The sequence below is a fragment of the Carassius gibelio genome, chromosome B13 (genome assembly GCF_023724105.1).
Source record: "Carassius gibelio isolate Cgi1373 ecotype wild population from Czech Republic chromosome B13, carGib1.2-hapl.c, whole genome shotgun sequence".
In the NCBI taxonomy this organism is placed as follows: Eukaryota; Metazoa; Chordata; class Actinopteri; order Cypriniformes; family Cyprinidae; genus Carassius; species Carassius gibelio.
The window spans coordinates 1178823-1250911 of record NC_068408.1 but is presented as its reverse complement, the minus strand read 5'-3'; the positions used below and the strand labels follow the sequence as shown (position 1 = coordinate 1250911).

Genomic DNA, 72089 nt, shown 5'->3' with positions numbered 1-72089 from the left:
AAATAACTCTATTTCTCTAATAACTCTACAACTCTATGAAAGACTCAGATCACGCATCTATAAATAAATCGCTATAGTAAAAGAGAAATAATAAGAGGAGTGAAGTTTCCTACCGTTCTGCTGTTTGGTCTTCACCCGTGTCTGACGCTTGTGGCGCTTCTCCGCCCCTCACACGCGCGTTGACAGCGCTAAATTAATCATCTTTGCTAATTATTATACATTTACTTCATTGTCAGCTTCCTTTATTATTGTTCAATGAACTGTTTGAAACAAAAAAAGGTTGTATTTCAGTAATAATTCAAAATTATCAAAATAAAATATATAAAATAATGGTTTATATTTTAATATCCTTTAAAATATAATTTATTTCTGTGATGTGCAGCTGTATTTTCAGCATCGTTCCTCCAGTCTTCAGTGTCACATGATCTTTAGAAATCATGAAAATATGATGATTTATTATTAGAACTATTAATAGTTGTGCTATCAATTATTATTTTGGAATCTGTGATACTTTAAGGATTCTTCGATGTATAATTTTTTTTAAAGAACAGCGTTTATTCAAAATATAAATCTCTTCTAACAATATTAATTTTTGATATCACTTCTTATCAATTTAACACATCCTGAATAAAAGATTCTAAAATCTAATAAAGAATACCATTTCTAATAAAAAAAAGAAAGGATAAAAATTTACTGACCCCAAACTATTGAACTGTAGTGAATATTGTTAGAAAAATCTTTAAATAAATGCTCTTCTTTTTAGCTTTTCATTCATCAAAGAATCCTGAAAGAAGTATCACGGTTTCAGCAGCACGTAATAAATCATCATATTATTCTGTGACACTGACGACTGGAGGAATGATGCTGAAAATCTCAGAAATAAAATAGATTTTAATGTATATTAAAATAAAAAATAATGTTGTTTTACTTCATAATAATATTTCACTTTTTTTCCTGTATTTTTGATCAAATAAATGCAGTTTTGATGAGTAAATCCGGTAAGAAAAAAAAAAAAACATAAAAAAATCATTCTGATCCCAAACTCTGACCGGTGTGTGTGTGTAGCACTTACACACTAATCCCCACAATAATAAAGATGTTAAATACTCATCTGAGGAGAAAACTATGTTGCATCATAATGAAAGGATGTGTGACGTACACTTTTCTGTAAACTGAGCCAAACATTTTTTCCCTGATTTAGGGTAGAGTAAGAATATTTACTGTATTGCGCAAGTTAGTTCATACTTAGATATAATTTTATATGCAATATTACCTTTTCTTTTCATCATCTTATTTAAGAGTAAATGATAATCAATGTTCAACTTTATTTCTCAGTTGATTAATCAATCCACAATTCATAAAACAAAAAAAAATGCAACTGAGGTACAAGAAGTATTGTCATCCAAAAGTCATTGAAATCATTTAAAAATCACATCGACAGGTTAAAAAAAAGCCTCAGGTCAAATATTCATTCATCACAAATTAACTGTTTAACAAACACTTCCTGCTCCAAAGTGTCGATCTGAATCAACCGAGTCGCTAACAGGCTCCGAAGTGCCGATCTGAATCAACCGAGTCGCGAACAGGCTCCGAAGTGCCGATCTGAATCAACCAAGTCGCGAACATGCTCCGAAGTGCCGATCTGAATCAACCTAGTCGCGAACATGCTCCGAAGTGCCGATCTAAATCAACCGAGTCGCGAACAGGCTCCGAAGTGCCGATCTAAATCAACCGAGTCGCGAAAAGGCTCCGAAGTGCCGATCTGAATCAACCGAGTCGCGAACAGGCTCCGAAGTGCCGATCTGAATCAACCAAGTCGCGAACATGCTCCGAAGTGCCGATCTGAATCAACCTAGTCGCGAACATGCTCCGAAGTGCCGATCTAAATCAACCGAGTCGAGAACAGGCTCCGAAGTGCCGATCTGAATCAACCTAGTCGCGAACATGCTCCGAAGTGCCGATCTAAATCAACCGAGTCGAGAACAGGCTCCGAAGTGCCGATCTAAATCAACCGAGTCGCGAAAAGGCTCCGAAGTGCTGATCTGAATCAACAGACTTCGACCAAAGAATGTAAAAAATAACTCTATTTCTCTAATAACTCTACAGCTCTATGAAAGACTCAGATCACGTATAAAAAAATAAATCGCTATAGTAAAAGAGAAATAATAAGAGGAGTGAAGTTTCTTACCGTTCTGCTGTGTTTGGTCCTCACGCGCGTCTGACGCTCCGCCCCTCACACAAGCGTTTACAGCGCTAAATTAATCATCTTTGCTAATTATTATACATTTATTTCATTTTCAGCTTCAGGTACTTCATTTATTATTGTTCAATCAACTGTTTGAAACAAAAAAAAAAGGTTGTATTTCAGTAATAATTCAAAATTGTCAAAATAAAATATAGCAAATAATGGTTTATATTTTAATATCCTTTAAAATATAATTTATTTCTGTGATGTGCAGCTGTATTTTCAGCATCGTTCCTCCAGTCTTCAGTGTCACATGATCTTTAGAAATCATGAAAAGGTGATGATTTATTATTAGAACCATTAATAGTTGTGCTACCAAATATTATTTTGGAATCTGCGATACTTTTTTTCAGGATTCTTCGATGTATAATTTTTTTTTTTAAAGAACAGGGTTTATTCAAAATATAAATCTCTTCTAACAATATTAATCTTTGATATCACTTCTTATCAATTTGACACATCCTGAATAAAAGATTCTAAAATCTAATAAAGAATACAATTTCTTATAAAAAAAGAAAGGATAAAAATGTACTGACCCCAAACTATTGAACTGTAGTGAATACTGTTAGAAAATATTTATATTTTAAATAAATGCTCTTCTTTTTAACTTTTTATTCATCAAAGAATCCTGAAAAAAAGTATCACAGACTCCCAAATAATATTTATCAGCAAAACTGTTGATAACTGTAATAATAAATCATCATATTATTCTGATTTCTGAAGATCACGTGACACTGAAGACTGGAGGAATGATGTTGAAAATACAGCTGCACATCACATGAATAAATTACACCATGTATATTAAAATAGAAAAATGTTAATAATATTTCACAATATTACATGTTTTCCAGTATTTTTGATCAAATAAATGCTGTCTTGATGAGTAAAATAAATTCCTGTAAAAAAAACATTAGAAATCATTCTGATCCCAAACTCTGACCGGTAGTGTGTGTATGTGTGTTTTATATATATATATATATATATATATATATATATATATATATATATATATATATATATATATATATATATATATATATATATATATATATAACACACACACATAAGCCCACTAACACACTAGGCAAGGCAAGTTTATTTATGTAGCACATTTCATACACAATGGTAATTCAAAGTGCTTTACATAAAAGAAAGTAAAATAATCATAAAGAAAAATTATAACAAATATAAAACAAGCAATTTTAAAACTTTTATAATGATTAAAAATTTTACTTAATTAAAATGAATTTAAAAACGGTTACAAAATTATTTTATATTAAAAAAAAAACAGTGAAAATATAGTGCAACCATTTCGGACATTGCACAGTGCTCATTCAATAAATGCACAGCTAAACAGATGAGTTTTAAGTCTAGATTTAAATGTGACTAGTGTTTTAGCACATCAGATCTCTTTTGGAAGCTGATTCCAACTGTGAGCGGAAGAGACACTAAAAGCAGATTCCCCTTGTTTTGTGTGAACCCTTGGTATTTCTAACTGCATTACTTGATGATGTGCTAATCGCCTTCCTGATATTGATGATCTTCTCAGAAAAGAAGGATGCAAACTCATTGCATTTGCTGTCTGAGAGCATTTCACTTGGAATCTGTCTTCAGTCTATGTCTCGTAACTTTGAACGCTCCTCTGGTTTCAGTTGTGTTTTTATTTATTTTGGTGATGTATAAATGAAGTCTTCCCATCTGCCTGCACTTGAGTCTTCGCCTCTAGCGATCTGTGACACTATGTCCTTAATAACAATGGATGAAAAGTTTAGAGCCCTACTGATGATTAAGTCTAGAGTGTGTCGACCTTTGTGTGTGGGTCCATGTACATACTGAATCGACAGGTTAAAAAAAAGCCTCAAGTCCAAATATTAATTTATCACCTGTTTGACATACACTTCCTGCTTCGATATCCAGATTTGAATTTAAAAAAATCTCAAACATGCTCTGAAGTGCCGATCTGAATCAACCGAGTCGCGAACATGCGCCGAAGTCCCGATCTGAAATCAACCGAGTCGCGAACATGCGCCGAAGTACCGATCTGAATTAACCGAGTCGCGAACAGGCCCCGAAGTCCCGATCTGAAATCAACCGAGTCGCGAACATGCGCCGAAGTACCGATCTGAATTAACCGAGTCGCGAACAGGCCCCGAAGTGCCGATCTGAATCAACCGAGTCACAAACATGCTCCAAAGTGCCGATCTGAATCAACCGAGTCGCGAACAGGCTCCGAAGTGCAGATCTGAATCAACCGAGTCGCGAACATGCTCCGAAGTGCCGATCTGAATCAACCGAGTCGCGAACAGGCCCCGAAGTGCCGATCTGAATCAACCGAGTCACAAACATGCTCCAAAGTGCCGATCTGAATCAACCGAGTCGCGAACAGGCTCCGAAGTGGCGATCTTAATCAACGGAGTCGCGAACATGCTCCGAAGTGCCGATCTGAATCAACCCAGTCGCGAACAGGCTCCGAAGTGCCGATCTGAACCAACCTAGTCGCGAAAAAGCTCCGAAGTGCTGATCTGAATCAACAGAGTTGCGAACAGGCTCCGGAGTCCCGATCTGAAAACTTCGACCAAAGAATGTAAAAAATAACTCTATTTCTCTAATAACTCTACAACTCTATGAAAGACTCAGATCACGCATCTATAAATAAATCGCTATAGTAAAAGAGAAATAATAAGAGGAGTGAAGTTTCCTACCGTTCTGCTGTTTGGTCTTCACCCGTGTCTGACGCTTGCGGCGCTTCTCCGCCCATCACACGCGCGTTGACAGCGCTAAATTAATCATCTTTGCTAATTATTATACATTTACTTCATTGTCAGCTTCCTTTATTATTGTTCAATGAACTGTTTGAAACAAAAAAAGGTTGTATTTCAGTAATAATTCAAAATTATCAAAATAAAATATATAAAATAATGGTTTATATTTTAATATCCTTTAAAATATAATTTATTTCTGTGATGTGCAGCTGTATTTTCAGCATCGTTCCTCCAGTCTTCAGTGTCACATGATCTTTAGAAATCATGAAAATATGATGATTTATTATTAGAACTATTAATAGTTGTGCTACCAATTATTATTTTGGAATCTGTGATACTTTAAGGATTCTTCGATGTATAATTTTTTTTAAAGAACAGCGTTTATTCAAAATATAAATCTCTTCTAACAATATTAATTTTTGATATCACTTCTTATCAATTTAACACATCCTGAATAAAAGATTCTAAAATCTAATAAAGAATACCATTTCTAATAAAAAAAAGAAAGGATAAAAATTTACTGACCCCAAACTATTGAACTGTAGTGAATATTGTTAGAAAAATCTTTAAATAAATGCTCTTCTTTTTAGCTTTTCATTCATCAAAGAATCCTGAAAGAAGTATCACGGTTTCAGCAGCACGTAATAAATCATCATATTATTCTGTGACACTGACGACTGGAGGAATGATGCTGAAAATCTCAGAAATAAAATAGATTTTAATGTATATTAAAATAAAAAATAATGTTGTTTTACTTCATAATAATATTTCACTTTTTTTCCTGTATTTTTGATCAAATAAATGCAGTTTTGATGAGTAAATCCGGTAAGAAAAAAAAAAACAAACATAAAAAAATCATTCTGATCCCAAACTCTGACCGGTGTGTGTGTGTAGCACTTACACACTAATCCCCACAATAATAAAGATGTTAAATACTCATCTGAGGAGAAAACTATGTTGCATCATAATGAAAGGATGTGTGACGTACACTTTTCTGTAAACTGAGCCAAACATTTTTTCCCTGATTTAGGGTAGAGTAAGAATATTTACTGTATTGCACAAGTTAGTTCATACTTAGATATAATTTTATATGCAATATTACCTTTTCTTTTCATCATCTTATTTAAGAGTAAATGATAATCAATGTTCAACTTTATTTCTCAGTTGATTAATCAATCCACAATTCATGAAACAAAAAAAATGCAACTGAGGTACAAGAAGTATTGACATCCAAAAGTCATTGAAATCATTTAAAAATCACATCGACAGGTTAAAAAAAAGCCTCAGGTCAAATATTCATTCATCACAAATTAACTGTTTAACAAACACTTCCTGCTCCGAAGTGTCGATCTGAATCAACCGAGTCGCGAACAGGCTCCGAAGTGCCGATCTGAATCAAGCAAGTCGCGAACATGCTCCGAAGTGCCGATCTGAATCAACCGAGTCGCGAACATGCTCCGAAGTGCCGATCTGAATCAACCGAGTCGCGAACATGCTCCGAAGTGCCGATCTGAATCAACCGAGTCGCGAACATGCTCCGAAGTGCCGATCTGAATCAACCTAGTCGCGAACATGCTCCGAAGTGCCGATCTAAATCAACCGAGTCGCGAACAGGCTCCGAAGTGCCGATCTAAATCAACCGAGTCGCGAACAGGCTCCGAAGTGCCGATCTAAATCAACCGAGTCGCGAAAAGGCTCCGAAGTGCTGATCTGAATCAACAGACTTCGACCAAAGAATGTAAAAAATAACTCTATTTCTCTAATAACTCTACAGCTCTATGAAAGACTCAGATCACGTATCAAAAAATAAATCGCTATAGTAAAAGAGAAATAATAAGAGGAGTGAAGTTTCTTACCGTTCTGCTGTGTTTGGTCCTCACGCGCGTCTGACGCTCCGCCCCTCACACAAGCGTTTACAGCGCTAAATTAATCATCTTTGCTAATTATTATACATTTACTTCATTGTCAGCTTCAGGTACTTCATTTATTATTGTTCAATCAACTGTTTGAAACAAAAAAAAGGTTGTATTTCAGTAATAATTCAAAATTATCAAAATAAAATATAGCAAATAATGGTTTATATTTTAATATCCTTTAAAATATAATTTATTTCTGTGATGTGCAGCTGTATTTTCAGCATCGTTCCTCCAGTCTTCAGTGTCACATGATCTTTAGAAATCATGAAAATGTGATGATTTATTATTAGAACTATTAATAGTTGTGCTACCAAATATTATTTTGGAATCTGCGATACTTTTTTTCAGGATTCTTCGATGCATAATTTTTTTTTTTAAAGAACAGGGTTTATTCAAAATATAAATCTCTTCTAACAATATTAATCTTTGATATCACTTCTTATCAATTTGACACATCCTGAATAAAAGATTCTAAAATCTAATAAAGAATACAATTTCTTATAAAAAAAGAAAGGATAAAAATGTACTGACCCCAAACTATTGAACTGTAGTGAATATTGTTAGAAAATATTTATATTTTAAATAAATGCTCTTCTTTTTAACTTTTTATTCATCAAAGAATCCTGAAAAAAAGTATCACAGACTCCCAAATAATATTTATCAGCAAAACTGTTGATAACTGTAATAATAAATCATCATATTATTCTGATTTCTGAAGATCACGTGACACTGAAGACTGGAGGAATGATGTTGAAAATACAGCTGCACATCACATGAATAAATTACACCATGCATATTAAAATAGAAAAATGTTAATAATATTTCACAATATTACATGTTTTCCAGTATTTTTGATCAAATAAATGCTGTCTTGATGAGTAAAATAAATTCCTGTAAAAAAAACATTAAAAATCATTCTGATCCCAAACTCTGACCGGTAGTGTGTGTATGTGTGTTATATATATATAATATATATATATATATATATATATATATATATATATATATATATATATATATATATATATATATAACACACACACATAAGCCCACTAACACACTAGGCAAGGCAAGTTTATTTATGTAGCACATTTCATACACAATGGTAATTCAAAGTGCTTTACATAAAAGAAAGTAAAATAATCATAAAGAAAAATTATAACAAATATAAAACAAGCAATTTTAAAACTTTTATAATGATTAAAAATGTTACTTAATTAAAATGAATTTAAAAACGGTTTCAAAATTATTTTATATTAAAAAAAAACAGTGAAAATATAGTGCAACCATTTCGGACATTGCACAGTGCTCATTCAATAAATGCACAGCTAAACAGATGAGTTTTAAGTCTAGATTTAAATGTGACTAGTGTTTTAGCACATCAGATCTCTTTTGGAAGCTGATTCCAACTGTGAGCGGAAGAGACACTAAAAGCAGATTCCCCTTGTTTTGTGTGAACCCTTGGTATTTCTAACTGCATTACTTGATGATGTGCTAATCGCCTTCCTGATATTGATGATCTTCTCAGAAAAGAAGGATGCAAACTCATTGCATTTGCTGTCTGAGAGCATTTCACTTGGAATCTGTCTTCAGTCTATGTCTCGTAACTTTGAACGCTCCTCTGGTTTCAGTTGTGTTTTTATTTATTTTGGTGATGTATAAATGAAGTCTTCCCATCTGCCTGCACTTGAGTCTTCGCCTCTTGCGATCTGTGACACTATGTCCTTAATAACAATGGATGAAAAGTTTAGAGCCCTACTGATGATTAAGTCTAGAGTGTGTCGACCTTTGTGTGTGGGTCCATGTACATACTGAATCGACAGGTTAAAAAAAAGCCTCAAGTCCAAATATTAATTTATCACCTGTTTGACATACACTTCCTGCTTCGATATCCAGATTTGAATTTAAAAAAATCTCAAACATGCTCTGAAGTGCCGATCTGAATCAACCGAGTCGCGAACATGCGCCGAAGTCCCGATCTGAAATCAACCGAGTCGCGAACATGCGCCGAAGTACCGATCTGAATTAACCGAGTCGCGAACAGGCCCCGAAGTCCCGATCTGAAATCAACCGAGTCGCGAACATGCGCCGAAGTACCGATCTGAATTAACCGAGTCGCGAACAGGCCCCGAAGTGCCGATCTGAATCAACCGAGTCACAAACATGCTCCAAAGTGCCGATCTGAATCAACCGAGTCGCGAACAGGCTCCGAAGTGCAGATCTGAATCAACCGAGTCGCGAACATGCTCCGAAGTGCCGATCTGAATCAACCGAGTCGCGAACAGGCCCCGAAGTGCCGATCTGAATCAACCGAGTCACAAACATGCTCCAAAGTGCCGATCTGAATCAACCGAGTCGCGAACAGGCTCCGAAGTGGCGATCTTAATCAACGGAGTCGCGAACATGCTCCGAAGTGCCGATCTGAATCAACCCAGTCGCGAACAGGCTCCGAAGTGCCGATCTGAACCAACCTAGTCGCGAAAAAGCTCCGAAGTGCTGATCTGAATCAACAGAGTTGCGAACAGGCTCCGGAGTCCCGATCTGAAAACTTCGACCAAAGAATGTAAAAAATAACTCTATTTCTCTAATAACTCTACAACTCTATGAAAGACTCAGATCACGCATCTATAAATAAATCGCTATAGTAAAAGAGAAATAATAAGAGGAGTGAAGTTTCCTACCGTTCTGCTGTTTGGTCTTCACCCGTGTCTGACGCTTGCGGCGCTTCTCCGCCCCTCACACGCGCGTTGACAGCGCTAAATTAATCATCTTTGCTAATTATTATACATTTACTTCATTGTCAGCTTCCTTTATTATTGTTCAATGAACTGTTTGAAACAAAAAAAGGTTGTATTTCAGTAATAATTCAAAATTATCAAAATAAAATATATAAAATAATGGTTTATATTTTAATATCCTTTAAAATATAATTTATTTCTGTGATGTGCAGCTGTATTTTCAGCATCGTTCCTCCAGTCTTCAGTGTCACATGATCTTTAGAAATCATGAAAATATGATGATTTATTATTAGAACTATTAATAGTTGTGCTACCAATTATTATTTTGGAATCTGTGATACTTTAAGGATTCTTCGATGTATAATTTTTTTTAAAGAACAGCGTTTATTCAAAATATAAATCTCTTCTAACAATATTAATTTTTGATATCACTTCTTATCAATTTAACACATCCTGAATAAAAGATTCTAAAATCTAATAAAGAATACCATTTCTAATAAAAAAAAGAAAGGATAAAAATTTACTGACCCCAAACTATTGAACTGTAGTGAATATTGTTATAAAAATCTTTAAATAAATGCTCTTCTTTTTAGCTTTTCATTCATCAAAGAATCCTGAAAGAAGTATCACGGTTTCAGCAGCACGTAATAAATCGTCATATTATTCTGTGACACTGACGACTGGAGGAATGATGCTGAAAATCTCAGAAATAAAATAGATTTTAATGTATATTAAAATAAAAAATAATGTTGTTTTACTTCATAATAATATTTCACTTTTTTTCCTGTATTTTTGATCAAATAAATGCAGTTTTGATGAGTAAATCCGGTAAGAAAAAAAAAAAAAACATAAAAAAATCATTCTGATCCCAAACTCTGACCGGTGTGTGTGTGTAGCACTTACACACTAATCCCCACAATAATAAAGATGTTAAATACTCATCTGAGGAGAAAACTATGTTGCATCATAATGAAAGGATGTGTGACGTACACTTTTCTGTAAACTGAGCCAAACATTTTTTCCCTGATTTAGGGTAGAGTAAGAATATTTACTGTATTGCACAAGTTAGTTCATACTTAGATATAATTTTATATGCAATATTACCTTTTCTTTTCATCATCTTATTTAAGAGTTAATGATAATCAATGTTCAACTTTATTTCTCAGTTGATTAATCAATCCACAATTCATGAAACAAAAAAAATGCAACTGAGGTACAAGAAGTATTGACATCCAAAAGTCATTGAAATCATTTAAAAATCACATCGACAGGTTAAAAAAAAGCCTCAGGTCAAATATTCATTCATCACAAATTAACTGTTTAACAAACACTTCCTGCTCCAAAGTGCCGATCTGAATCAACCGAGTCGCGAACAGGCTCCGAAGTGCCAATCTGAATACACCGAGACGCGAACATGTTCCGAAGTGGCGATCTTAATCAACGGAGTCGCGAACATGCTCCGAAGTGCCGATCTGAATCAACCCAGTCGCGAACAGGCTCCGAAGTGCCGATCTGAACCAACCTAGTCGCGAAAAAGCTCCGAAGTGCTGATCTGAATCAACAGAGTTGCGAACAGGCTCCGGAGTCCCGATCTGAAAACTTCGACCAAAGAATGTAAAAAATAACTCTATTTCTCTAATAACTCTACAACTCTATGAAAGACTCAGATCACGCATCTATAAATAAATCGCTATAGTAAAAGAGAAATAATAAGAGGAGTGAAGTTTCCTACCGTTCTGCTGTTTGGTCTTCACCCGTGTCTGACGCTTGCGGCGCTTCTCCGCCCCTCACACGCGCGTTGACAGCGCTAAATTAATCATCTTTGCTAATTATTATACATTTACTTCATTGTCAGCTTCCTTTATTATTGTTCAATGAACTGTTTGAAACAAAAAAAGGTTGTATTTCAGTAATAATTCAAAATTATCAAAATAAAATATATAAAATAATGGTTTATATTTTAATATCCTTTAAAATATAATTTATTTCTGTGATGTGCAGCTGTATTTTCAGCATCGTTCCTCCAGTCTTCAGTGTCACATGATCTTTAGAAATCATGAAAATATGATGATTTATTATTAGAACTATTAATAGTTGTGCTACCAATTATTATTTTGGAATCTGTGATACTTTAAGGATTCTTCGATGTATAATTTTTTTTAAAGAACAGCGTTTATTCAAAATATAAATCTCTTCTAACAATATTAATTTTTGATATCACTTCTTATCAATTTAACACATCCTGAATAAAAGATTCTAAAATCTAATAAAGAATACCATTTCTAATAAAAAAAAGAAAGGATAAAAATTTACTGACCCCAAACTATTGAACTGTAGTGAATATTGTTAGAAAAATCTTTAAATAAATGCTCTTCTTTTTAGCTTTTCATTCATCAAAGAATCCTGAAAGAAGTATCACGGTTTCAGCAGCACGTAATAAATCATCATATTATTCTGTGACACTGACGACTGGAGGAATGATGCTGAAAATCTCAGAAATAAAATAGATTTTAATGTATATTAAAATAAAAAATAATGTTGTTTTACTTCATAATAATATTTCACTTTTTTTCCTGTATTTTTGATCAAATAAATGCAGTTTTGATGAGTAAATCCGGTAAGAAAAAAAAAAAAAAACATAAAAAAATCATTCTGATCCCAAACTCTGACCGGTGTGTGTGTGTAGCACTTACACACTAATCCCCACAATAATAAAGATGTTAAATACTCATCTGAGGAGAAAACTATGTTGCATCATAATGAAAGGATGTGTGACGTACACTTTTCTGTAAACTGGGCCAAACATTTTTTCCCTGATTTAGGGTAGAGTAAGAATATTTACTGTATTGCGCAAGTTAGTTCATACTTAGATATAATTTTATATGCAATATTACCTTTTCTTTTCATCATCTTATTTAAGAGTAAATGATAATCAATGTTCAACTTTATTTCTCAGTTGATTAATCAATCCAATATTCATGAAACAAAAAAAATGCAACTGAGGTACAAGAAGTATTGACATCCAAAAGTCATTGAAATCATTTAAAAATCACATCGACAGGTTAAAAAAAAGCCTCAGGTCAAATATTCATTCATCACAAATTAACTGTTTGACAAACACTTCCTGCTCCGAAGTGCCGATCTGAATCAACCGAGTCGCGAACAGGCTCCGAAGTGCCGATCTGAATCAACCGAGTCGCGAACATGCTCCGAAGTGCCGATCTGAATCAACCGAGTCGCGAACATGCTCCGAAGTGCCGATCTGAATCAACCGAGTCGCGAACATGCTCCGAAGTGCCGATCTGAATCAACCGAGTCGCGAACATGCTCCGAAGTGCCGATCTGAATCAACCGAGTCGCGAACATGCTCCGAAGTGCCGATCTGAATCAACCTAGTCGCGAACATGCTCCGAAGTGCCGATCTAAATCAACCGAGTCGCGAACAGGCTCCGAAGTGCCGATCTAAATCAACCGAGTCGCGAACAGGCTCCGAAGTGCCGATCTAAATCAACCGAGTCGCGAAAAGGCTCCGAAGTGCTGATCTGAATCAACAGACTTCGACCAAAGAATGTAAAAAATAACTCTATTTCTCTAATAACTCTACAGCTCTATGAAAGACTCAGATCACGTATCAAAAAATAAATCGCTATAGTAAAAGAGAAATAATAAGAGGAGTGAAGTTTCTTACCGTTCTGCTGTGTTTGGTCCTCACGCGCGTCTGACGCTCCGCCCCTCACACAAGCGTTTACAGCGCTAAATTAATCATCTTTGCTAATTATTATACATTTACTTCATTGTCAGCTTCAGGTACTTCATTTATTATTGTTCAATCAACTGTTTGAAACAAAAAAAAGGTTGTATTTCAGTAATAATTCAAAATTATCAAAATAAAATATAGCAAATAATGGTTTATATTTTAATATCCTTTAAAATATAATTTATTTCTGTGATGTGCAGCTGTATTTTCAGCATCGTTCCTCCAGTCTTCAGTGTCACATGATCTTTAGAAATCATGAAAATGTGATGATTTATTATTAGAACTATAAATAGTTGTGCTACCAAATATTATTTTGGAATCTGCGATACTTTTTTTCAGGATTCTTCGATGCATAATTTTTTTTTTTAAAGAACAGGGTTTATTCAAAATATAAATCTCTTCTAACAATATTAATCTTTGATATCACTTCTTATCAATTTGACACATCCTGAATAAAAGATTCTAAAATCTAATAAAGAATACAATTTCTTATAAAAAAAGAAAGGATAAAAATGTACTGACCCCAAACTATTGAACTGTAGTGAATATTGTTAGAAAATATTTATATTTTAAATAAATGCTCTTCTTTTTAACTTTTTATTCATCAAAGAATCCTGAAAAAAAGTATCACAGACTCCCAAATAATATTTATCAGCAAAACTGTTGATAACTGTAATAATAAATCATCATATTATTCTGATTTCTGAAGATCACGTGACACTGAAGACTGGAGGAATGATGTTGAAAATACAGCTGCACATCACATGAATAAATTACACCATGCATATTAAAATAGAAAAATGTTAATAATATTTCACAATATTACATGTTTTCCAGTATTTTTGATCAAATAAATGCTGTCTTGATGAGTAAAATAAATTCCTGTAAAAAAAACATTAGAAATCATTCTGATCCCAAACTCTGACCGGTAGTGTGTGTATGTGTGTTATATATATATAATATATATATATATATATATATATATATATATATATATATATATATATATATATATATATATATATATATATATATATATATATATATATATATATATATATATATATATATATATAACACACACACATAAGCCCACTAACACACTAGGCAAGGCAAGTTTATTTATGTAGCACATTTCATACACAATGGTAATTCAAAGTGCTTTACATAAAAGAAAGTAAAATAATCATAAAGAAAAATTATAACAAATATAAAACAAGCAATTTTAAAACTTTTATAATGATTAAAAATTTTACTTAATTAAAATGAATTTAAAAACGGTTACAAAATTATTTTATATTTTAAAAAAAAACAGTGAAAATATAGTGCAACCATTTCGGACATTGCACAGTGCTCATTCAATAAATGCACAGCTAAACAGATGAGTTTTAAGTCTAGATTTAAATGTGACTAGTGTTTTAGCACATCAGATCTCTTTTGGAAGCTGATTCCAACTGTGAGCGGAAGAGACACTAAAAGCAGATTCCCCTTGTTTTGTGTGAACCCTTGGTATTTCTAACTGCATTACTTGATGATGTGCTAATCGCCTTCCTGATATTGATGATCTTCTCAGAAAAGAAGGATGCAAACTCATTGCATTTGCTGTCTGAGAGCATTTCACTTGGAATCTGTCTTCAGTCTATGTCTCGTAACTTTGAACGCTCCTCTGGTTTCAGTTGTGTTTTTATTTATTTTGGTGATGTATAAATGAAGTCTTCCCATCTGCCTGCACTTGAGTCTTCGCCTCTTGCGATCTGTGACACTATGTCCTTAATAACAATGGATGAAAAGTTTAGAGCCCTACTGATGATTAAGTCTAGAGTGTGTCGACCTTTGTGTGTGGGTCCATGTACATACTGAATCGACAGGTTAAAAAAAAGCCTCAAGTCCAAATATTAATTTATCACCTGTTTGACATAAACTTCCTGCTTCGATGTCCAGATTTGAATTTAAAAAAATCTCAAACATGCTCTGAAGTGCCGATCTGAATCAACCGAGTCGCGAACATGCGCCGAAGTCCCGATCTGAAATCAACCGAGTCGCGAACATGCGCCGAAGTACCGATCTGAATTAACCGAGTCGCGAACAGGCCCCGAAATGCCGATCTGAATCAACCGAGTCACAAACATGCTCCAAAGTGCCGATCTGAATCAACCGAGTCGCGAACAGGCTCCGAAGTGGCGATCTTAATCAACGGAGTCGCGAACATGCTCCAAAGTGCCGATCTGAATTAACCGAGTCGCGAACAGGCCCCGAAATGCCGATCTGAATCAACCGAGTCACAAACATGCTCCAAAGTGCCGATCTGAATCAACCGAGTCGCGAACAGGCTCCGAAGTGGCGATCTTAATCAACGGAGTCGCGAAAAAGCTCCGAAGTGCTGATCTGAATCAACAGAGTTGCGAACAGGCTCTGGAGTCCCGATCTGAAAACTTCGACCAAAGAATGTAAAAAATAACTCTATTTCTCTAATAACTCTACAACTCTATGAAAGACTCAGATCACGCATCTATAAATAAATCGCTATAGTAAAAGAGAAATAATAAGAGGAGTGAAGTTTCCTACCGTTCTGCTGTTTGGTCTTCACCCGTGTCTGACGCTTGCGGCGCGTCTCCGCCCCTCACACGTGCGTTTACAGCGCTAAATTAATAATCTTTGCTAATTATTATACATTTACTTCATTGTCAGCTTCCTTTATTATTGTTCAATGAACTGTTTGAAACAAAAAAAGGTTGTATTTCAGTAATAATTCAAAATTATCAAAATAAAATATATAAAATAATGGTTTATATTTTAATATCCTTTAAAATATAATTTATTTCTGTGATGTGCAGCTGTATTTTCAGCATCGTTCCTCCAGTCTTCAGTGTCACATGATCTTTAGAAATCATGAAAATATGATGATTTATTATTAGAACTATTAATAGTTGTGCTACCAATTATTATTTTGGAATCTGTGATACTTTAAGGATTCTTCGATGTATATTTTTTTTTAAAGAACAGCGTTTATTCAAAATATAAATCTCTTCTAACAATATTAATTTTTGATATCACTTCTTATCAATTTAACACATCCTGAATAAAAGATTCTAAAATCTAATAAAGAATACCATTTCTAATAAAAAAAAGAAAGGATAAAAATTTACTGACCCCAAACTATTGAACTGTAGTGAATATTGTTAGAAAAATCTTTAAATAAATGCTCTTCTTTTTAGCTTTTCATTCATCAAAGAATCCTGAAAGAAGTATCACGGTTTCAGCAGCACGTAATAAATCATCATATTATTCTGTGACACTGACGACTGGAGGAATGATGCTGAAAATCTCAGAAATAAAATAGATTTTAATGTATATTAAAATAAAAAATAATGTTGTTTTACTTCATAATAATATTTCACTTTTTTTCCTGTATTTTTGATCAAATAAATGCAGTTTTGATGAGTAAATCCGGTAAGGAAAAAAAAAAAAAACATAAAAAAATCATTCTGATCCCAAACTCTGACCGGTGTGTGTGTGTAGCACTTACACACTAATCCCCACAATAATAAAGATGTTAAATACTCATCTGAGGAGAAAACTATGTTGCATCATAATGAAAGGATGTGTGACGTACACTTTTCTGTAAACTGAGCCAAACATTTTTTCCCTGATTTAGGGTAGAGTAAGAATATTTACTGTATTGCACAAGTTAGTTCATACTTAGATATAATTTTATATGCAATATTACCTTTTCTTTTCATCATCTTATTTAAGAGTAAATGATAATCAATGTTCAACTTTATTTCTCAGTTGATTAATCAATCCACAATTCATGAAACAAAAAAAATGCAACTGAGGTACAAGAAATATTGACATCCAAAAGTCATTGAAATCATTTAAAAATCACATCGACAGGTTAAAAAAAAGCCTCAGGTCAAATATTCATTCATCACAAATTAACTGTTTAACAAACACTTCCTGCTCCAAAGTGCCGATCTGAATCAACCGAGTCGCGAACAGGCTCCGAAGTGCCGATCTGAATCAACCGAGTCGCGAACAGGCTCCGAAGTGCCGATCTAAATCAACCGAGTCGCGAACAGGCTCCGAAGTGCTGATCTGAATCAACAGACTTCGACCAAAGAATGTAAAAAATAACTCTATTTCTCTAATAACTCTACAGCTCTATGAAAGACTCAGATCACGTATCAAAAAATATATCGCTATAGTAAAAGAGAAATAATAAGAGGAGTGAAGTTTCTTACCGTTCTGCTGTGTTTGGTCCTCACGCGCGTCTGACGCTCCGCCCCTCACACAAGCGTTTACAGCGCTAAATTAATCATCTTTGCAAATTATTATACATTTACTTCATTGTCAGCTTCAGGTACTTCATTTATTATTGTTCAATCAACTGTTTGAAACAAAAAAAAGGTTGTATTTCAGTAATAATTCAAAATTATCAAAATAAAATATAGCAAATAATGGTTTATATTTTAATATCCTTTAAAATATAATTTATTTCTGTGATGTGCAGCTGTATTTTCAGCATCGTTCCTCCAGTCTTCAGTGTCACATGATCTTTAGAAATCATGAAAATGTGATGATTTATTATTAGAACTATTAATAGTTGTGCTACCAAATATTATTTTGGAATCTGCGATACTTTTTTTCAGGATTCTTCGATGCATAATTTTTTTTTTTAAAGAACAGGGTTTATTCAAAATATAAATCTCTTCTAACAATATTAATCTTTGATATCACTTCTTATCAATTTGACACATCCTGAATAAAAGATTCTAAAATCTAATAAAGAATACAATTTCTTATAAAAAAAGAAAGGATAAAAATGTACTGACCCCAAACTATTGAACTGTAGTGAATATTGTTAGAAAATATTTATATTTTAAATAAATGCTCTTCTTTTTAACTTTTTATTCATCAAAGAATCCTGAAAAAAAGTATCACAGACTCCAAAATAATATTTATCAGCAAAACTGTTGATAACTGTAATAATAAATCATCATATTATTCTGATTTCTGAAGATCACGTGACACTGAAGACTGGAGGAATGATGTTGAAAATACAGCTGCACATCACATGAATAAATTACACCATGCATATTAAAATAGAAAAATTTTAATAATATTTCACAATATTACATGTTTTCCAGTATTTTTGATCAAATAAATGCTGTCTTGATGAGTAAAATAAATTCCTGTAAAAAAAACATTAGAAATAATTCTGATCCCAAACTCTGACCGGTAGTGTGTGTATGTGTGTTATATATATATATATATATATATATATATATATATATATATATATATATATATATATATAACACACACACATAAGCCCACTAACACACTAGGCAAGGCAAGTTTATTTATGTAGCACATTTCATACACAATGGTAATTCAAAGTGCTTTACATAAAAGAAAGTAAAATAATCATAAAGAAAAATTATAACAAATATAAAACAAGCAATTTTAAAACTTTTATAATGATTAAAAATTTTACTTAATTATAATGAATTTAAAAACGGTTACAAAATTATTTTATATTAAAAAAAAAAAACAGTGAAAATATAGTGCAACCATTTCGGACATTGCACAGTGCTCATTCAATAAATGCACAGCTAAACAGATGAGTTTTAAGTCTAGATTTAAATGTGACTAGTGTTTTAGCACATCAGATCTCTTTTGGAAGCTGATTCCAACTGTGAGCGGAATAGACACTAAAAGCAGATTCCCCTTGTTTTGTGTGAACCCTTGGTATTTCTAACTGCATTACTTGATGATGTGCTAATCGCCTTCCTGATATTGATGATCTTCTCAGAAAAGAAGGATGCAAACTCATTGCATTTGCTGTCTGAGAGCATTTCACTTGGAATCTGTCTTCAGTCTATGTCTCGTAACTTTGAACGCTCCTCTGGTTTCAGTTGTGTTTTTATTTATTTTGGTGATGTATAAATGAAGTCTTCCCATCTGCCTGCACTTGAGTCTTCGCCTCTTGCGATCTGTGACACTATGTCCTTAATAACAATTGATGAAAAGTTTAGAGCCCTACTGATGATTAAGTCTAGAGTGTGTCGACCTTTGTGTGTGGGTCCATGTACATACTGAATCGACAGGTTAAAAAAAAGCCTCAAGTCCAAATATTAATTTATCACCTGTTTGACATACACTTCCTGCTTCGATATCCAGATTTGAATTTAAAAAAATCTCAAACATGCTCTGAAGTGCCGATCTGAATCAACCGAGTCGCGAATATGCGCCGAAGTCCCGATCTGAAATCAACCGAGTCGCGAACATGCGCCGAAGTACCGATCTGAATTAACCGAGTCGCGAACAGGCCCCGAAGTGCCGATCTGAATCAACCGAGTCACAAACATGCTCCAAAGTGCCGATCTGAATCAACCGAGTCGCGAACAGGCTCCGAAGTGGCGATCTTAACCAACGGAGTCGCGAACATGCTCCGAAGTGCCGATCTGAATCAACCCAGTCGCGAACAGGCTCCGAAGTGCCGATCTGAACCAACCTAGTCGCGAAAAAGCTCCGAAGTGCTGATCTGAATCAACAGAGTTGCGAACAGGCTCCGGAGTCCCGATCTGAAAACTTCGACCAAAGAATGTAAAAAATAACTCTATTTCTCTAATAACTCTACAACTCTATGAAAGACTCAGATCACGCATCTATAAATAAATCGCTATAGTAAAAGAGAAATAATAAGAGGAGTGAAGTTTCCTACCGTTCTGCTGTTTGGTCTTCACCCGTGTCTGACGCTTGCGGCGCTTCTCCGCCCATCACACGCGCGTTGACAGCGCTAAATTAATCATCTTTGCTAATTATTATACATTTACTTCATTGTCAGCTTCCTTTATTATTGTTCAATGAACTGTTTGAAACAAAAAAAGGTTGTATTTCAGTAATAATTCAAAATTATCAAAATAAAATATATAAAATAATGGTTTATATTTTAATATCCTTTAAAATATAATTTATTTCTGTGATGTGCAGCTGTATTTTCAGCATCGTTCCTCCAGTCTTCAGTGTCACATGATCTTTAGAAATCATGAAAATATGATGATTTATTATTAGAACTATTAATAGTTGTGCTACCAATTATTATTTTGGAATCTGTGATACTTTAAGGATTCTTCGATGTATAATTTTTTTTAAAGAACAGCGTTTATTCAAAATATAAATCTCTTCTAACAATATTAATTTTTGATATCACTTCTTATCAATTTAACACATCCTGAATAAAAGATTCTAAAATCTAATAAAGAATACCATTTCTAATAAAAAAAAGAAAGGATAAAAATTTACTGACCCCAAACTATTGAACTGTAGTGAATATTGTTAGAAAAATCTTTAAATAAATGCTCTTCTTTTTAGCTTTTCATTCATCAAAGAATCCTGAAAGAAGTATCACGGTTTCAGCAGCACGTAATAAATCATCATATTATTCTGTGACACTGACGACTGGAGGAATGATGCTGAAAATCTCAGAAATAAAATAGATTTTAATGTATATTAAAATAAAAAATAATGTTGTTTTACTTCATAATAATATTTCACTTTTTTTCCTGTATTTTTGATCAAATAAATGCAGTTTTGATGAGTAAATCCGGTAAGAAAAAAAAAAACAAACATAAAAAAATCATTCTGATCCCAAACTCTGACCGGTGTGTGTGTGTAGCACTTACACACTAATCCCCACAATAATAAAGATGTTAAATACTCATCTGAGGAGAAAACTATGTTGCATCATAATGAAAGGATGTGTGACGTACACTTTTCTGTAAACTGAGCCAAACATTTTTTCCCTGATTTAGGGTAGAGTAAGAATATTTACTGTATTGCACAAGTTAGTTCATACTTAGATATAATTTTATATGCAATATTACCTTTTCTTTTCATCATCTTATTTAAGAGTAAATGATAATCAATGTTCAACTTTATTTCTCAGTTGATTAATCAATCCACAATTCATGAAACAAAAAAAATGCAACTGAGGTACAAGAAGTATTGACATCCAAAAGTCATTGAAATCATTTAAAAATCACATCGACAGGTTAAAAAAAAGCCTCAGGTCAAATATTCATTCATCACAAATTAACTGTTTAACAAACACTTCCTGCTCCGAAGTGTCGATCTGAATCAACCGAGTCGCGAACAGGCTCCGAAGTGCCGATCTGAATCAAGCAAGTCGCGAACATGCTCCGAAGTGCCGATCTGAATCAACCGAGTCGCGAACATGCTCCGAAGTGCCGATCTGAATCAACCGAGTCGCGAACATGCTCCGAAGTGCCGATCTGAATCAACCGAGTCGCGAACATGCTCCGAAGTGCCGATCTGAATCAACCTAGTCGCGAACATGCTCCGAAGTGCCGATCTAAATCAACCGAGTCGCGAACAGGCTCCGAAGTGCCGATCTAAATCAACCGAGTCGCGAACAGGCTCCGAAGTGCCGATCTAAATCAACCGAGTCGCGAAAAGGCTCCGAAGTGCTGATCTGAATCAACAGACTTCGACCAAAGAATGTAAAAAATAACTCTATTTCTCTAATAACTCTACAGCTCTATGAAAGACTCAGATCACGTATCAAAAAATAAATCGCTATAGTAAAAGAGAAATAATAAGAGGAGTGAAGTTTCTTACCGTTCTGCTGTGTTTGGTCCTCACGCGCGTCTGACGCTCCGCCCCTCACACAAGCGTTTACAGCGCTAAATTAATCATCTTTGCTAATTATTATACATTTACTTCATTGTCAGCTTCAGGTACTTCATTTATTATTGTTCAATCAACTGTTTGAAACAAAAAAAAGGTTGTATTTCAGTAATAATTCAAAATTATCAAAATAAAATATAGCAAATAATGGTTTATATTTTAATATCCTTTAAAATATAATTTATTTCTGTGATGTGCAGCTGTATTTTCAGCATCGTTCCTCCAGTCTTCAGTGTCACATGATCTTTAGAAATCATGAAAATGTGATGATTTATTATTAGAACTATTAATAGTTGTGCTACCAAATATTATTTTGGAATCTGCGATACTTTTTTTCAGGATTCTTCGATGCATATTTCTTTTTTTAAAGAACAGGGTTTATTCAAAATATAAATCTCTTCTAACAATATTAATCTTTGATATCACTTCTTATCAATTTGACACATCCTGAATAAAAGATTCTAAAATCTAATAAAGAATACAATTTCTTATAAAAAAAGAAAGGATAAAAATGTACTGACCCCAAACTATTGAACTGTAGTGAATATTGTTAGAAAATATTTATATTTTAAATAAATGCTCTTCTTTTTAACTTTTTATTCATCAAAGAATCCTGAAAAAAAGTATGACAGACTCCCAAATAATATTTATCAGCAAAACTGTTGATAACTGTAATAATAAATCATCATATTATTCTGATTTCTGAAGATCACGTGACACTGAAGACTGGAGGAATGATGTTGAAAATACAGCTGCACATCACATGAATAAATTACACCATGCATATTAAAATAGAAAAATGTTAATAATATTTCACAATATTACATGTTTTCCAGTATTTTTGATCAAATAAATGCTGTCTTGATGAGTAAAATAAATTCCTGTAAAAAAAACATTAGAAATCATTCTGATCCCAAACTCTGACCGGTAGTGTGTGTATGTGTGTTATATATATATAATATATATATATATATATATATATATATATATATATATATATATATATATATATATATATATATATATATATATAACACACACACATAAGCCCACTAACACACTAGGCAAGGCAAGTTTATTTATGTAGCACATTTCATACACAATGGTAATTCAAAGTGCTTTACATAAAAGAAAGTAAAATAATCATAAAGAAAAATTATAACAAATATAAAACAAGCAATTTTAAAACTTTTATAATGATTAAAAATTTTACTTAATTAAAATGAATTTAAAAACGGTTACAAAATTATTTTATATTAAAAAAAAAACAGTGAAAATATAGTGCAACCATTTCGGACATTGCACAGTGCTCATTCAATAAATGCACAGCTAAACAGATGAGTTTTAAGTCTAGATTTAAATGTGACTAGTGTTTTAGCACATCAGATCTCTTTTGGAAGCTGATTCCAACTGTGAGCGGAAGAGACACTAAAAGCAGATTCCCCTTGTTTTGTGTAAACCCTTGGTATTTCTAACTGCATTACTTGATGATGTGCTAATCGCCTTCCTGATATTGATGATCTTCTCAGAAAAGAAGGATGCAAACTCATTGCATTTGCTGTCTGAGAGCATTTCACTTGGAATCTGTCTTCAGTCTATGTCTCGTAACTTTGAACGCTCCTCTGGTTTCAGTTGTGTTTTTATTTATTTTGGTGATGTATAAATGAAGTCTTCCCATCTGCCTGCACTTGAGTCTTCGCCTCTTGCGATCTGTGACACTATGTCCTTAATAACAATGGATGAAAAGTTTAGAGCCCTACTGATGATTAAGTCTAGAGTGTGTCGACCTTTGTGTGTGGGTCCATGTACATACTGAATCGACAGGTTAAAAAAAAGCCTCAAGTCCAAATATTAAGTTATCACCTGTTTGACATACACTTCCTGCTTCGATATCCAGATTTGAATTTAAAAAAATCTCAAACATGCTCTGAAGTGCCGATCTGAATCAACCGAGTCGCGAACATGCGCCGAAGTCCCGATCTGAAATCAACCGAGTCGCGAACATGCGCCGAAGTACCGATCTGAATTAACCGAGTCGCGAACAGGCCCCGAAGTGCCGATCTGAATCAACCGAGTCACAAACATGCTCCAAAGTGCCGATCTGAATCAACCGAGTCGCGAACAGGCTCCGAAGTGCCGATCTGAATCAACCGAGTCACAAACATGCTCCAAAGTGCCAATCTGAATACACCGAGTCACGAACATGTTCCGAAGTGCCGATCTGAACCAACCTAGTCGCGAAAAAGCTCCGAAGTGCTGATCTGAATCAACAGAGTTGCGAACAGGCTCCGGAGTCCCGATCTGAAAACTTCGACCAAAGAATGTAAAAAATAACTCTATTTCTCTAATAACTCTACAACTCTATGAAAGACTCAGATCACGCATCTATAAATAAATCGCTATAGTAAAAGAGAAATAATAAGAGGAGTGAAGTTTCCTACCGTTCTGCTGTTTGGTCTTCACCCGTGTCTGACGCTTGTGGCGCTTCTCCGCCCCTCACACGCGCGTTGACAGCGCTAAATTAATCATCTTTGCTAATTATTATACATTTACTTCATTGTCAGCTTCCTTTATTATTGTTCAATGAACTGTTTGAAACAAAAAAAGGTTGTATTTCAGTAATAATTCAAAATTATCAAAATAAAATATATAAAATAATGGTTTATATTTTAATATCCTTTAAAATATAATTTATTTCTGTGATGTGCAGCTGTATTTTCAGCATCGTTCCTCCAGTCTTCAGTGTCACATGATCTTTAGAAATCATGAAAATATGATGATTTATTATTAGAACTATTAATAGTTGTGCTACCAATTATTATTTTGGAATCTGTGATACTTTAAGGATTCTTCGATGTATAATTTTTTTTAAAGAACAGCGTTTATTCAAAATATAAATCTCTTCTAACAATATTAATTTTTGATATCACTTCTTATCAATTTAACACATCCTGAATAAAAGATTCTAAAATCTAATAAAGAATACCATTTCTAATAAAAAAAAGAAAGGATAAAAATTTACTGACCCCAAACTATTGAACTGTAGTGAATATTGTTAGAAAAATCTTTAAATAAATGCTCTTCTTTTTAGCTTTTCATTCATCAAAGAATCCTGAAAGAAGTATCACGGTTTCAGCAGCACGTAATAAATCATCATATTATTCTGTGACACTGACGACTGGAGGAATGATGCTGAAAATCTCAGAAATAAAATAGATTTTAATGTATATTAAAATAAAAAATAATGTTGTTTTACTTCATAATAATATTTCACTTTTTTTCCTGTATTTTTGATCAAATAAATGCAGTTTTGATGAGTAAACAACCCATTCTCACTCCAAAGGCGTCAAAAACCGAAGCATGGTCAAGCGCCCCTAGCGTCACTTTTATGACGCCAAATGTGCCTCTCGGCGTCGAATATCGAAGCACTACGACCTTCATTGCTTTCAATGGGAAACTTTTGGCGTCAGAATTCGACACGAGGACATGAGATGTTTATCGCTATGAAATCACGTTCAAGAAGTCTCATTCAGCACACATCGCGATACTTGCTATCAGTTCCACAGTTTGGGTGAGTAGTCGTATATACGCTCTTTTAATGCCTTTTATAAAATGTATTCTGTCTTATTTATTAATCAGATTAGTGCCATATGTTTAATCGCTGTATTATATCGGTCATCCGCGGCTGTCTTTGAGTTTCATTGCGTTTAAATAAATGAACACAGCTGCTAATTAGTCTGATTAAACTCTATCTGTCACGTGACGTGCCATAGACCTTCGATCCGTTTTATATTATTATTAATTTCAGGATCAATGATGTAAGTTGTATTTGTAGTAAAATCATGGTAATCACGACACTTACAATAGTAATAAATGAAATGTGAAGTTAAAACACAGTAAACAGGACATTAGTAACTGTAACTGTAGTTTTACTATGGTATATTAATAATCAATACAACAATACAATAATCACCAAACCAGCTATGTTTGTATCACTGTAATGTTAGTGTTTTTATGTGCTTTTATATGACAGATATCACAGTAATCATATGTTCTGTACCATGCTTTTAATACCTTTTAATGTAAATCCAAAAAAAAAAAAAAATCCAATTAAAAATAAATAATAAAACATGCATTTTTCCATCTTGCAGTTCTTTCATATCAGTTTATATATATATATATATATATATATATATATATATATATATATATTGCTCACAGATCATTATTAACATTCTGTATATAATTCAATTTTATTTACTCTCCCCTTTTTATTATTTTTATTTTTATTTTTAGCTGAAAAGACGTAAAGGAAGCCCAGTGGTGTTTCTGGAGAGGGATTCCTTCAGAAATGGAGAAGACAGAAAGCTGCGGAGGCAGATATATGCAGCAGTAAGTCTGTGATAGTTTGTCTCTTTTATCAAACATTCCTGCTGTTATAATTTGTACAGCATTTGTTGTTTCTTAAACTGTTGCACTGTCCAAATACCCACACTTGCCATCTTTGCACTTGACCACTTGATTACTTATTTGAAGTCTTTCCTGTATTTGGCCTAGTGTTCGAGTGAGCATGATGACCACAAGTGTGTGTCGAACTTTTCATGACCTGATGACTGTGTTTCCCAATCCTGATCCTGGAGAACCCCAGCACTGCACGGTTTTGGTGTCTCTCTTATCTGCCTTGGAGTCTTCACTGATGAGCTGATGAGTTGAATCAGGTGTGTTTGATCAGGGAGACATCTCAAATGTGCAGTGTTGGGGTTCTCCAGGACCAGGATTGGGAGCCACTGCCTTATGGGACACGTATGTGTTTACAGAGATTTTTAATAACTAATTATCAATATTTCACATACTGTACATTGGACAGCTTCCCATGACCTCTTGTGAGATCTCGGCAAAAAGTCTGACGATTTATTCCAAAACATGATGCATGATGGGATACACTAAGCTTTGTATAGCGCTCCGGAGCAGTATTGGAGAGGTTTAGTGTGTGTTAAGGACGCTGTGCTTTGGCATTATTAAGACAGTCTCGTTCACACACTGTCACGTACACACACTCTCAAGTGGCCAAGACTGCAAGTGTGGGTATCTGGACCAGGTCAAAGTCTTAAAAATGATCCCTAAACACATCACAGTCTTAATAATCCAGTTTAACACTTGTATGATATTGTACAAGCCCCAGGACGGTCTCATCTGACACTATCAAAAGAATTCATATGACTATAGCTTGCTATTAATTACTTGCTTTCAATAATGGATGCATTTAACTTTTAATTATACAGCATCTTTACAGAGGTGTAATGTACAAGTTGCACGTAATTAATAATATTTCCTTCTTTCTGTCTTACAGGATTTTTTGCAGATAATCCTAATGCTGTTCTTCTTTTTCAGGTCTAAAATATCAAGCTCAACAACTCACTCAAGAGCCAACCCTCACAAACCTTCCTAAAAACTAAAAGAGCTATTACTGAGTCTCAGCGAATCTTGCCACGATCAGCTCTTCCCAGGTACATTTGTTTAGAATATTTTTTTTAATCAACATTTACTCCTCAAATGCTCTGGTCTGAATCTTACTTTAAATTAACTTAATTATGTTTAATGCGCAATATTATTTGCACACAGAGTAAGTAGAGATTATCTTGTTTCACAGAAGAGAAGGAAGACCAAGGAAATGATTTGCTCAGGATGAGGAATGAAGATGGCCATCTTGTGCTCAAACAAACAGAAGTCCTCTGGTATGTGTGTGTTGAAGCAATGCTGTGTTATACAACATTTTATGATGATCTCTCACAGAACTGGTCATGTCAGCCTTGATTTCTTTTTTTACTATTACAATTACAGCATGTTAGCAAAGTGTGACTGGACATTTTTAATATTATGTTTTTAAAAACACACCACCTGTTTTAAAAGTAGACAAGTATCATGAAATTGGTTTAGTTGATATAAACACCAATGTACATTATTTCATTGTTTTCTAAATGTTATGTTATAAATTGTGAATTGATAGTGGATTGGTTTGAAGCCAGGCCTTACACTGCACAGACTAAAACACATTTGTGAGAGAAGTCAGGAACTTTGGAGAAAGATTCTAGAGGAAGAAAACACATTTACTGCAACAATAGATGAATTCTAGAGTCTCTGAGAACTACACATGCTAATGCAGTCTCATGAGCAAGACCTTTGCCTCTGTAACTTTTTCTTAATTCTTTAATTTTTATTGCAGTATTTTAATTTGTACAGATGATCTCATCAGCCAAATGAGGGGTTTTGACCAAGTGATGCTCTTGAAAGGAGTGAAAGAAGAGGATGTGGTAAATTGTCTTCAGAGAAAAACCTTCTCTAAAGGTCTTAAAACAGCTTGAAGAATGGTAAGTGTACAGTACTACAAGGGTCATAGTTACTCACCCTGCTAAAATTACACAGAACATAAGCTGAGCTCTCTGTCCATTAAAAAACTTCATCTGGATTGTTTGTTTCATTTTGACCAGGTCTGGGATCTTAGGACTGAGAGATCCTCTGGCTGAGAGAAGCTACACCACATCAGTGCTGGATATCAGCCACAAACTGTTTCCAGACACGAGAGAAGAAGAACACGATGGGGAGATGAAACCAGTTTAGATGTGATGATGGGAATCATTATTTTCTGGAACAGTATCTCATGTCTTATATGTATCACATGATCTGTATCACAGTTGACTGGATGGGACTGTGTGACTTTTAAGGACATTTCATCACTCATCTGTGTGAACTGATTTATATATGAGGTTAATGTATTTTTGATGATAATTATTTTCATTGAATCTTATTCGTCTTGATGCTACTTTATCAACTTTATAGTCTATGCTTCAATAAAATGAAAATGGTGAATATTGTGTTCTGAAGATTCTTGGTAAATACATAATTTTACTAGGTAGGCTGATATGTGTTTATTTTAGACTTGGAAAAACTACATATTAATTATTGGGATTATTTTTTTATTTAAGACATAAACATTTTTGATCGGATTAATAACATCTGGGACATCAGTACACCAGAAAGTAATTTTTTTATATTTTAGTAACAAATATGCAATTTTTTTAGTGAAATAAAGGGAGTTACGAGATTAACTATTCTGCATTACAAGATGGTGCCATGGGCTTTATAGTTACAAACACTTGAGGGATAACTGAGAATGTAGCAGGAATGATCAACGTGGATCTTGTACTGCATTAAAACCAAGAGCACACACATGATGTCCAGCACCTGAGGAGCAAGATACGGGGGTGAGGAGGACATTTTTACACTGATTTTTGCTAAATAGTTATATATATATATATATATATATATATATATATAAATATATAAATTAATATTCTTAGCACTGCATGAATTTGTCCTTGTGTAATAGTGAAGTATCACAATGTGTATACATTGTCCTTGATTACTGCTTTACAGGTGGGGAATAGATAAAGGCAAGTTGTTGCAGGTTCATCCATTATATTTATTGCCATATACTTCAAAAATCAAATAAATAATCTATTATTTTCATTATTAAATCATTTCTTTCTAATTTTTCAATGTTTCATCAGATGGCATCACAATTTCCTGTCAAAAGGTATAATAGTCATGATGAATAGAATAGAAAACAGAGGACTGTGAAAACTGTCAGATATAAATGTGACTCAGCTCAGTTTGTTGTCCATGATGAGGAGAATACATATATGTAGGTTTTACTGCCCTTCTACCCCCAGCGGCCCAGTAGCACCCCCCGGAAGAGCCCAAAACTGTACATTTCAAATGGCTGTAAATCAGAGTCCAATTAACATATCAAAGAGAAAATGGGCAGGATTATTACTTATGCTATGCTGATAAAATAATGTTGAGCTCAGTTTTCAGAAATAAATGGAAAGCTGACATAAAGGCATTTTAAATATTGCTCACTGTAAAATACCACATTTCAGCCTGCCTCTCAAATATATCATAGAGGTTTGCACAATAAACATATTTAGATATCCAGTTTTCCTTAAAATAAATAATTTATTTCGTTTCGTTAATAAAAAGTTTTAAACTACATTACCCACAAGCCTCTGTCGTTCTATCTATGCAAAGGCAACACTAGGGGGCTGTTTTTTGTAGTTCATTGAAGTTATGCTTAGGGTTAGGATTAGGATCTCGCTAAAGATGTCATTTTTGTCAAGATAGCAACACTTCATTGTTGACTTAATATATTACTAATGTGATGATAGCAGCAAAACATACTTTTTTACATGATGCGCTGTTTAATATGGGTTAAAAGATAGTCCAACCACAGACTGTCCTGAAAATTCATAGCCAATGACATCAAAGCTGAGCAGCAGCGACACACTTCCTTATCCATGTATGACCGACGTCTTTCGTTTTTCGGCTGAAGGGATAGATTCGGTTAACAATAGATTAAGCTTGCTACTTATTAGATTCGGTTTTATTAACGTCTTCACCTTCCTCCGTTGTTCAGCTTGACAAACATTGGGCAATATTGATGTGCACATGCCCAGCAGTCGCAGTTGTATCCAACAGACAGATTCCTCTATAATAAATATAAGACACATTTTTAAGATTTGTATTTTTTTTTTTTGACCAAAGACAAATGTATTTACTAATCAAATGACGTGCTTCTAAAATTTACATTGTATATTACATTGTGTTTTAAAGTTAAAATTGTTCACATTTGTGTTTCTGTGATTTATCATTCTCTACCATTTGAACTCTAGGAATAAAAACTGAAATTATAAATGAATGAATGAATGAACAAATAAATACATAAAGCATAATAAACATGCATATTTTTGTAAGGATCTTCCATTATTTATTGATATGTCAAACTCATTTAAAGACAACATGCCCAAATTACTACACTGCATCCTCTGTCACCAAGCTCGTTTTTGCCACCATAAAGAATAAAAAGGCAGTTATGTTGTAAACATTAACTATTTTCAGTATGCAAATGAAAATGCTTTTATTAAAAAACAAAACAGTAAATACAGTATGTCTTTCAGAGAACACTGGAAAAAGTGTTGTGACCAAAATGTTATACAACACAATGTAAATGTTTCAAACTCACAAAAAAACACCATGAAGACATGCATGTCAAGTGTGCAATATATTTTTAATATGGAGCGCTATTTTTAACTATTGTTTTCATCACTGGTTCTGTAATGTATTCATTATGAGCTTATAATTAAAACAAAGTTACATCTTCTGCAAAAATCAAACCACTGCAAAGTCTAATCACTGATCCAGGGACCATTTCTGTGTGTGTGGGTGATAAAGAGTAAACGAGGTGAGTCCTTGTGCATGATGGAGCTACAGCGTTATCCTCAAACAATCCTGTAAGACAGAAAGGAAGGAAATATTAAATTACATTCAACTTATACATTACACTGTGTTTTGTTTAGACCATAAAAGCAGCCTCTGTAAAAACTTGAGAGTGTGTGTACGTGACAGTGTGTGAACGAGACTGTCCCCGGTCTTAATAATGCCAAAGCACAGCGTCCTTAACACACACTAAACCTCTCCAATACTGCTCCGGAGCGCTATACAAAGCTTAGTGTATCCCATCATGCATCATGTTTTGGAATAAATCATCAGACTTTTTGCCGAGATCTCACAAGAGGTCATGGGAAGCTGTCCAATGTACAGTATGTGAAATATTGATAATTAGTTATTAAAAATCTCTGTAAACACATAAGTGTCCCATAAGGCAGTGGCTCCCAATCCTGGTCCTGGAGAACCCCAACACTGCACATTTGAGATGTCTCCCTGATCAAACACACCTGATTCAACTCATCAGCTCATCAGTGAAGACTCCAAGGCAGATAAGAGAGACACCAAAACCGTGCAGTGCTGGGGTTCTCCAGGATCAGGATTGGGAAACACAGTCATCAGGTCATGAAAAGTTCGACACACACTTGTGGTCATCATGCTCACTCGAACACTAGGCCAAATACAGGAAAGACTTCAAATAAGTAATCAAGTGGTCAAGTGCAAAGATGGCAAGTGTGGGTATTTGGACAGTGCAACAGTTTAAGAAACAACAAATGCTGTACAAATTATAACAGCAGGAATGTTTGATAAAAGAGACAAACTATCACAGACTTACTGCTGCATATATCTGCCTCCGCAGCTTTCTGTCTTCTCCATTTCTGAAGGAATCCCTCTCCAGAAACACCACTGGGCTGACTGCCTTTATGTCTTTTCAGCTAAAAATAAAAATAAAAATAATAAAATGGGGAGAGTAAATAAAATTGAATTATATAAAGAATGTTAATAATGATCTGTGAGCAAAATATTTAGATATAATAAATATATATAAATATATATATAAATATAAACTGATATGAATGAACTGCAAAATGGAAAAATACATGTTTTATTATTTATTTTTAATTTGATTTTTTTTTTTGGGGGGGGGGATTTACATTAAAAGGTATTAAAAGCATGGTACAGAACATATGATTACTGTGATATCTGTCATATAAAAGCACATAAAAACACTAACATTACAGTGATACAAACATAGCTGGTTTGGTGATTATTGTATTGTTGTATTGATTATTAATATACCATAGTAAAACTACAGTTACAGTTACTAATGTCCTGTTTACTGTGTTTTAACTTCACATTTCATTTATTACTATTGTAAGTGTCGTGATTACCATGATTTTACTACAAATACAACTTACATCATTGATCCTGAAATTAATAATAATATAAAACGGATCGAAGGTCTATGGCACGTCACGTGACAGATAGAGTTTAATCAGACTAATTAGCAGCTGTGTTCATTTATTTAAACGCAATGAAACTCAAAGACAGCCGCGGATGACCGATATAATACAGCGATTAAACATATGGCACTAATCTGATTAATAAATAAGACAGAATACATTTTATAAAAGGCATTAAAAGAGCGTATTTACGACTACTCACCCAAACTGTGGAACTGATAGCAAGTATCGCGATGTGTGCTGAATGAGACTTCTTGAACGTGATTTCATAGCGATAAACATCTCATGTCCTCGTGTCGAATTCTGACGCCAAAAGTTTCCCATTGAAAGCAATGAAGGTCGTAGTGCTTCGATATTCGACGCCGAGAGGCACATTTGGCGTCAAAAAAGTGACGCTAGGGGCGCTTGACCATGCTTCGGTTTTTGACGCCTTTGGAGTGAGAATGGGTTGGAGTAAATCCGGTAAGAAAAAAAAAAACAAACATAAAAAAATCATTCTGATCCCAAACTCTGACCGGTGTGTGTGTGTAGCACTTACACACTAATCCCCACAATAATAAAGATGTTAAATACTCATCTGAGGAGAAAACTATGTTGCATCATAATGAAAGGATGTGTGACGTACACTTTTCTGTAAACTGAGCCAAACATTTTTTCCCTGATTTAGGGTAGAGTAAGAATATTTACTGTATTGCACAAGTTAGTTCATACTTAGATATAATTTTATATGCAATATTACCTTTTCTTTTCATCATCTTATTTAAGAGTAAATGATAATCAATGTTCAACTTTATTTCTCAGTTGATTAATCAATCCACAATTCATGAAACAAAAAAAATGCAACTGAGGTACAAGAAGTATTGACATCCAAAAGTCATTGAAATCATTTAAAAATCACATCGACAGGTTAAAAAAAAGCCTCGGGTCAAATATTCATTCATCACAAATTAACTGTTTAACAAACACTTCCTGCTCCAAAGTGCCGATCTGAATCAACCGAGTCGCGAACAGGCTCCGAAGTGCCGATCTAAATCAACCGAGTCGCGAACAGGCTCCGAAGTGCTGATCTGAATCAACCGAGTCCCGAACATGCTCCGAAGTGCCGATCTAAATCAACCGAGTCGCGAACAGGCTCCGAAGTGCTGATCTGAATCAACAGACTTCGACCAAAGAATGTAAAAAATAACTCTATTTCTCTAATAACTCTACAGCTCTATGAAAGACTCAGATCACGTATCAAAAAATATATCGCTATAGTAAAAGAGAAATAATAAGAGGAGTGAAGTTTCTTACCGTTCTGCTGTGTTTGGTCCTCACGCGCGTCTGACGCTCCGCCCCTCACACAAGCGTTTACAGCGCTAAATTAATCATCTTTGCTAATTATTATACATTTACTTCATTGTCAGCTTCAGGTACTTCATTTATTATTGTTCAATCAACTGTTTGAAACAAAAAAAAGGTTGTATTTCAGTAATAATTCAAAATTATCAAAATAAAATATAGCAAATAATGGTTTATATTTTAATATCCTTTAAAATATAATTTATTTCTGTGATGTGCAGCTGTATTTTCAGCATCGTTCCTCCAGTCTTCAGTGTCACATGATCTTTAGAAATCATGAAAATGTGATGATTTATTATTAGAACTATTAATAGTTGTGCTACCAAATATTATTTTGGAATCTGCGATACTTTTTTTCAGGATTCTTCGATGCATAATTTTTTTTTTTAAAGAACAGGGTTTATTCAAAATATAAATCTCTTCTAACAATATTAATCTTTGATATCACTTCTTATCAATTTGACACATCCTGAATAAAAGATTCTAAAATCTAATAAAGAATACAATTTCTTATAAAAAAAGAAAGGATAAAAATGTACTGACCCCAAACTATTGAACTGTAGTGAATATTGTTAGAAAATATTTATATTTTAAATAAATGCTCTTCTTTTTAACTTTTTATTCATCAAAGAATCCTGAAAAAAAGTATGACAGACTCCCAAATAATATTTATCAGCAAAACTGTTGATAACTGTAATAATAAATCATCATATTATTCTGATTTCTGAAGATCACGTGACACTGAAGACTGGAGGAATGATGTTGAAAATACAGCTGCACATCACATGAATAAATTACACCATGCATATTAAAATAGAAAAATGTTAATAATATTTCACAATATTACATGTTTTCCAGTATTTTTGATCAAATAAATGCTGTCTTGATGAGTAAAATAAATTCCTGTAAAAAAAACATTAGAAATAATTCTGATCCCAAACTCTGACCGGTAGTGTGTGTATGTGTGTTATATATATATATATATATATATATATATATATATATATATATATATATATATATATATATATATATATAACACACACACATAAGCCCACTAACACACTAGGCAAGGCAAGTTTATTTATGTAGCACATTTCATACACAATGGTAATTCAAAGTGCTTTACATAAAAGAAAGTAAAATAATCATAAAGAAAAATTATAACAAATATAAAACAAGCAATTTTAAAACTTTTATAATGATTAAAAATTTTACTTAATTAAAATGAATTTAAAAACGGTTACAAAATTATTTTATATTAAAAAAAAAACAGTGAAAATATAGTGCAACCATTTCGGACATTGCACAGTGCTCATTCAATAAATGCACAGCTAAACAGATGAGTTTTAAGTCTAGATTTAAATGTGACTAGTGTTTTAGCACATCAGATCTCTTTTGGAAGCTGATTCCAACTGTGAGCGGAAGAGACACTAAAAGCAGATTCCCCTTGTTTTGTGTAAACCCTTGGTATTTCTAACTGCATTACTTGATGATGTGCTAATCGCCTTCCTGATATTGATGATCTTCTCAGAAAAGAAGGATGCAAACTCATTGCATTTGCTGTCTGAGAGCATTTCACTTGGAATCTGTCTTCAGTCTATGTCTCGTAACTTTGAACGCTCCTCTGGTTTCAGTTGTGTTTTTATTTATTTTGGTGATGTATAAATGAAGTCTTCCCATCTGCCTGCACTTGAGTCTTCGCCTCTTGCGATCTGTGACACTATGTCCTTAATAACAATGGATGAAAAGTTTAGAGCCCTACTGATGATTAAGTCTAGAGTGTGTCGACCTTTGTGTGTGGGTCCATGTACATACTGAATCGACAGGTTAAAAAAAAGCCTCAAGTCCAAATATTAAGTTATCACCTGTTTGACATACACTTCCTGCTTCGATATCCAGATTTGAATTTAAAAAAATCTCAAACATGCTCTGAAGTGCCGATCTGAATCAACCGAGTCGCGAACATGCGCCGAAGTCCCGATCTGAAATCAACCGAGTCGCGAACATGCGCCGAAGTACCGATCTGAATTAACCGAGTCGCGAACAGGCCCCGAAGTGCCGATCTGAATCAACCGAGTCACAAACATGCTCCAAAGTGCCGATCTGAATCAACCGAGTCGCGAACAGGCTCCGAAGTGCCGATCTGAATCAACCGAGTCACAAACATGCTCCAAAGTGCCAATCTGAATACACCGAGTCACGAACATGTTCCGAAGTGCCGATCTGAACCAACCTAGTCGCGAAAAAGCTCCGAAGTGCTGATCTGAATCAACAGAGTTGCGAACAGGCTCCGGAGTCCCGATCTGAAAACTTCGACCAAAGAATGTAAAAAATAACTCTATTTCTCTAATAACTCTACAACTCTATGAAAGACTCAGATCACGCATCTATAAATAAATCGCTATAGTAAAAGAGAAATAATAAGAGGAGTGAAGTTTCCTACCGTTCTGCTGTTTGGTCTTCACCCGTGTCTGACGCTTGTGGCGCTTCTCCGCCCCTCACACGCGCGTTGACAGCGCTAAATTAATCATCTTTGCTAATTATTATACATTTACTTCATTGTCAGCTTCCTTTATTATTGTTCAATGAACTGTTTGAAACAAAAAAAGGTTGTATTTCAGTAATAATTCAAAATTATCAAAATAAAATATATAAAATAATGGTTTATATTTTAATATCCTTTAAAATATAATTTATTTCTGTGATGTGCAGCTGTATTTTCAGCATCGTTCCTCCAGTCTTCAGTGTCACATGATCTTTAGAAATCATGAAAATATGATGATTTATTATTAGAACTATTAATAGTTGTGCTACCAATTATTATTTTGGAATCTGTGATACTTTAAGGATTCTTCGATGTATAATTTTTTTTAAAGAACAGCGTTTATTCAAAATATAAATCTCTTCTAACAATATTAATTTTTGATATCACTTCTTATCAATTTAACACATCCTGAATAAAAGATTCTAAAATCTAATAAAGAATACCATTTCTAATAAAAAAAAGAAAGGATAAAAATTTACTGACCCCAAACTATTGAACTGTAGTGAATATTGTTAGAAAAATCTTTAAATAAATGCTCTTCTTTTTAGCTTTTCATTCATCAAAGAATCCTGAAAGAAGTATCACGGTTTCAGCAGCACGTAATAAATCGTCATATTATTCTGTGACACTGACGACTGGAGGAATGATGCTGAAAATCTCAGAAATAAAATAGATTTTAATGTATATTAAAATGAAAAATAATGTTGTTTTACTTCATAATAATATTTCACTTTTTTTCCTGTATTTTTGATCAAATAAATGCAGTTTTGATGAGTAAATCCGGTAAGAAAAAAAAAAACAAACATAAAAAAATCATTCTGATCCCAAACTCTGACCGGTGTGTGTGTGTAGCACTTACACACTAATCCCCACAATAATAAAGATGTTAAATACTCATCTGAGGAGAAAACTATGTTGCATCATAATGAAAGGATGTGTGACGTACACTTTTCTGTAAACTGAGCCAAACATTTTTTCCCTGATTTAGGGTAGAGTAAGAATATTTACTGTATTGCACAAGTTAGTTCATACTTAGATATAATTTTATATGCAATATTACCTTTTCTTTTCATCATCTTATTTAAGAGTAAATGATAATCAATGTTCAACTTTATTTCTCAGTTGATTAATCAATCCACAATTCATGAAACAAAAAAAATGCAACTGAGGTACAAGAAGTATTGACATCCAAAAGTCATTGAAATCATTTAAAAATCACATCGACAGGTTAAAAAAAAGCCTCAGGTCAAATATTCATTCATCACAAATTAACTGTTTAACAAACACTTCCTGCTCCAAAGTGCCGATCTGAATCAACCGAGTCGCGAACAGGCTCCGAAGTGCCGATCTAAATCAACCGAGTCGCGAACAGGCTCCGAAGTGCTGATCTGAATCAACCGAGTCCCGAACATGCTCCGAAGTGCCGATCTAAATCAACCGAGTCGCGAACAGGCTCCGAAGTCCTGATCTGAATCAACAGACTTCGACCAAAGAATGTAAAAAATAACTCTATTTCTCTAATAACTCTACAGCTCTATGAAAGACTCAGATCACGTATCAAAAAATATATCGCTATAGTAAAAGAGAAATAATAAGAGGAGTGAAGTTTCTTACCGTTCTGCTGTGTTTGGTCCTCACGCGCGTCTGACGCTCCGCCCCTCACACAAGCGTTTACAGCGCTAAATTAATCATCTTTGCTAATTATTATACATTTACTTCATTGTCAGCTTCAGGTACTTCATTTATTATTGTTCAATCAACTGTTTGAAACAAAAAAAAGGTTGTATTTCAGTAATAATTCAAAATTATCAAAATAAAATATAGCAAATAATGGTTTATATTTTAATATCCTTTAAAATATAATTTATTTCTGTGATGTGCAGCTGTATTTTCAGCATCGTTCCTCCAGTCTTCAGTGTCACATGATCTTTAGAAATCATGAAAATGTGATGATTTATTATTAGAACTATTAATAGTTGTGCTACCAAATATTATTTTGGAATCTGCGATACTTTTTTTCAGGATTCTTCGATGCATAATTTTTTTTTTTAAAGAACAGGGTTTATTCAAAATATAAATCTCTTCTAACAATATTAATCTTTGATATCACTTCTTATCAATTTGACACATCCTGAATAAAAGATTCTAAAATCTAATAAAGAATACAATTTCTTATAAAAAAAGAAAGGATAAAAATGTACTGACCCCAAACTATTGAACTGTAGTGAATATTGTTAGAAAATATTTATATTTTAAATAAATGCTCTTCTTTTTAACTTTTTATTCATCAAAGAATCCTGAAAAAAAGTATGACAGACTCCCAAATAATATTTATCAGCAAAACTGTTGATAACTGTAATAATAAATCATCATATTATTCTGATTTCTGAAGATCACGTGACACTGAAGACTGGAGGAATGATGTTGAAAATACAGCTGCACATCACATGAATAAATTACACCATGCATATTAAAATAGAAAAATGTTAATAATATTTCACAATATTACATGTTTTCCAGTATTTTTGATCAAATAAATGCTGTCTTGATGAGTAAAATAAATTCCTGTAAAAAAAACATTAGAAATAATTCTGATCCCAAACTCTGACCGGTAGTGTGTGTATGTGTGTTATATATATATATATATATATATATATATATATATATATATATATATATATATATATATATATATATATATAACACACACACATAAGCCCACTAACACACTAGGCAAGGCAAGTTTATTTATGTAGCACATTTCATACACAATGGTAATTCAAAGTGCTTTACATAAAAGAAAGTAAAATAATCATAAAGAAAAATTATAACAAATATAAAACAAGCAATTTTAAAACTTTTATAATGATTAAAAATTTTACTTAATTAAAATGAATTTAAAAACGGTTACAAAATTATTTTATATTAAAAAAAAAACAGTGAAAATATAGTGCAACCATTTCGGACATTGCACAGTGCTCATTCAATAAATGCACAGCTAAACAGATGAGTTTTAAGTCTAGATTTAAATGTGACTAGTGTTTTAGCACATCAGATCTCTTTTGGAAGCTGATTCCAACTGTGAGCGGAAGAGACACTAAAAGCAGATTCCCCTTGTTTTGTGTGAACCCTTGGTATTTCTAACTGCATTACTTGATGATGTGCTAATCGCCTTCCTGATATTGATGATCTTCTCAGAAAAGAAGGATGCAAACTCATTGCATTTGCTGTCTGAGAGCATTTCACTTGGAATCTGTCTTCAGTCTATGTCTCGTAACTTTGAACGCTCCTCTGGTTTCAGTTGTGTTTTTATTTATTTTGGTGATGTATAAATGAAGTCTTCCCATCTGCCTGCACTTGAGTCTTCGCCTCTTGCGATCTGTGACACTATGTCCTTAATAACAATGGATGAAAAGTTTAGAGCCCTACTGATGATTAAGTCTAGAGTGTGTCGACCTTTGTGTGTGGGTCCATGTACATACTGAATCGACAGGTTAAAAAAAAGCCTCAAGTCCAAATATTAATTTATCACCTGTTTGACATACACTTCCTGCTTCGATGTCCAGATTTGAATTTAAAAAAATCTCAAACATGCTCTGAAGTGCCGATCTGAATCAACCGAGTCGCGAACATGCGCCGAAGTCCCGATCTGAAATCAACCGAGTCGCGAACATGCGCCGAAGTACCGATCTGAATTAACCGAGTCGCGAACAGGCCCCGAAATGCCGATCTGAATCAACCGAGTCACAAACATGCTCCAAAGTGCCGATCTGAATCAACCGAGTCGCGAACAGGCTCCGAAGTGCCGATCTAAATCAACCGAGTCGCGAAAAGGCTCCGAAGTGCCGATCTGAATCAACCGAGTCGCGAACAGGCTCCGAAGTGCCGATCTGAATCAACCAAGTCGCGAACATGCTCCGAAGTGCCGATCTGAATCAACCTAGTCGCGAACATGCTCCGAAGTGCCGATCTAAATCAACCGAGTCGAGAACAGGCTCCGAAGTGCCGATCTGAATCAACCTAGTCGCGAACATGCTCCGAAGTGCCGATCTAAATCAACCGAGTCGAGAACAGGCTCCGAAGTGCCGATCTAAATCAACCGAGTCGCGAAAAGGCTCCGAAGTGCTGATCTGAATCAACAGACTTCGACCAAAGAATGTAAAAAATAACTCTCTAATAACTCTACAGCTCTATGAAAGACTCAGATCACGTATCAAAAAATAAATCGCTATAGTAAAAGAGAAATAATAAGAGGAGTGAAGTTTCTTACCGTTCTGCTGTGTTTGGTCCTCACGCGCGTCTGACGCTCCGCCCCTCACACAAGCGTTTAACAGCGCTAAATTAATCATCTTTGCTAATTATTATACATTTATTTCATTTTCAGCTTCAGGTACTTCATTTATTATTGTTCAATCAACTGTTTGAAACAAAAAAAAAAAGGTTGTATTTCAGTAATAATTCAAAATTGTCAAAATAAAATATAGCAAATAATGGTTTATATTTTAATATCCTTTAAAATATAATTTATTTCTGTGATGTGCAGCTGTATTTTCAGCATCGTTCCTCCAGTCTTCAGTGTCACATGATCTTTAGAAATCATGAAAAGGTGATGATTTATTATTAGAACTATTAATAGTTGTGCTACCAAATATTATTTTGGAATCTGCGATACTTTTTTTCAGGATTCTTCGATGTATAATTTTTTTTTTTAAAGAACAGGGTTTATTCAAAATATAAATCTCTTCTAACAATATTAATCTTTGATATCACTTCTTATCAATTTGACACATCCTGAATAAAAGATTCTAAAATCTAATAAAGAATACAATTTCTTATAAAAAAAGAAAGGATAAAAATGTACTGACCCCAAACTATTGAACTGTAGTGAATACTGTTAGAAAATATTTATATTTTAAATAAATGCTCTTCTTTTTAACTTTTTATTCATCAAAGAATCCTGAAAAAAAGTATCACAGACTCCCAAATAATATTTATCAGCAAAACTGTTGATAACTGTAATAATAAATCATCATATTATTCTGATTTCTGAAGATCACGTGACACTGAAGACTGGAGGAATGATGTTGAAAATACAGCTGCACATCACATGAATAAATTACACCATGTATATTAAAATAGAAAAATGTTAATAATATTTCACAATATTACATGTTTTCCAGTATTTTTGATCAAATAAATGCTGTCTTGATGAGTAAAATAAATTCCTGTAAAAAAAACATTATAAATCATTCTGATCCCAAACTCTGACCGGTAGTGTGTGTATGTGTGTTTTATATATATATATAAAATATATATATAATCATTCTGATCCCAAACTCTGACCGGTGTGTGTGTGTAGCACTTACACACTAATCCCCACAATAATAAAGATGTTAAATACTCATCTGAGGAGAAAACTATGTTGCATCATAATGAAAGGATGTGTGACGTACACTTTTCTGTAAACTGAGCCAAACATTTTTTCCCTGATTTAGGGTAGAGTAAGAATATTTACTGTATTGCACAAGTTAGTTCATACTTAGATATAATTTTATATGCAATATTACCTTTTCTTTTCATCATCTTATTTAAGAGTTAATGATAATCAATGTTCAACTTTATTTCTCAGTTGATTAATCAATCCACAATTCATGAAACAAAAAAAATGCAACTGAGGTACAAGAAGTATTGACATCCAAAAGTCATTGAAATCATTTAAAAATCACATCGACAGGTAAAAAAAAAGCCTCAGGTCAAATATTCATTCATCACAAATTAACTGTTTAACAAACACTTCCTGCTCCAAAGTGCCGATCTGAATCAACCGAGTCGCGAACAGGCTCCGAAGTGCTATAAATAAATCGCTATAGTAAAAGAGAAATAATAAGAGGAGTGAAGTTTCCTACCGTTCTGCTGTTTGGTCTTCACCCGTGTCTGACGCTTGCGGCGCGTCTCCGCCCCTCACACGTGCGTTTACAGCGCTAAATTAATCATCTTTGCTAATTATTATACATTTACTTCATTGTCAGCTTCCTTTATTATTGTTCAATGAACTGTTTGAAACAAAAAAAGGTTGTATTTCAGTAATAATTCAAAATTATCAAAATAAAATATATAAAATAATGGTTTATATTTTAATATCCTTTAAAATATAATTTATTTCTGTGATGTGCAGCTGTATTTTCAGCATCGTTCCTCCAGTCTTCAGTGTCACATGATCTTTAGAAATCATGAAAATATGATGATTTATTATTAGAACTATTAATAGTTGTGCTACCAATTATTATTTTGGAATCTGTGATACTTTAAGGATTCTTCGATGTATAATTTTTTTTAAAGAACAGCGTTTATTCAAAATATAAATCTCTTCTAACAATATTAATTTTTGATATCACTTCTTATCAATTTAACACATCCTGAATAAAAGATTCTAAAATCTAATAAAGAATACCATTTCTAATAAAAAAAAGAAAGGATAAAAATTTACTGACCCCAAACTATTGAACTGTAGTGAATATTGTTAGAAAAATCTTTAAATAAATGCTCTTCTTTTTAGCTTTTCATTCATCAAAGAATCCTGAAAGAAGTATCACGGTTTCAGCAGCACGTAATAAATCATCATATTATTCTGTGACACTGACGACTGGAGGAATGATGCTGAAAATCTCAGAAATAAAATAGATTTTAATGTATATTAAAATAAAAAATAATGTTGTTTTACTTCATAATAATATTTCACTTTTTTTCCTGTATTTTTGATCAAATAAATGCAGTTTTGATGAGTAAATCCGGTAAGAAAAAAAAAAAAAAACATAAAAAAAATCATTCTGATCCCAAACTCTGACCGGTGTGTGTGTGTAGCACTTACACACTAATCCCCACAATAATAAAGATGTTAAATACTCATCTGAGGAGAAAACTATGTTGCATCATAATGAAAGGATGTGTGACGTACACTTTTCTGTAAACTGAGCCAAACATTTTTTCCCTGATTTAGGGTAGAGTACGAATATTTACTGTATTGCACAAGTTAGTTCATACTTAGATATAATTTTATATGCAATATTACCTTTTCTTTTCATCATCTTATTTAAGAGTAAATGATAATCAATGTTCAACTTTATTTCTCAGTTGATTAATCAATCCACAATTCATGAAACAAAAAAAATGCAACTGAGGTACAAGAAGTATTGACATCCAAAAGTCATTGAAATCATTTAAAAATCACATCGACAGGTTAAAAAAAAGCCTCAGGTCAAATATTCATTCATCACAAATTAACTGTTTAACAAACACTTCCTGCTCCAAAGTGCCGATCTGAATCAACCGAGTCGCGAACAGGCTCCGAAGTGCCGATCTGAATCAACCGAGTCGCGAACATGCTCCGAAGTGCCGATCTGAAGCAACCGAGTCGCGAACATGCTCCGAAGTGCCGATCTGAATCAACCGAGTCGCGAACATGCTCCGAAGTGCCGATCTGAATCAACCTAGTCGCGAACAGGCTCTGAAGTGGCGATCTAAATCAACCGAGTCGCGAAAAGGCTCCGAAGTGCTGATCTGAATCAACAGACTTCGACCAAAGAATGTAAAAAATAACTCTATTTCTCTAATAACTCTACAGCTCTATGAAAGACTCAGATCACGTATCAAAAAATAAATCGCTATAGTAAAAGAGAAATAATAAGAGGAGTGAAGTTTCTTACCGTTCTGCTGTGTTTGGTCCTCACGCGCGTCTGACGCTCCGCCCCTCACACAAGCGTTTACAGCGCTAAATTAATCATCTTTGCTAATTATTATACATTTACTTCATTGTCAGCTTCAGGTACTTCATTTATTATTGTTCAATCAACTGTTTGAAACAAAAAAAAGGTTGTATTTCAGTAATAATTCAAAATTATCAAAATAAAATATAGCAAATAATGGTTTATATTTTAATATCCTTTAAAATATAATTTATTTCTGTGATGTGCAGCTGTATTTTCAGCATCGTTCCTCCAGTCTTCAGTGTCACATGATCTTTAGAAATCATGAAAATGTGATGATTTATTATTAGAACTATTAATAGTTGTGCTACCAAATATTATTTTGGAATCTGCGATACTTTTTTTCAGGATTCTTCGATGCATAATTTTTTTTTTTAAAGAACAGGGTTTATTCAAAATATAAATCTCTTCTAACAATATTAATCTTTGATATCACTTCTTATCAATTTGACACATCCTGAATAAAAGATTCTAAAATCTAATAAAGAATACAATTTCTTATAAAAAAAGAAAGGATAAAAATGTACTGACCCCAAACTATTGAACTGTAGTGAATATTGTTAGAAAATATTTATATTTTAAATAAATGCTCTTCTTTTTAACTTTTTATTCATCAAAGAATCCTGAAAAAAAGTATCACAGACTCCCAAATAATATTTATCAGCAAAACTGTTGATAACTGTAATAATAAATCATCATATTATTCTGATTTCTGAAGATCACGTGACACTGAAGACTGGAGGAATGATGTTGAAAATACAGCTGCACATCACATGAATAAATTACACCATGCATATTAAAATAGAAAAATGTTAATAATATTTCACAATATTACATGTTTTCCAGTATTTTTGATCAAATAAATGCTGTCTTGATGAGTAAAATAAATTCCTGTAAAAAAAACATTAGAAATAATTCTGATCCCAAACTCTGACCGGTAGTGTGTGTATGTGTGTTATATATATATATATATATATATATATATATATATAACACACACACATAAGCCCACTAACACACTAGGCAAGGCAAGTTTATTTATGTAGCACATTTCATACACAATGGTAATTCAAAGTGCTTTACATAAAAGAAAGTAAAATAATCATAAAGAAAAATTATAACAAATATAAAACAAGCAATTTTAAAACTTTTATAATGATTAAAAATTTTACTTAATTATAATGAATTTAAAAACGGTTACAAAATTATTTTATATTAAAAAAAAAAACAGTGAAAATATAGTGCAACCATTTCGGACATTGCACAGTGCTCATTCAATAAATGCACAGCTAAACAGATGAGTTTTAAGTCTAGATTTAAATGTGACTAGTGTTTTAGCACATCAGATCTCTTTTGGAAGCTGATTCCAACTGTGAGCGGAATAGACACTAAAAGCAGATTCCCCTTGTTTTGTGTGAACCCTTGGTATTTCTAACTGCATTACTTGATGATGTGCTAATCGCCTTCCTGATATTGATGATCTTCTCAGAAAAGAAGGATGCAAACTCATTGCATTTGCTGTCTGAGAGCATTTCACTTGGAATCTGTCTTCAGTCTATGTCTCGTAACTTTGAACGCTCCTCTGGTTTCAGTTGTGTTTTTATTTATTTTGGTGATGTATAAATGAAGTCTTCCCATCTGCCTGCACTTGAGTCTTCGCCTCTTGCGATCTGTGACACTATGTCCTTAATAACAATGGATGAAAAGTTTAGAGCCCTACTGATGATTAAGTCTAGAGTGTGTCGACCTTTGTGTGTGGGTCCATGTACATACTGAATCGACAGGTTAAAAAAAAGCCTCAAGTCCAAATATTAATTTATCACCTGTTTGACATACACTTCCTGCTTCGATGTCCAGATTTGAATTTAAAAAAATCTCAAACATGCTCTGAAGTGCCGATCTGAATCAACTGAGGGCGCGAACATATGCCGAAGTCCCGATCTGAAATCCACCGAGTCGCGAACATGCGCCGAAGTACCGATCTGAATTAACCGAGTCACAAACATGCTCCAAAGTGCCGATCTGAATCAACCGAGTCGCGAACAGGCTCCGAAGTGGCGATCTTAATCAACGGAGTCGCGAACATGCTCCGAAGTGCCAATCTGAATACACCGAGTCACGAACATGTTCCGAAGTGCCGATCTGAACCAACCTAGTCGCGAAAAAGCTCCGAAGTGCTGATCTGAATCAACAGAGTTGCGAACAGGCTCCGGAGTGCCGATCTGAAAACTTCGACCAAAGAATGTAAAAAATAACTCTATTTCTCTAATAACTCTACAACTCTATGAAAGACTCAGATCACGCATCTATAAATAAATCGCTATAGTAAAAGAGAAATAATAAGAGGAGTGAAGTTTCCTACCGTTCTGCTGTTTGGTCTTCACCCGTGTCTGACGCTTGCGGCGCTTCTCCGCCCCTCACACGCGCGTTTACAGCGCTAAATTAATCATCTTTGCTAATTATTATACATTTACTTCATTGTCAGCTTCCTTTATTATTGTTCAATGAACTGTTTGAAACAAAAAAAGGTTGTATTTCAGTAATAATTCAAAATTATCAAAATAAAATATATAAAATAATGGTTTATATTTTAATATCCTTTAAAATATAATTTATTTCTGTGATGTGCAGCTGTATTTTCAGCATCGTTCCTCCAGTCTTCAGTGTCACATGATCTTCAGAAATCATGAAAATATGATGATTTATTATTAGAACTATTAATAGTTGTGCTACCAATTATTATTTTGGAATCTGTGATACTTTAAGGATTCTTCGATGTATAATTTTTTTTAAAGAACAGCGTTTATTCAAAATATAAATCTCTTCTAACAATATTAATTTTTGATATCACTTCTTATCAATTTAACACATCCTGAATAAAAGATTCTAAAATCTAATAAAGAATACCATTTCTAATAAAAAAAAGAAAGGATAAAAATTTACTGACCCCAAACTATTGAACTGTAGTGAATATTGTTAGAAAAATCTTTAAATAAATGCTCTTCTTTTTAGCTTTTCATTCATCAAAGAATCCTGAAAGAAGTATCACGGTTTCAGCAGCACGTAATAAATCATCATATTATTCTGTGACACTGACGACTGGAGGAATGATGCTGAAAATCTCAGAAATAAAATAGATTTTAATGTATATTAAAATAAAAAATAATGTTGTTTTACTTCATAATAATATTTCACTTTTTTTCCTGTATTTTTGATCAAATAAATGCAGTTTTGATGAGTAAATCCGGTAAGAAAAAAAAAAAAAACATAAAAAAATCATTCTGATCCCAAACTCTGACCGGTGTGTGTGTGTAGCACTTACACACTAATCCCCACAATAATAAAGATGTTAAATACTCATCTCAGGAGAAAACTATGTTGCATCATAATGAAAGGATGTGTGACGTACACTTTTCTGTAAACTGAGCCAAACATTTTTTCCCTGATTTAGGGTAGAGTAAGAATATTTACTGTATTGCGCAAGTTAGTTCATAGTTAGATATAATTTTATATGCAATATTACCTTTTCTTTTCATCATCTTATTTAAGAGTTAATGATAATCAATGTTCAACTTTATTTCTCAGTTGATTAATCAATCCACAATTCATAAAACAAAAAAAAATGCAACTGAGGTACAAGAAGTATTGACATCCAAAAGTCATTGAAATCATTTAAAAATCACATCGACAGGTTAAAAAAAAGCCTCAGGTCAAATATTCATTCATCACAAATTAACTGTTTAACAAACACTTCCTGCTCCAAAGTGCCGATCTGAATCAACCGAGTCGCGAACATGCTCCGAAGTGCCGATCTGAATCAACCGAGTCGCGAACAGGCTCCGAAGTGCCGATCTGAATCAACCGAGTCGCGAACATGCTCCGAAGTGCCGATCTAAATCAACCGAGTCGCGAAAAGGCTCCGAAGTGCTGATCTGAATCAACAGACTTCGACCAAAGAATGTAAAAAATAACTCTATTTCTCTAATAACTCTACAGCTCTATGAAAGACTCAGATCACGTATCAAAAAATAAATCTCTATAGTAAAAGAGAAATAATAAGAGGAGTGAAGTTTCTTACCGTTCTGCTGTGTTTGGTCCTCACGCGCGTCTGACGCTCCGCCCCTCACACAAGCGTTTACAGCGCTAAATTAATCATCTTTGCTAATTATTATACATTTACTACATTGTCAGCTTCAGGTACTTCATTTATTATTGTTCAATCAACTGTTTGAAACAAAAAAAAGGTTGTATTTCAGTAATAATTCAAAATTATCAAAATAAAATATAGCAAATAATGGTTTATATTTTAATATCCTTTAAAATATAATTTATTTCTGTGATGTGCAGCTGTATTTTCAGCATCGTTCCTCCAGTCTTCAGTGTCACATGATCTTTAGAAATCATGAAAATGTGATGATTTATTATTAGAACTATTAATAGTTGTGCTACCAAATATTATTTTGGAATCTGCGATACTTTTTTTCAGGATTCTTCGATGTATAATTTTTTTTTTAAAGAACAGGGTTTATTCAAAATATAAATCTCTTCTAACAATATTAATCTTTGATATCACTTCTTATCAATTTGACACATCCTGAATAAAAGATTCTAAAATCTAATAAAGAATAAAATTTCTTATAAAAAAAGAAAGGATAAAAATGTACTGACCCCAAACTATTGAACTGTAGTGAATATTGTTAGAAAATATTTATATTTTAAATAAATTCTCTTCTTTTTAACTTTTTATTCATCAAAGAATCCTGAAAAAAAGTATCACAGACTCCCAAATAATATTTATCAGCAAAACTGTTGATAACTGTAATAATAAATCATCATATTATTCTGATTTCTGAAGATCACGTGACACTGAAGACTGGAGGAATGATGTTGAAAATACAGCTGCACATCACATGAATAAATTACACCATGTATATTAAAATAGAAAAATGTTAATAATATTTCACAATATTAAAGGTTTTCCAGTATTTTTGATCAAATAAATGCTGTCTTGATGAGTAAAATAAATTCCTGTAAAAAAAAACATTAGAAATAATTCTGATCCCAAACTCTGACCGGTAGTGTGTGTATGTGTGTTATATATATATATATATATATATATAACACACACACATAAGCCCACTAACACACTAGGCAAGGCAAGTTTATTTATGTAGCACATTTCATACACAATGGTAATTCAAAGTGCTTTACATAAAAGAAAGTAAAATAATCATAAAGAAAAATTATAACAAATATAAAACAAGCAATTTTAAAACTTTTATAATGATTAAAAATTTTACTTAATTAAAATGAATTTAAGAACGGTTACAAAATTATTTTATATTAAAAAAAAACAGTGAAAATATAGTGCAACCATTTCGGACATTGCACAGTGCTCATTCAATAAATGCACAGCTAAACAGATGAGTTTTAAGTCTAGATTTAAATGTGACTAGTGTTTTAGCACATCAGATCTCTTTTGGAAGCTGATTCCAACTGCGAGCGGAATAGACACTAAAAGCAGATTCCCCTTGTTTTGTGTGAACCCTTGGTATTTCTAACTGCATTACTTGAGGATGTGCTAATCGCCTTCCTGATATTGATGATCTTCTCAGAAAAGAAGGATGCAAACTCATTGCATTTGCTGTCTGAGAGCATTTCACTTGGAATCTGTCTTCAGTCTATGTCTCGTAACTTTGAACGCTCCTCTGGTTTCAGTTGTGTTTTTATTTATTTTGGTGATGTATAAATGAAGTCTTCCCATCTGCCTGCACTTGAGTCTTCGCCTCTTGCGATCTGTGACACTATGTCCTTAATAACAATGGATGAAAAGTTTAGAGCCCTACTGATGATTAAGTCTAGAGTGTGTCGACCTTTGTGTGTCCTCCAGTCTTCTAAATGACTACATACGTCTAATAGACAGGCAATATGGGTCTTGGCTAAAACAAGGCTGATTTTGGGCTGTCAGTGAAAATCTAATAGACGTCTAACCATAGCCCAAGAATAGACTAGTCATCAATTACACTACATATACATGTAATAGACAACAAAATGAGGCATAAGGATTCTTTTCACTCAAATATAACAGGTTCTCATAAATTAAAATCCATCCAAACTAATTGAATATAAAGGGATTTATTTTGAACAATTATATAGACAACAACAACTTGGACAACATTCAAACATAAAAATGAACAAATAAAACATTGGAAAAATATGTAAAACAATTAATTTTTAAGAATTAACTGTTTACTTTAGATCCATAACCCCCACCCCCTGCCGTCCCTGGTGCTTGTTTGAAATGATTAGAAATAGCATTTTTTATTTCACATTCCATAGCTGATGGAAAGCTGGTCATCACTGCGTCTGCCAAATGAGAAAAAGGAAAGAATTATTGCTCAAGAAAAACATTGTTGACAATCCTTTTTAACTAATTAGTCAATCACTTTTGCTAGGATGATTTAATAGATAGAGTTAACAAAATATAGATTGAGACTATATAATTTATATCAATATAGACAATAATTTATATCAATATTATAATTAATATCAATAATTGAACATTTTTGCTCGCGTAATGGTGATGCAATACGGCGTGTAACGATACACGTATTGAACAATTCTGTACAAGGCATATATATATATATATATATATATATATATATATATATATATATATATATATATATATATATATATAGGCTATATAGACACACACATACATATACATATATATATGAAATTTTCTTCTCGAATGTTCATTTTTATCAAGCTCATATATGCAAGTTCTGTAATTTCAATTAAATGGCAATGAAAATGACCTATTAATTTTCAGCGAGAGCATTAACTCGATCTCTCAAGCGACGCCATTCTCTTAGATATTTGGGATCCATAACTTCTGAATATGGAAATAAAATTAACATTATAATTGATTATGTAACACTGTTATCCCAAGACATGTCTGACTACTACCATAATGTGTTTTGAAACTGAAATACACTATTTTTTTTAATTATCATTCAAATGAAGGTGAAAACAGATTTTATTTTCATTTCTACTTTAGTTCTTCCCTCAAGTTGAAAGGGATAGTTCACTTTGAAATTAAATTTTGGTATGTTTTAGCTTACCTTAAGGACGTCCAAGATGTAGGTGTCTTTGTTTCCGCAGTAGTTTCAATTTTTTAGGTCAAACTATTCTTGTCTGTCAGTCATATAATGCAGGTCTATGGTCACCACCTAAAAAGGCCATGCACAGAGAAGTCCAAATTAAACAATTCCCCATCGTAAGTACACATTGATGGACTAAGACATGAAACGAGCAGTCTGTGTGAGAAAATGAACAGTATTTATATCATTTTTACCTCTTGTACACAGCCACGTCCAAGTGATATGAGGGCTCACGTGCTTCCAGGTGTGTGATGCGTCCGCGTTCTGGCTTAATTTGCGCAAGCGCCGCACTTAGACTAAGCCAGCCCAGAATGCGCACACACTGAAGCACGCGCGCCCTCAGATCACTTCGACGTTGCTGTGTTATAAGAGGTAAAACGATATAAATACTGTTCGTTTTCTGACACAAACCGCTCGTTTCGTGTCTTAGGCTATCAGTGTGTATGGTGGGGAATTGTTTAATTTGGACTTCTCTGTGCATGCTCTTTCAGGTGGTGACCATATAGACCTGCATTATATGACTGACAGACAAGAACAGTTTGACCTAAAAATATAAAAATTGAAACTACTGCGGAAACAAAGACACAAAGTGAACTATCATTATAAATCATTCTTTATCACTTACTCATATAACTCTAATAAACATTAAAAAATACTTATAGGCGTAGTTCACTTAAAAAAACAACAACAACAACGTAATCATTTACTCACTTTCACTTGGTTCCAAACCTGTATGGCTTTCTTCTGTTGAACACACACAAAAAAATATATTTTGATGAATGTTGGTAACAAGACATTTAATGGTAGTCACTGACAAGTGTTCTGTATATTCAACTGCTGTACTTTGTTGACTGATTGCAGGATAATTTGCAATAAACCGTGTCTTTAAATCAAATAAAGTGGATTACATCACTCCAGGGGCCAGTTGCATAAACATAGTCATTATCTTAAGACTGTGTCTAAGAAATAGTCTGACTAACTAAAGTCACTGAAGAAAGACCATTGCATAAAATAAGCTCACACCTATCTTTATTAAGACAGTCTAAATCGCAGTGATTTGTGGGAAAAATAAGACGCTAAACAACTTAAACAAAATGGCCGACAGTTCGCGCTCGTCACAGTTTTCCTTTGCGGAAAATATTTGTATATTAGAGGAATACAATGCTGCTAAATCGACTCTAATCAATAAATTTAACGATTACAACGGCAATAGCAAAAAACACAAAGCTTGGACAACAATTACGGAAAGAGTTAACAGTGTCAACCCATCTGTCAACCGATCCGTCAAAGATGTTCAAAAACGGTTTAAAAATATAAAGAGGCAAAAAAGGAAATTTTTAAGCGAAAAAACCCAGCAACGGGGGGAGGACCATCTCCTAAACTGAAAAGGACAACGGAAATGATCATCGAAATATACGGAGACGAACCTCCGATGTTTTGGGGAATCCCCGGGGGGAGGGAGAGCGGAGTATCCGGGCGGACGTTACCCACAGCGGTGAAAGATACACATTCTCATACCGCTGTCACATCAACCCCGTTTGGACAGTCTCGTGAGTAATAATGTTTCGATGGTTATTGTTTTTGCTTCATTTTAAACACTGTAGGTTACTGCTCTGTTTTAGATTGAGCAACACTTATCTTATAGTTGACTGCGAGGTGACACTGACATTGGTCTCTCAAAATGACGAAGCTCCTGTTACAAGCCAGGATGACCAAACAACACAAAGTGAAGGTAAGCTATGCTTTCAATCTTTCAGCCCTCTACTATTCCTCACAACAATGTTTTTAGTTTAAAACAGATTAAGTGTTTAAGTAAGCAATAACGCACAAGCGGCTGTGCTGTAGCCTATTTATTTAGTCACGGCTGAAGGCACGACGCTAAGCGGACTTATTCAAGATGCAGCACTAGCATCGAGTAGGCTACTTTATTGCTTAAAACGGTTACGATAAAATACAAATATTATAAAATACAATAAGTGGACACAGGTTAGGGGAAATCACGTGCTGTGCAATCACTAGGCTAGTTGCTGCAGGACAGTGTTTTCAGATTATATATAATCAGACTACTTTTGTCAATAAAGACCATTTAACCTGTTCAATGTTTCACAAATTTTTTGTGTGTTCACATAGCCTGTGACACACACAAAAAAACAGAAGTCTATGCAGTGTCCCAGTTTACATAGCTAAGTAATTGTTTTGTGTGTTTTTGTCTAAAATGAATGAACTACAAAAGGGTGAAGTAGCATGTAGTGCATTTTATCAGAAAAAAAGTACAACAAAAAATACAGTGCCTGTTACTTTTCAAATTTTGCTAATGTTGTTCTTGTTCTTTTTTACATTTATTTTTAAAGATGACGATTTGGACAGCACCCAAATGGCACCTGTGGGAAGTGGCTCAGACACCGAGAGACAGAAAGATGCTCCAAGCAAGATAACCATGAACAATATACTTGAAAAACAATATCAAATATTAACACTGGAAGAGACTAAACTAAAATTAGAAATACAAAAACTAGAATTAGAGAAAACTAAGCTAAAGTTGGAGCTACAAAAACTTGGACATGAACTATAGATCTCATCGAACATTGTCCAATAACTAATCAAACAATTGTCTATTTAATAAGTACTGGTATTTAATTTTGAATTTACATATGTAATGTTTACATACAGAATCTTTAGAGATATTTAAGAGATTTGAAGAATTTTAGTGTAAGTTAATGTGTAGTGATTTGAAGATTATATCATATTTCAGCTGATTGTACTGATACTATGCATCAAATATTTTGTAAGTATTGTCTCAATTAATAAATTATAATATGTCCACTTAATTTAAAAGTATAAATTCTTTCATTGTTCTCAGTCAAACTGAGAAAATGTTTTCTACAATCATCTGTCGAATGTAACGCCCAGATCCATCTTCCCCTCCTGCCTCAGTAATCTCCAAAGTGGGTTCTTCACAAATTTGGTCATGCTCCAAGTCTGGGAGTGCAAGATCTCTATTAAATGGAAAATGATATTTTACTCATTTAATTTAAAATCATTGCGGAATATGTAGCTAGGAGTTTTAATTACAGTTAAAAACATATTTATTACCTTGCCATGTTGTGCAAAACAACGCGTGCACAGATAATGTTGCAGACTTTTTCTGGTTTCATTTTGAGCTCTGCATGCAGACAATGAAATCTTCGTTTCAGGACTCCAAAACACCTTTCAATAACATTTCTTGTTTTGGTATGGGCTGTGTTGTACCGAGCTTGAGGCACACTGACTGGATTTAAGAAATGTGTGAGTAGCCAGGGTTTTAGTGGATAACCAGAGTCACCCAAGAGCACACCATGCAATTCTCCTCTCTCAAATGCATCATGAATTTGGGAATTCACTAAAATTCTAGAGTCATGGGTTGATCCTGGCCAACGAGCAACACAGTTGAGCACTCTTAGTTTAGCATCACAAATAGCCTGCACATTAATACTGTGATAGCCTTTCCTATTAACGAACAATGGCTCATGAGTTGAAGGTGCTTGAATCCTAATGTGTGTTCCATCAATGGCTCCAACTACATTTGGAAATCCTGCAATGTTGAAAAAATCTGCCTTCACCTTGTTCAAGGTAGAGACATCAGTCGGATAAAGTGGAAGTCTTCCTGACAGTGCACAGGCAACCCGATGAATAATTCTTGATGCTGTAGACTTGTGTACCCCAATTAAGTCTGCAGCTGTGTTTATAAAACATCCTGTGGCAAAGAAGCGTAGAGCTAGACATACTTGTAGAAGTGGAGAGATGCTAAAATTTCTTGAAGTTTCAGGCCTCAAATGCTCCTCCAAGTCAATTGCTAGTTCTTGTATTGCATGTCTAGGAAACCTTAGCTTCTCCAGCAGTTCCTTTTCAGAAAGGACTTCTAATGGGTTTGAACGATCTTTGAAAACTCTCTCTTCTTATTGCCCTTTCATAAAAGCAAATATTAAAATGTGCCATACCGCAAGACAAAGTCGGGCCACATTTGTGAATCTAGAGCACTTGACAGTTTATTCGTTTCCATGGCAACATAGATTGTAAAGGAAAGTTAGTCAAGGGGGAACCAGTCTTACTTTTTTGTCTTAAATTAGACCAGTCTAAAATATTATGCAACTGACTTAAAAAGTAAATACTATTGTGTTATTCTTTGGTATTACTCAATACAAATGTGTTATTCTATGTTATTTATTAATATAGTATTATCTTACTTATAATATTATGGATAACTATGACAGAAAGCAATATACTGATCAATATGCTGAGTTATTCCCAAATACTGGTTGTCATGAAAAGGGTCAGGTGTATAAAAGCCCTCCCATAGGGCAGTACTATTAGTGTTAAACAGGATTGGACATAAAAGACCTCCCACTGGCAGATCCTGGTAATATTCCACTAAGTTGTATTTGTGAACTAAACTGACCTCTGTAATGCACCTGTGAACTAAAATAACCCTGAGAACTTTGGGTGATTTCCAAGTGTTGACATCAGTGGTAAACAGACTTGGAGGGATGTCTCACGTGACCATAGCCAACCAATAGGGAGAGATTGTTTAATTGTTGATTTGGCCGAATTCCATCATTAAGCGATAAGGAGTGGCAAACTTGGCGGGCAATGCCAATTAAAAACCGGAACTACCAAATAAGGTATGGAGATAGAGGTATAAAATGAGTGCATGGACAGACAGAAGATTCAGATGCGGCGGCCGTCATCTCGGCTTTGTTGTTTTGAGCAATAAAGTCTATATTCTGACACCTGGAACCCCGTCTCCTTAGCCTTATTTATTTGACTGAAGAAATTCATCATCAGCCCTAAGACACGACATAATTGGCGACCCAGATGGGACTGGATTGAAGTCCGGTTTCCACGAGAGCCGTCGCGGGCAGAAGGCTTGACTTCCACGCAAACTACTTGAAAATTAGAGGCGCCTAAAAAAAAGGTAAGCAATTTTTGCTTAAATTGGACACAAGAATGTTTGCGTGGTAGGTTAAGGTCATGCCTGTGGGGGTAATTTGGACAGGGCTTCACCAATAAACGAAACTTAAGTATTGAATTTGAACTAAATTTAATGAAAACTAAATTTAATGAAAAGTTAATTAAGTATAAATCAAGGGGTTCCAGGTGTCAGAAGCTGCGCTTGCGAAAAGTAGATAGTTATAAAAAAAAGTGGAGACGCCTAGGAACTAGGGAGCTGCCCAAGTAGGTGGGGTGTGGCCCTGGTGGGTCCCTGCTTAAAGTTGATAAAGAGGTTTATATGCATATGAAGTGTTAAGTGTTGTTGCCCAAGAGGCATGAATTCCCGTTACAGGGACTTCCTAAGTGGGGGCGCCTAGGAACTAGGGAGCTGCCCAAGTAGGTGGGGGTGTGGCCCTGGTGGGTCCCCGCATGGGAAGGGCAGCTTGTTCGGGTGTCTGCAGACTGGAAAGAGTTAAAGTGTTAGTCTCTGTCTGTCCATTGTATGTTGAGAGAGAGATTTGTGTGTGCGCGCAGCATGCTGGATACATTACTGTAAGCACTGATTGCTTGGCTATACTAACCACATTAACTATACTGGGCTTTGCATGAAGCTATATGTGCTGATTTTATATGTTTTATGTGGCTGTTTATTTTTGCAATGGTATGAAAAACTAGTGTGAACAATTGTAAAATAATACAGGAGGCGGCAATAAGGTGGTGATTAGAAAATAAAGCGTGTATAAAGAGTTGAAAGAACAAAGTAGATTTCAAAGAACTGGCTTTATCGGGAGTTTGGAGGTCATCCAAGTTATCGACGTTGTGATCTAAATTGTGAAACAATTATTGATAAAGTAACAAGTGACTGGTTTTTCGTTTCTAGAGTGAGAGAGAGAAAGAGAGACAGAAACCAAGGCTGGTGTGTGCATGACGGAGGGAGTGGAAGCAATGGGTAGGAGTGAAGGAGAAGCTGTGTGTGTGTGTGTGTGTGTGTGTGTGTGTGTCCATGCGAGAAACCTCTGTATGAGTGAAAGAGTGAAATTATCTCTGTGAGTGTCAGCAAAGAGTAAAAGCAAAAGGGCAGGGAAAGAGGAGAACAGAGCAACTGTGAGTGTGTGGTGTGATGGAGAGAGAGAGAGCATGTATGTGTGTCTGGATGCATGTATTTGTGCACAAATGTGAGAATGAGAACCTGTATGTTGGTCTGACTTTGTGCTGTGTGTGTGACCGAGAACAAAGAGAAAGTGTTATGTGTGTTTATGGGTGTATGAAAGAGTGTGTGTGTGTACGTGTTTGCATGTGTGAGAGATAGTGTGAGGGAGAGAGTTTAGTCTTAAGAAATTACATTAGATACCAAACATATTTAAAACATGTGAAAATCCTTTGATCTCAGTAATACTGCTGAGGTCAATATGACCCCAAACATTATGCGTGTAGTCATGTCATAATAACGGATATTAGAAACATTATTATTAAATAAAAAACAAATTCCTAAAAAGATATTTTGTAATTAGGAAATCATGAAATATCAGGATAGTAATAATAATAAAAAATAAAAATAAGGATATATATTTTCACCATGTAAAGTGGGTCTGGGGTCTGTATTATACGGATGATAATGAATATGTTGATGAATGTAGACTATTATACATGGATGTTAGAAATGTTGGTAGAAATTATCCAGGATTAAGAAATAGAAGAGCAAATGTTGAGATCATTGCTTAATCAATTTAAATAATAAAAAAGAGAAAAATGGGAGAAGTTGTTGTTAATAAGAAAAAGAGAAGAAGGGGATGAAGGGGTAGACAAATTCTATAAATACAAGGAAAAAGATTGCTAATTGACTTTTATGGAACCATTAAACTTAAAATATTGTCAAAAGATGAACTGAACATTAGAATATTCAAGATAGGAGGGTTTTGCATAGAGTAAACCCCATCTTTCACTTACTCAATTTGGGCAGGAGAAATGACAGCTACAGGACACAGATTGTGGAGGTTTGAGGCAATTAGCATGGGAGAAAACTATTCGGACAAAAAGCAATTTGCAATGGAAAGAATCAATAGATCCTGTGTTACTCTTCAAACTGTAAACTAGAAAAAACATTGTGATTATTTTAAAATATTTGAGACAATCTAATCAGCTTCTATAAAAAGTGATAAGTCCTCCGCCCAGCAAAAGTCCAGGTGGAAATCAGGGGTCGGATACTTTTAGTGATCCTTGTCTGATGAGCCTGGTGAAGATTAGCTATTAAAGTGCTGGGATTAGAGAGGGAAGTCACTGAGGGAAAAATAATAATAATTTATTGTGTTGAGCAAATTGATAACTGTGACTTTCAGAGATGTCATCTCAAGTAGAGTTATTGGTTTCTAAAAATCCAGCCTGTAAACAAGTAATAGGGGAGCTCTCAAAAAGGTGGGCAGAGAGAACTTGTTAAAAATCTTTAAAAATTACAAGATCAATGATAAATAAAAAAAAAAAAAAAAAGAAAGAAAATGAAATGAAAAACGAGAACAAGAATCATGGGTATTGACTAAGTTAAAACAACATAGAATTAAATTATTAAAATTGGAGAAACAAGAAAGAGACAAAAACAATGAAATTGAAGAAGAAAGGCCGCCTCCATATGCATCTTCCTGTGATCAAGCTGTTAATCAAATGCCTTTAGTACAGGGAAAAATAGATTTAAAGGGATAAATAGAATTTGAGGGATATGTACAAGATGCACCTGCAGATGTTGAAATAAATGAGCAGAATAGCAGAAGTGAGCTGAGGAGAATGGCAGACAGCAGGAGAGAGAGAGAGATACACACACAGCCATGAGAGAGGGGCTGAAGCTTAAAAAGGAGGGGCTGATAACATCAACATCAATGTCTCAAGCAAAACAAAAAGAGAGAGAGAGAACAGCCCACAAGGTGGAGCTAAGGACTGAAAGGAGGGGCCAAGGACAACAGAGAGGAGGAGAAAACAGGTGAGCCACACACATCTCAATGTCTTTCAGAGATGCTCAAAGAAATGGAGAATCGCCACAAACACCTAACCTCAATTTATGAAGAATTGAGGAGCCATCAAGCAGAAGAGCTTGAAGATGCACCTGAAAGAACAGTGACGCCTGCTGACTCAGCCCAAGAAGCACTAAATGAGATGGAGGAAAGGTGCAACGGAACAAGAGAGAATCCACATGACAAGAGAAGATTTCAAGCAAGCTGTGGACACATTGCAACAAGAGCTGGACGAACTGATGGGCAAACATGGACAAATGCAATCACACCCAAGCCAATATGATTATGTCCAGCGGAAGCAGTACAAGCAAGTAGTCGGGGCACTGGTCATGCAAGACATAGAATATCCAGATGATCTGTTTCAAGCATACAGACGAAGAGGAAAAGAGCAGCATGGATCAACAAGGACATCAAGAAGGACTGAAACCCCAAAATTTGAGTGCTCAATAATCATCAAGCAAGGTCACACCCAGTACATTCCCTGGGCAAGTCAAGATCTGGACACTGGTTTCCCGTCTTCTAGACATCCATAAAGGAGCTGGAAAATGGAATCAGAACATTTGAAGAAGAAACAACTGGAAAGCTTCTGGCCCTAAGTGACATCAAAGCCCGGTTTGCTAAGCGTTTGGGGGCCTCCAAGACATTCTCAAGCAGTCTGGCCTCCACCAAGCAGTTGACAAGCCTCAAGCAGAATGAGTTTCTTTTGACAAACATTGATGTGATATCTGGATGACTCTGAGAATTGAATACCCTATGCAAACTGATGCAGGATTCCTGAAGGGGGAGCCAATGGGGGAGACTGAGAATCCCACCACCTACATACAGAAAAAACTAAGATGCTGGAAAGAAGAACTGGAAAAAGATCCTGAGCAAGAAAAGTACTGACAGCACTCTTCAGGACTGCCACTGTGGAAGCCATGCCTGCAGTAATGAAAGTGAAGCTGGAGGATGTGGTAGGTCTGATCTCAAAGCTATGTAAAGAGTTCAGAGACCATGTGGTGCATGCCGTAGAACAGCACAGAAGACCAGAGTTAAAGATGAAGGACCAAGAAAAAGAGCTGCTAAATAAGAAGAAAAAAAGGTCCAAGCAGTGCAGAAGGAAGACCACTCAGCAGTGATGGCACCGGTCAATACTTCGATGCCTGTCAATCCACTTGTAACAATGAATGTGCCTGCACCAGCAAATCAGAGCGCAGCAGCACAGGCACCGCCTGCTGGAACAGCTAATGCACCACAAGCACCGGCACCAGTCGTCATCTATCTCAAGCCAGAGCAGCCAAACAACAGGAGCTGGAATAGACAACAGCAACAAGGACGTGGCAGAGGAAGATTTAACAACAATCAAGAAAAAGTTGGTGGCCCTCCAGGAGTATGTTGGGGATGCTATCAGCCTGGACACAGTAGAAGAAACTGCACCATCAATCCTTGGCAACAGAGCCAGCCAATGGCCCCAGGAGTCAACTATGGACAACGACAAGTGCAAGCTCAACCTCCAGGCCCTGTTAACCCATGGCTTGGACCTGATCAAGGCTATTAGGGCTGCCCAGAGAATCCTACGGGGAGGAATCAGCTTCCAATGATATCTTGTGATGTTGATCAAGAACCAATGCTGCAAGTTAAAATCGAAGGAAAACCCATTATTGCCATGCTTGATACAGGGGCAACAAACACCTGTTTAAATCCAAGATATGCCTCGCACTTCCCAATGTCTAGAAAATATATATAAAGACAGTAGGATTCTCGGGGACAACTCAGTTACTTCCCATGACTGCCCCTGTGAGCATAAGCCTGAAAGACACTGAAATAAGAATACCAATCTAGGGGTGTGCCGGTTTCAGAATTTGTGATGACGGTTATGACGTGAGTCAAATGTGACGGTTCATAACATAACCGTCGGGGGGGGGGGGGGGGCGTCCAAGTCAATTGGTTGTTCTTGGAGATAGCGGGTTAACTCCGTGTCAGCGCGCGCTCTGATCGGTAAAGGGGCAGAGATTTCAGACCTCCGTTTATTAAGGAGATCTGTCACAAAACTCATCATCCGCGCCAACGTTTTTTGAGCAAATTTCAAAGCCGCACCCGCCCGCCATCCCCTGATTGTTTTGGGGTCTATGGCGATGCAATGCTTTGCTGATGCGAGCCGCAAAAAAAAGCCATTGCCATTTGCCCATTAGCTCCGCCCACTACCGGAGAAACTGGTATGTCTTCTGCTTGTTCGAAAATGAATATGAATAATTCTAAATTAAATCCATTATTTTGACAGGAGAAGACAACAAAGAATAGTTTACATATAGCGTGTTGTTTAAGCGTGGAAAGACTCTCGCTCTCTCTCTCTTTGCATGTGTGAGAAACAGCGCTATCAGTAAAGTGACGGTGAGTCATGCGCCTTCACAAAGAGTTTACAGAGCATCAAATACAGGTGCGCTGTGCGTCCATTGAGATGAGCTGAAAAGTTCAGATCGCTTGAAGGAGAGAGAACTCTGAAGCTCAGATGCTGAAATTAATGCAAGCGTCATGCGCTTCAGTCCATGTAGTAAACAAACCCGCACGTCTCTGCCATTCATTAATTCACACAGAGACGCGCAGAACACGGATTTATATTTTAAACAACTTTTGCGGCTTAACATTTACAGATACTGGTCCATATGGAGATTTGATTTGATTATTTTATGCTAACTTTGGCAAATTCTGTGACTGTCCATATTAAAATGCAAGTTTCATTTTCATGACTGGATTTCGAGATTCCGTCCTCATTTTTTGCTTCATGGAAATCATAGAGCAAATTTCAAAGCCGCACCCGCCCGCCATCCGCTGCTTGTTTTGCGGTCTATGGCGATGCAATGCTTTGCTGATGCGAGCCGCAAAAAAAAGCCATTGTCTGTTCTAGAAAGGATGCAGCAAAGATATTTAATGCTAAAGGATGAGGCATAGGCCTACGCTGAGTTTCATTTACGATGAGATGTGCTCTAGGTCACAGTGCAGTGCAAGTGAACACGGCGCGCTGGTGCTTCCATGTCACGGTTATCATTGTCTGCTTTACTTGCTTTTTATTTATTAAAATACATGCAATTGGTTGATGAAACATTTATTAAAATTAAGATAAAATTTGTACAAAACGAAATTCGTTTTTAAGAAAGGTTTTCTACAAAGCAAAATTTTATGAAGTGGTAAATATCATGTCTGACGATTTACAAAACTTCATTAAGTGGTAAAAACATGTCTCCCGATATATTGCGCATCTTATGATCTAAAAAATGAAAATAATTTTTGATAAAAAATGTTTGTAAAAAATATTTTAATGACACGGTTTTGGCGGTTATAGTTCTAATGACGGTGTTCAACTATAACCGTCGGTCTCACGGTTATATACTAACCGTCACACCCCTATACCAATCTTAGTCTCAGAATACACACCTGTTAATTTATTAGGCAGGGATGCTATATGTAAACTAAAAATGCAGATATGGTGTACACCAGATGGAATTTATGTAGACGATAGGGCAATTAGACAAATGAATGTTTCATCATTACAACAAACACAAGAACCATGTGCTTATATATATATTGGTTAGGTGATCTAAAGGAAGGTGTAGAAAAAACAATTGGCAAATGGGGAAGATACATTAGAGAACAGCTTTGTGAACCAAATCCACCAAAAAATTAATTTCATTGAACTATGAAGTATGACGAGAACATAGACCCAGAATTTGAAAAAAGATGGTTAAAAAACACACAAGGGTTGCAAATTCCCATGAACTCGCTATACATAATAGTAGGAGCAGAAAGTTAAGCTCTGCAGATAGATAAAGAAAAAATAATTGATGAATGGTTAGAAGTGCCAAACTCGATTCCTCATGTTACATTGTAAGTAAAGATTGTGTTTCTAAAGACTTAGCCCCCATGATGAAACAAGCAGTAGAAAAAAAAAAAAAAAAAAGCAACTGGCAAGCCACAGAAAAAGTTGTATACTACTCCAATGATGGGAGTCCCCAGAATGGTTATAAATACAAAAGTTGAGCCAAAGGTTAAAAAAAAAAAAACATCAAACAAAACAAACTGAATTGAGAAAGAAATGTAGAAACAAGTACCACCTGAATTATGGTCTCAGCGTGACATAGATGTGGGATTAGTAAAATCAGCTAATCCAGTTAGAATAGTGCTTAAACCAGGAGCTAAGATACCCAGAAAATTACAGTACTAAGCTACCAAGAAAGTTTCAGTATCCTTCAAAACCAGAAGCAGAAGAGGGAATCAAAAAGACAATTGAGGGATGAATGAAAGCAGGAGTGTTTGTTGAAATTACTAGCTGTAGTAACACCCCAATATTGCTAGTAGATAATGCATACAAATCAAAATGGCGTTTGGTGCATGCTTTGAGAGCAGTGAATGAGGTTGTGGAGGATTGGCCTACTGAAGTTCCAAATTTGCATATGTTGTTAACCAAAGTTCATCTCCTAATTATTATACAGTAACTGATCTCTGCTAAGCTTTTTCAGCGTTCCCTCGGCCGAGGAGAGAAGACTTTTGTTCACATTCACCTATCAAGGTAAAAAACTCACTTACATGAGACTTCCACAAGGTTTCAAAACACTCACCATATGTATTTAATCAAGTTCTAAAAGAAGATCTAAGTGATCTCAGGCTGGACAGTACATTAATACAGTATGTAGATAATTTGTTGATCTGTTCAATGACTTGAAAATGCCACCAAGGCTCAATTAAAGGTCTTACTTGGCTGAAGGGGGACATAAGGCCTCTAAAGAAAAACTGCAATTCTGCTTACCGCAAGCTGAGTACTAAGGATGCACAATTTCACATGGGATGAAAGCTATATCACCCAGTCAATTAGAGGACTACAACTACAAACAGTGGGATAAATTATTACTTTTTTGGGAATGACAGGTTTTAGTGCAGACTGGAATGATAATTATTCAATCAAAACAGTTCCACTTAGAGCACTAAGAAAACATATGGGCCATCAAAATATTAAAGCACCTTTGATTATTTGAGGATTACTGATGCATGAACAACATTTGAACCATTAACGAAAAAAAAAAAAAAAATTCAAATTGGCTTTGGCGCTCATATGAAGATCTATATTGGTTACAATCCTTATCTCTGAAGCACATGATTTTGACTATTGCGCGAGGGGGGAAGTGATTAAAAATAATAAATAAATAAATAAATAAATAAATAATAATAATAATAAAAATTAAGAAAGATTATAAATAAAGTGTCTTAACCAAAGTTATTGGTTATTATATGTATAAGCAATGGTGGATGAATATCTATTTGAATGTGAAGTCTGCACCCTAAATAATGTCAGAAAATGAACATGATGAATGTCAACAAATAGATATAAGAACTGACATCAAGAAAATAAAGACCCCTGTAGTTTATGTAATCGATCGCACATTGGAGTATGAGCGTTTGAACGAATCAAAGGGGAAACATAAAATGGGATAATTAAAAAGGAATTGTGCAATAATCTGGCATTTAGACCAAAATATGTATTATAATTTAGAAGTACTCAAATCATTCTGTCTGATATATGCCACAGCCACTGTAAAGATAAACATGAATGAACATGACAATCATAAAGGTCAAAGACACAGAACTATAAGTTTTCCCCAAATTCGCACCATGAAAGATCAATTAGAAGCAATAGCAGATTACTATTGGGTATGTGAAGGAAAAAAAAAGAAGAAAAAAAGTAAGAGCCACACTACCAAAAGACTGGAAAGGTATTGTACTAGACTAAGACTGTTACAAGGGGTAACAACGATTGAAGGAGACTTAAATGAAGTTAAGCAGCCGCAACTAAGGTGACACAGAGCTAAAAGAGCATATGAAGCAGATCCAAATCTGTACATGGATTTAATTGGCCAACCAAGAAGAATACCAGAAAAATATAAAGCTAGAATCTATTTTAATGTGTATTACCCCAAATAAGAACTTAGAATGGATTAATTATATTTACTATAATCAGAAGAGATTCATTAACTATACTGATGATGCCTTAGAAGCTCTGGGAAAACAGTTGAGTCCTACAAGTAAAATGGCATGGCAAAACAGACAAGCACTGAACTTGCTTCTGTCCGAAAAAGGAGATGTATGTGTAATGTTTGGAACTCATATACTTATATTTCAAACAGTACAGCCCCAGCTGGATCGATCACCAAAGCAATGGAGAAACTGAAAAACCTAAGAGAGGAAGTGACCAAGAATGCTGGAGTAGACGTGCATACTTGGGATTGGTTTAATTTACTTTTTGGGTCTTGGGGACAATGGTTAACTAAAGTGGGCATCAAAATAGCCATTGTTGTTGTTGTGTTTCTTTTGTTGTTCTGTTGTATTGTGCCTTTCATCAGATCAATGCTGGCCAGTGCTACAGCCAAACAGATGATTAATGTGTCAGTGAGACCGACTGGAGTGGACATTGGATGTACCAACGTGCACATTGGGACCTGGACTGGATGAATTTGTGTGAAACCTTCCTGAAAAACAATGGAGTGGTAGGGAAGGGGTGCCTTTTATTTTCTATTTTTTATGTTTATCCTGTATTGTAACTTTTGATAGAGAGGGAGTCAGTATCTTCATTGTATTTTCATTTTCTTATTATGTAGTAGAATTAGAATACTTGGATAGAGTAGGCAGGAAGTTAAATTGTGTTATTGTATTTTATTTTGGCATATGCCCCTTCCTGAAGTCACTTACTCCTTAAGTCATTTATTATCTGATCATTTATTTTAAAGAACATCTTAAGAAAGAAAGAGGACGCTGAAGGTGTTAAGCAGGTCATTGTCCGTGTTACGAGGCAATGCAACCAGAAAAGGGGACGATAAAGAAAGATTGCATATTTTCTTATCTGAATGTATTCATCATGTTACCTTCATTTATTAGTATATAGTTTGTCTTATTCAACACTGGAAAAGTCATCAAAGTTTGAAAAGAATAAGGGATCGACGAGCACGTTAGTGCTTAGCAACATGAGTAGATTCAACTGGAGGTTTAAAAGCCAACTATCTACTCCAACACCAGATAGCGCTGAATGGCAATGAAAGTTGCCTGAGCTCCTCTGGCAACGAAGGACAGCATCACCAGATAGCGCTCCAGGCTACCGGAAATGCTTGGAGTTCCTCTGGCAGCGAGGGATGAACCAGTGTACAATTTATTGTATTACTTTGTTTTTACTAATTTTGATTATTTGAATCATTCATATATTCTACATAACCATGACAACCATGGGCAAGGCTAAGACATCTCATGCACATGCTTTAATACACATTGTCGATTTGTTTTGATTAATTTGACCCCCAAGAAGGTATAGGCAGGGAAGTAGATTCTATTACTCTTTTCTGGTCAATTGTGGGGAGAGATATTTGGATCTGACTTCCTCTGGAGTGCAACAACTTAAAGAAATAATTTGTTAAGAGGAAATGGAGGACCATTATTGGTTCATAGATGGACAGAAGGAGAGGTGGACTTGTGGTGTTGTACTCTAGGCAAAGGGCTTAGTGGTGAGACTTGGTAATGTCTCAGAGGGGGGAATATATTGTGTTATTCTTTGGTATTACTCAATACAAATGTGTTATTCTATGTTATTTACTTAATATGGTATTATCTTACTTATAATATTATGCATAACTATGACAGAAAGCAATATACTGATCAATATGCTGAGTTATTCCCAGATACTGGTTGTCATGAAAAGGGTCAGGTGTATAAAAGCCCTCCCATAGGGCAGTACTATTAGTGTTAAACAGGATTGGACATAAAAGACCTCCCACTGGCAGATCCTGGTAATATTCCACTAAGTTGTATCTGTGAACTAAACTGACCTCTGTAATGCACCTGTGAACTAAAATAACCCTGAGAACTTTGGGTGATTTCCAAGTGTTGACATCAGTGGTAAACAGACTTGGAGGGATGTCTCACGTGACCATAGCCAACCAATAGGGAGAGATTGTTTAATTGTTGATTTGGCCGAATTCCATCATTAAGCGATAAGGAGTGGCAAACTTGGCGGGCAATGCCAATTAAAAACCGGAACTACCAAATAAGGTATGGAGATAGGGGTATAAAATGAGTGCATGGACAGACAGAAGATTCAGATGCGGCGGCCGTCATCTCGGCTTTGTTGTTTTGAGCAATAAAGTCTATATTCTGACACCTGGAACCCCGTCTCCTTAGCCTTATTTATTTGACTGAAGAAATTCATCATCAGCCCTAAGACACGACAATACCAGTCTTAAAGAAAAAAATTAGACGACTAACTTGCAAGACTAGTCTTAAATAGATTTATGCAACCGGCCCCAGTTCTGAGGTTTTTACGCTGGCTATCTGTCTGTCAAAAAATTCATATCCAAAAACTACAGTTGGTTATTAAATTAACATTTTAAGGCCAAAGTAAATTTCTAATCTTCTGATGCACTAAGAACCATCCAGAGCAGACCTCTCAGGACATCTGGGACAGTACCCAGCTACTTTTATATCTCCAAAGTCAAAACAAAACATGGAGAAGCAGCATTCAAATTTATATCTGAAACAAATTCACTGAAAACTGAATGTATGCTGCATATTTTAATTATTTACAAACAAGTTTAAAGACTTTATGTTTGCCACTACCTTTTATTAAATGGAAAGGATTTTTTTTTAAAAATTCTTTTCATGTTGCACTATGCTGCTGTTAAATTTTATGTAAAGTACTTACAAAATTTGCTTTAAATCAACTGTAATTTAAATACAAATATATACTGGTATCTTTATAATATTAAAAAATAGTAATGATAAGTTTCATAGTTTCATGCTTACCACATTCATTGAATTTAGATACATTTGCAATAACCCGTGCAGGTAACGTTAACTTTTTGGAGAAAAGTAGTACTCTGCAATGTTAATGTTAAAATGTCACGGTTTCTACACATTATAACAGCTAACTAATTTAAACAATAAACATATCAAAAATAGCACGCATACTTACAAGATCGAAGTAGAAATGTGAAGGTTTTCACTCAGACTGTTGCTCACCCGTTGCTCTCCGACAGCTGCCTCGTGTAAAATAAAATGGCAGAAATGTTTATCGCGAGATTTGGCTAAAGTGATCTAGTCGCGCAATGGCATTAGTCCCAGTAGACATGTCTCAGTAGTGTTTCAATTGTGCCATCTAGCGGTTGGGAAATGCAATTGCATTTGATTAGATATTTTTTTCGTAGATTGTGTATGAATGTTTGACAGAAAATATATATTAAGCTGTGTAAGCGAAAACATTTCAAAGACTAATATTCTAGGTCGCTGGTCTGAATCTGGGCCAAGCCGTACGTAGACCACATTGCCTTGATTTCGCCAGGTGGGCTAAAGCAGACCGCATATAGCCCGTCCAATTTGGAACTAAATCGTGATCGACCATGCCGTGAAATGACGTATTGAACCTTGATATCATACCAATGCGAACATGATTGAATATTAGCCATTTCATGCACTGCCTGGCAAAAAAATACAATTAATCAGTTTTGACAAAAAGTGGGCTACAATAGCCGGGTCTGAATACGAGCTAAATCGTGGCTAAGCACAGCCTACACATATAACATGTAAAATAAAGTAAACCAAACAACTTGTAATCACGGTAGACTCAGAATCAGAATCAGAATCAGAATCAGAATGAGCTTTATTGCCAGGTATGTTTACACATACGAGGAATTTGTTTTCGTGACAGAAGCTCCGCAGTACAACAGAATGACAGCGACAGAACATAAAACACATAATAAAAGAATAAAAAATACAAATATGTAGACAGTGAATGACAATATACAAATGACAATTGTAGGCAGGTATATTACAAAGTGAAGTTATGTATGTACATATATATTGTGTGCAAAATTTAAGTGTATACTAAGTATGTGTGTTAGATAAATAAAGTGTGTGTGTATATAAATATAAAGTGTAGTGTGTTCGCCATTATTGTCAGCTGTTCATAAGATGGATTGCCTGAGGGAAGAAACTGGTCCTGTGTCTGGTCATTCTAGTGCTCAGTGCTCTGTAGCGTCGACCAGATGGCAACAGTTCAAAGAGGGAGTGTGCTGGATGTGAGGGGTCCAGAGTGATTTTGACAGCCCTTTTTCTCACTCTGGATAAGTACAGTTCTTGAATAGAAGGGAGGGTTGAACCGATGATTCGCTCAGCAGTCCGGACTACCCTCTGTAGTCTTCTGAGGTCAGATTTAGAAGCTGAGCTGAACCAGACAGTTACTGAAGTGCAGAGTATGGATTCAATGATGGTGGAGTAGAACTGTTTCAGCAGCTCCTGTGGCAGGTTAAACTTCCTCAGCTGGCGGAGAAAGTACAACCTCTGCTGGGCCTTTTTTACGATGGAGTCAATGTGAATGTCCCACTTCAGGTCCTGAGAGATGGTGGTTCCCAGGAACCTGAATGACTCCACTGCAGTCACAGGGCTGTTCATGATGGTGAGTGGGGGGAGTGCAGGGGGTTTCTCCTGAAGTCCAAGATCATCTCCACTGTTTTGAGCGTGTTAAGCTCCAGGTTGTTGAGACTGCACCAGACAGCCAGCTCTTTTACCTCCTGTCTGTAAGCAGACTCGTCACCGTCCTGAATGAGGCCGATGAGTGTGGTGTCATCTGCAAACTTCAGGAGCTTGACAGAGGGGTCCTTAGATGTGCAATCGTTGGTGTACAGGGAGAAGAGCAGTGGGGAGAGAACGCAGCCCTGGGGAGCTCCGGTGCTCTGCGTACATGATGGAATATCATACATCTCACAAGTTATTTTGCAAAAAAAAATACATTTATCCAGATTAAATGTTATTTGGGCTAAAAGTGGGTTACACATTGCCGGACTATATCTGGTCTATATTTAACCCAGACGTTGAAATGACGGCTATTGCTTGCTGGGTTACCGTTCTGCTGTGTTTGGTCCTCACGCGCGTCTGACGCTCCGCCCCTCACACAAGCGTTCACAGCGCTAAATTAATCATCTTTGCTAATTATTATACATTTACTTCATTGTCAGCTTCAGGTACTTCATTTATTATTGTTCAATCAACTGTTTGAAACAAAAAAAAGGTTGTATTTCAGTAATAATTCAAAATTATCAAAATAAAATATAGCAAATAATGGTTTATATTTTAATATCCTTTAAAATATAATTTATTTCTGTGATGTGCAGCTGTATTTTCAGCATCGTTCCTCCAGTCTTCAGTGTCACATGATCTTTACAAATCATGAAAATGTGATGATTTATTATTAGAACTATTAATAGTTGTGCTACCAAATATTATTTTGGAATCTGCGATACTTTTTTCAGGATTCTTCGATGTATAATTTTTTTTTTAAAGAACAGTGTTTATTCAAAATATAAATCTCTTCTAACAATATTAATCTTTGATATCACTTCTTATCAATTTGACACATCCTGAATAAAAGATTCTAAAATCTAATAAAGAATACAATTTCTTATAAAAAAAGAAAGGATAAAAATGTACTGACCCCAAACTATTGAACTGTAGTGAATATTGTTAGAAAATATTTATATTTTAAATAAATGCTCTTCTTTTTAACTTTTTATTCATCAAAGAATCCTGAAAAAAAAGTATCACAGACTCCCAAATAATATTTATCAGCAAAACTGTTGATAACTGTAATAATAAATCATCATATTATTCTGATTTCTGAAGATCACGTGACACTGAAGACTGGAGGAATGATGTTGAAAATACAGCTGCACATCACATGAATAAATTACACCATGTATATTAAAATAGAAAAATGTTAATAATATTTCACAATATTACATGTTTTCCAGTATTTTTGATCAAATAAATGCTGTCTTGATGAGTAAAATAAATTCCTGTAAAAAAAACATTAGAAATAATTCTGATCCCAAACTCTGACCGATAGTGTGTGTATGTGTGTTATATATATATATATATAACACACACACATAAGCCCACTAACACACTAGGCAAGGCAAGTTTATTTATGTAGCACATTTCATACACAATGGTAATTCAAAGTGCTTTACATAAAAGAAAGTAAAATAATCATAAAGAAAAATTATAACAAATATAAAACAAGCAATTTTAAAACTTTTATAATGATTAAAAATTTTACTTAATTAAAATGAATTTAAAAACGGTTACAAAATTATTTTATATTTAAAAAAAACAGTGAAAATATAGTGCAACCATTTCGGACATTGCACAGTGCTCATTCAATAAATGCACAGCTAAACAGATGAGTTTTAAGTCTAGATTTAAATGTGACTAGTGTTTTAGCACATCAGATCTCTTTTGGAAGCTGATTCCAACTGCGAGCGGAATAGACACTAAAAGCAGATTCCCCTTGTTTTGTGTGAACCCTTGGTATTTCTAACTGCATTACTTGATGATGTGCTAATCGCCTTCCTGATATTGATGATCTTC

At 34.6% G+C, this 72089-nt stretch overlaps 4 long non-coding RNA genes across 7 annotated transcripts; 2 read left to right on the top strand and 2 right to left on the bottom strand.

The window, feature by feature from the left end:
* The first annotated feature begins 26432 nt into the window (after positions 1 to 26432).
* LOC127969965 (uncharacterized) lies at positions 26433 to 28997 on the top strand. 3 transcript variants are annotated; one of them, XR_008156442.1, is made up of 6 exons: positions 26446 to 26522; positions 26688 to 26848; positions 27522 to 27637; positions 27781 to 27865; positions 28371 to 28498; positions 28619 to 28997. It is a non-coding gene; the product is annotated as an uncharacterized LOC127969965 (long non-coding RNA). The 3 variants fall into 3 exon arrangements; XR_008156441.1 differs by having other exon boundaries at positions 26433 to 26848; XR_008156443.1 differs by lacking the exon at positions 26688 to 26848.
* A 2248-nt stretch (positions 28998 to 31245) lies between these two features.
* On the bottom strand, positions 31246 to 33320 carry LOC127969966 (uncharacterized). Of its 2 annotated transcripts, none has more exons than XR_008156445.1 (3): positions 33078 to 33320; positions 31922 to 32347; positions 31246 to 31475 (listed from the first exon to the last, which is right to left on the bottom strand). It is a non-coding gene; the product is annotated as an uncharacterized LOC127969966 (long non-coding RNA). The 2 variants fall into 2 exon arrangements; XR_008156444.1 differs by having other exon boundaries at positions 32248 to 32347.
* A 17328-nt stretch (positions 33321 to 50648) lies between these two features.
* On the bottom strand, positions 50649 to 68707 carry LOC127969964 (uncharacterized). Its single transcript, XR_008156440.1, has 3 exons — positions 68641 to 68707; positions 52405 to 52437; positions 50649 to 50893 (listed from the first exon to the last, which is right to left on the bottom strand). It is a non-coding gene; the product is annotated as an uncharacterized LOC127969964 (long non-coding RNA).
* LOC127969963 (uncharacterized) lies at positions 53151 to 54716 on the top strand. The gene is made up of 3 exons (XR_008156439.1): positions 53151 to 53243; positions 53339 to 53425; positions 54045 to 54716. It is a non-coding gene; the product is annotated as an uncharacterized LOC127969963 (long non-coding RNA).
* Positions 68708 to 72089: the final 3382 nt, after the last annotated feature.